The 72,089-nt window shown below is 40.1% G+C and overlaps 2 protein-coding genes across 3 annotated transcripts in view; one reads left to right on the forward strand and one right to left on the reverse strand.

Moving 5' to 3' along the window:
- The window catches only part of COPS2 (COP9 signalosome subunit 2), a 22,878-nt gene extending 18,657 nt beyond the window's left edge, over nt 1-4,221 (reverse strand). For both annotated transcript variants that reach the window (XM_075432228.1, XM_075432227.1), the window contains exon 1: nt 4,070-4,221. In XM_075432228.1, the coding sequence (XP_075288343.1) occupies nt 4,070-4,123 (54 nt within the window). In that variant the 5' untranslated portion in view covers nt 4,124-4,221. The remainder of the gene's footprint in view (nt 1-4,069) is intronic.
- Nucleotides 4,222-5,489: 1,268 nt separating this feature from the next.
- On the forward strand, nt 5,490-55,693 carry GALK2 (galactokinase 2). The gene is made up of 10 exons (XM_075432226.1): nt 5,490-5,702; nt 8,326-8,414; nt 9,815-9,938; nt 14,861-14,951; nt 17,847-17,993; nt 31,223-31,321; nt 34,060-34,212; nt 39,210-39,420; nt 48,224-48,425; nt 55,202-55,693. Exons 1-10 carry the CDS (start codon nt 5,650-5,652, stop codon nt 55,407-55,409), a joined length of 1,377 nt encoding a protein of 458 aa, XP_075288341.1. The 5' UTR covers nt 5,490-5,649; the 3' UTR covers nt 55,410-55,693.
- The last annotated feature ends 16,396 nt before the right edge of the window (nt 55,694-72,089 follow it).

The raw sequence follows: 72,089 nt of genomic DNA on the forward strand, positions 1-72,089 counted from the left end.
TTTTTTTTTTTTGAATCACATACTAATGTAATTAACCATAACAAAGAAACAAAAGAGGCTAAAGTGAATCTGCTTGATTTGGTATTCCCCTAGTTCTGAATGTTTTTTTTTGCAGCACTATCACTTTCTTGTTTGCAATATATATATATATATGTATGTATTTTTTGAAAATTACGTCAATACTGAAAGGTAGAGTTCGGAAGAGGTGACAATATCTGCATGAAATTTCAACTTTATCTATTAAAAATCTATCAATATAAGGTAGGAAAATTTCCCTGTCTATGATGAGATTGTTTATCAAGTTTGGTATCATATAGAAATTCCTTTTGAAATGGAGTGTATTTCTCCCTGATGGAAAGAATGAACAAAGTCATGTTTACTAAGCTGCCATTCTGATAGCTTGAAATAAAAACTAAAGACTGCCTATTTCCTAATATTAACACAGCCTGAAAATGGAAATCTCAGTAATCTGAAGGCATGCTCCCCATATTTGAGCCATGCCAATCCTCATGAACCTGCAGCCATCTCACCAGGGTGCAAACTGCTGGCTGTTCACTGGAACGCTATATAGCTCTGTTACTGAAGTCACTGGAATAATAAAACTCCATAGCATAAAAAGAGAAGTTGCTCAGCAAACAGATTTGTCTGTCCTCCCCCCAGATTAAAGCTGAATTTCAGAACACAATAAGATGTCTCATTAAGAACACCACAGACAAATTCCTTATTTATTTAAAACAAAACAACAAAAATCAAGTGGATGCACTACAACTGTCAATGTGTTCTCATTGTGCCTGGAAGAATCAATTTCTGGAGAAAGGCAGAATTTAATCTCAAAGTCAATTCTAAACATAGCTTTTTGTCTGAGACTGAAAACAAAAATGGAATTTACAATGGTTCCTCCCTCTTTCTCCTTCTCCACCGTCAAGCTGAAACTGGTAAAAAGAACCCGGACTGAAATAATGTACGGCACCTAACAGCAGCAAACCAGAAATTAAAACTGAGTGGTTTTCATAATGCCCAGTAAACATTATTCTGTTCATTGAAGCACAAAGTAGAATAATCCATGCTATAATCAAGGCTGTCACTGTACATTACTACCAAACTGAGAATCTAGGTCCATCCACCCACAAATATAAATGGAATTTTTTCCTGATATCAAGACCTCCAACAGATCAAGTTAACTTCTATAGGAGCGGCTGAGGTTACTTACATGCAAACCCTTCACTTTTAACCCAGTGAAGAACTAAGCAGAAACAGCCAGCTGTGATCTGTAAAGTGAGCAGTCTTCAGTTGTTTAACAGTGTAGTAATTACTCTAATTATACAAAAATCCATGATGAGGCTGGGAAAGAGCTGGGCCTCCAGAATATCTGCTCCCGTTTCAGTTCAAGTGCAAAACATTTGCATACTTAAGAAAATTTAACTGACTGCTTCTACATAATCAGCAGGTCAAGAGCACATTTAAAGAGGAACAGCCACAATCACTTCTAATAAAAGCTGACAAAATTAAAACTTTGGGGGGAATCTTCTTTTCGCTACTACTTCTGTGCTGGTAGCTACCCTGGGAGACCTGAATCTAGCTTCACCATACTGCGGTCTGACAAAATACCTATTTCTTCTTTCATTAACTGTTTCTCTAATTACTAACTCTGCTCCTATTCCTTTAAAAAAAAAAACTACACATATATTCACCAACACTCACACGTGCTCTTTTATTTTCAGTTCTGTACTTACCTCAGTATTTTGTCTTGTGCTCATTTTTTGTTTCAAACCCTTCTGCATCAGCCTTTACACTGAATTCAGAACCACACATCCCTTTATACAGTCTTCTCTTAATCTAACTAGATTTCTATCAACATGAAAGGAAGAAATCAGGCCCTGTCTTCAGGGCCTTTAACTATTTTCCAAAGCAATTTTGTGGCACACTGCAATTACAGTCTCAAGCACATACGAAAACAAAATCCAATCATGGTTTGTTAGTCCAAGAATGCTGAAACTAGTCTAGGTGGAATCTTTTTATTCTTAAATTCTGAGGTGGATTTTTTCCATCAGTTATAAATTCAAATGAAATTTTAAAAATCTGGTTTATTTAAAGATGCAGCTTAAGTATTATTTGATGCTTTACATGGGAGGTACATACTGAAAAGAAAAAATTGACACGCTCCTAATTCTTACAAGCAGTATTTTAAATTGTGGAAAGGTCTCGGCTAGTGATAATTAATGACAATGAAAATGTTCCAGGAGAAGTAACTACAGTCTGGGTCTGAAATTTGCTACAAGCAAGAAGTTTCAGGAAGGTTTTTCCAATGAGGAGGAAAGTACTTCAGAAAAAAGAAACACAGAAAAAAGCATTAGACCAGCAACTATTCTTGGTGAAAACTGACATAATGCATCATGAGCTGAGCTGCACTCTTACTCAAATTTATATGTAGGCAGCTGCATTTAAAGACTGAAAAATGTGATTCCAATGGTTTCTCTACATGTCAAGTTATCATACCATGGATATTCAACATGAATTCTGCTGTGTTTAGTATTCCTTTTGATTGCATCACATGGAAAAATAAACATAGTGTTGTAAATCAGGACACAGATTTCAGTCCTAATGAAAATGAATGGAAATTGATTGTGGAACAAACTGGACCATAAAATACTTTTTGTAGTCTTAGTTTATTTCCTTCAGAAACCTTGTTTCTAAAAGTTTGTGAACTCATTCATAGACTTCAGTGGAACAGTAACAGTTCTTGGAATACTGACACAAGCAGCTTGTAAGGTTATGATGACAACACGCGTCAAACAAGTACTCACGTGAATTTAAAAAAACCTCAAAACCAAAACCAGATATGCTTTTATTCTATATCCAATGTCACCCAGCCATTCTGAGCAGCTCATGACAAAAACTGCCCAGACACTATTTCAAATAAAATCAGACAAGTCTTTTAAGTGAATTCATAAGTAGCAGTGATTATCAAGTAATTTCTTAGAAAGCGAGTCTTCCAGAAGCCTGTGTCTGGGGTTTTTGAGTGAAATTGCAGTGCTGTAAATACAGGTTTAGCTGAAATGAATGAAATACAGACTCCTAAGCCTCAATCACACGCACCTTTGTTTAAAAAATGTCTCTTTTTAAAAAACTTATTCAAAGTTCAGAAAAGCAAAAAAACAACCAACCAAACCTCAAGCTCCAGTATAAGATAATGGCAATAGAACAACAACTAATCAGACAGTCCAAAAAACATTTTTTGTTTCAAATATGACAGCTATTTGGTTTACTAACCAACCCCAAGATGGTTTTACTCATTGTAAAAATTATGGTGACATCAAAACTATCCCATTATATTCTCAATTTTGCCACGATAAATTGGTCTACTGCTACCTGCAAGCCTTATTTTTTTTAACTGTAAAAGCCTAGAACAAAACCTGATGTCAAACCGTAACTAGATATAACACACAAAAGGCAGAAAGTTCACTAAGACTATAAAGGCGAAAAGTCGAAAATGAGCACACCCGTGGCGCGTTGCACCAGAAACCGGCCGTGTGGCCGTTTCTCCTCACCCCCCTTCTCCTTCCCTCCACTTTTTCCTCAGTTTGGCGCTCAGGCCGAGCCTGCGAATGCCACCCACCCCCCAAGGACCCCCTGCAGGCGCGGCTGGGGAGGAGGGCAGGCAACTTTATAATTTGACTTGGTACCCGACGTTTCGGCCGGAGGCAGGAGGAGCGAGGCAGCGGGCCGGAGCCCTCCCCTCACCCTGACCCCTGTGGCAGCCCAACGGGGGCCCGGGCTCGCTGGGCCCGAGGGGGCCAGCCCGGGGCCTAGCTAACTGCCCGGGGCCGAAGCTGGCCTGTCGGTCCGCGGAGAGGTGGCAGGAGGCCCGGAGGGGCCTGCTCCGAAAGCACCACCCGCCCCTCGCAGCCGCCAGCCCTCCTCCCCGGCGGCGAAACTCATCCTGTCAGCGCTCCCTCACGGGGCAGCGCGCGGCGGGCTGCGGCGGACGCGCCGGCCCGAGGCGGCACCGCTCCCGCGGGGCCCCCGCGCCTCCCCGCACCGCACCGCGCCGCGCCTCCCCGCGCCCTACCAGGTCGTAGTCCTCTTCATCATCGCACATGAAATCATCCTCCATGTCAGACATCTTGGCCGGAGGACGGGCGAGGGGAGGGGAAGGGGGCCGAGAGAGGGAGGAGGCAGCGGAGACGGCCCCTTCTCCCACAACCCCGCGCGGCGCTGCCCAATGTGGCTCCTCTCCGCCCGGAACCCGCCGCCGCCCGCCCTTGGCCCGGGGCACACGGAGCCCAATCCGCGCTGCACCGCCGCCGGCTTCCTCTCCCCGCTAGCAACCGGCCCCTAGCAACCGCGGCCTGTGGCGAGGCGGGGCGCGGCCTGACGCCGGAGGGGCCTCCGGCTCCGGAGCTCGGAGCGCGCCGAGGTGGCGGCGGGGCCGGCGGGCAGGTGTGGGCCGCGTGGCTGCGCCCTGGGACGGGGCGTTGGAGCAGCCCGGCCGCTCGCTGGTGCCGGACCCGTCGCTGCCGAGCGGGTGCGGTCTGCCCGCCTCGGTGCGCGCTGCGCTGAGCGCCAGCGGGCGATGCTGCCGCGGCAGTTTTAAAAGGCCTGAGCTGTGAAAACCGCGGGCCTCGCAAAGCACCGGCTGCCTGGAGATCTTTACACGCTCATTGCGGCGGCTGCCTTCCACTGAGGAGGAGCAGCCCCGGCGGACAAGCTCTCCCTCTCCGCAGTCTCCCCAAGGCCTGTGGGTCTCAGACTCCCAAGTTATTTATTTGGTCTCCAGGTTTTTCTATTGTTGGTATTTTATGTTGTTACAGTTTATGACCGTCTTTTAATTTTTTTTTCCCTATGGGTACTTCTAAGTCTTCTAAAAACCCTATTTCTGTTCTGCCAACCATACCAGTCGGGGGAAAAATGTTTTACCTGAGAAAGACGTAAATCCACAATGAAATCTCAGTGTTTGCTATGCTGCTCTCAGTCCAAGCGCCTAAAGCTTCGTGAGTGGAGTACTGGGGCTTTAAGACACACACCAAAACAGACAGTAACAGTCGGCGAGTGAGCTTGTAAGTGCCTTTGAACAGCTCAGCTCCTCAAAGTAACTGCAGCCATTAATGGTGAGGGGTTAACAGGAGCTGTGGGACTCCTTGCTTGAGGGAAGCTGGCAGAACCACGCACCAGAAAAACAAGGGGGGGGGGGGGGGAATAACGCTGTAGGGAATCGCGTTGCCAATTTACTGTTTCCATTACACGTGCCTGTTGCTGGAGAACCGGCGCTGGCCCAAGGCACGGCGCCCGGGCCGACTCCGAGCCCGCAGGGCCCACCAGGGCACCGAGCCGCGTCAGGTTTTAATGCTTTTCTGCCGCCAGGTGAATTCTGACAGGGATGAAGGAAAAAAAAAAACCCAACCCATTTCCCTCACGCGTCGCAGCGGCTTTCGTGTCATGTCCGGACTGTGGCGGGCGAGGCGCTGAGTGCAGGGCAGCCCGGCAGCCGCGCGGGCGGTGAGGCGGGCCCGGGGGCCGAGCACCGTCGCCTCGGCGGTGTCCCGGGGCGGGGAGGAGGCCGGGCTGTCCTCCCCGCCGCCCGGAAGGACGGCGTCTGCCCGTCCCGTGACCGCGGCCCAGCCGGAGCCAGGGGCCGGCGGGGGAGCCGCCATGGCGGGGGACGACCCCGGCACCCTCCCGGTTCAGCTGCTGGAGCAGCCCAGGTGGGTGGCTCGCTCGCCCCGGCCCCGGCCCCGCAGCGAGGAGCCGGCTCCGCAAGCGGGAGGCGGAAGCCGCCGCCGTGCATGAGGGAGCGGGCGGGCGGTCTGCGGGTGGGCAGGGCAGGCAGGAGGGCAGGTGGGGCCGTCTGACGGCGTGCCCCCAGCCTGAGGTGCGAGGGCGTGTTGATCGGTGATGTTTTCACTCGTCTCAGCCCGAGCAGCCGTCACGCTTGCATGTTGCATAGCCCCGGGGGCCTGGGGGCTTGGATTTCCAGGCGGTGGGCGGGCCTGGGCTCGCCGAGGGCTGCGGCCCCCTTCGCCCACTGCCGCCGGGCCTGGCGCCCGTCACCGGCCGCGCTGGCCCTTCCCCACTGAGCGCAACGCCCTGCAGCCCTCGCTCAGTGCCGCTGAGGCACGAGGGAGAGTAATTCATTCACCTTTCCTCCTAACATTTTTCCTTTTTTCAGAATTTTGGGGGTGCCGAGTATCCTCTCGTCCTCATGGCTATAAAAGAAACGCTGGTGCAGTGGCGTGGAACAGCGCAGGCCTGGCTCTGCGTTGGCATGCCTGCGGCACGTGCCAACGCGTGCGCTTTCCTTGCGGAGCTGCACTCTGTGCATGGAAGCAGAACCCACAGATGGTTCAGACGAACCTTTTTACCTGTGTTAGCACTGGAGAAGGGCCAGTTTTTTAAACTTGGGTTACTTTCTTATGACTGCACTGTGTTTCAGTGTCAGTCAGTCACATGGAAAGGAAGAGTCCAGCGTTTCCAGACTTGGACGTGTGAAGTTGCAAGGGATGCCTTTGCTTAACACTTCTGACAGTCATCTTTGATGTAGGTGCTTAAAATGCAGCGTGCGTGTTGCAACATCAAGGCCAAAGCCTGTAAATAGCCTTTCATCAGGCCTGCTTGTAAAAACCACATTAAAAAAAGCGATCACTCAGCATGTCCCCATGACTGCTCTGTTCTTAGTCTCTTGGTACCAACTCCACTATAAAAACATCTGTGAAACAAAGAAGCATTCTGAATACTGACACAAAAAGGAATAAATTTAACACCTAGGATTCTGCCAACAGATTCCCCCATGGACTATAATATGATTAATGTGATCTAGAAAAGGGATTGTACAATGAAATGGCAGAAATTGCTTCTGCTAATTGGAAGAGTGATACAGTAGTCAATACTAGGGAAGATTATAGGAAGGTGAAACTAGAGAGGGACCTAGTACAGTTTTGTTACTGGGCACTGAAATGGAAAAGTACTGAAAGATCTGTTGGATCACAACAAATAACATTATGTAGCTTTCCGTCTAGAGAAATCTTACAAAACATTTGAATATATGTAGTTGGGACAGTAACACAGCTTTCACAAAGAAGTACAAACTAAATAATTGACTGTGAAATTTTGTAACATCTGTTTCTCATTGCTGTCTTCTTAGTTACGCTTTGCATTAACTAGGCTTGCAGTTCTAGTTTTAGACTAGATGTGGAAACCTTAGCAGGGTTCCTGTTACAGGATTTTTGGTAGTAGACTAAGAACCCTCAAAAAAAATTTAATTGGCTACATGCTTTAAAGCCAACAGGGTATGCTGGTGAAATATTGTAAGTCCCATTTTAAACATTATTTTTCTTGTACGGTTACTGCTTTTTCATCAGTTTACTCTGTTGCTTACATTAATGAAAGTTAATGGGTTAGTGTGCAACCTAAATTGCTTTAAGATAGTTTTGAAGTGAATCCCTATCAAATTTCTTATACTTCACTAAGATAATGGCTTAATCTCTTCTCAGTCTTTGTTTACCCACTGTTCCTGCGTGACACGTGAAAGCATTCCAACTTTGCAAACACACAGCGGAAGCTACATACCCTTACAGTCTCAGCAAATAAAGCAATATGCCAGATTTTTCTTTGCATTGGGACTTTCAGTGGCACATCTAGCACCTCTAAATGGAAAACGCGAGGAACCTTCTGGGAACTGTTGCTATAAACGTGTGGAGTAGATCCTGTCTAAATAAGTCGCAGGGATAATCTGAGGTTTGGAGTTTTACTTCTCTGTATACGTATTTGTACAGAAATGGGGTAGTGTCTAATTTGGAGTTTGAAAAACTAAAAATTTAGAAGAAATTGAATTTGCTCAGGCCTGGTGCAGTCAGATCCGACTCTGAAGGGAGTGGCTCTGTGTGTGTGTATATGACAAATCCCGGTGCCACAAATGAGCCATCAGTCCACACTGCTGGACTGTTCCTCAATGGCAAACAGTTTTACAGAGCTGTGGCATAGGAGAGGTAGGCGGAGGCCATGGTATTTTGTTACCCCAGGCAGCTGCCTTCCCTGCTGCTGTCTAGAACCAATCTAGACAGAGGACTTAAATAAGTCCCCTTCCATCTTTTTCAAGTGAACATACACATTTCTTATTAATTAGAATATTCTAAATAGAATCTTCTCTGACACAATCAGAGTTACGGGAAGAGCAAAAGTAAGCAGCTTAATGTCACTCCTGATGTAACAGAAAACTCCATGTACTTCAAAGAATTAAATCAAATTTACTTCAAGAAACATTTTAGGCCATAGACTTCCTGCTATTTATGCAAATACAGACCACCTGAATGTTTCTAACCTGCCTTTCAGATTGCAGAAGCTGAAGGAGATGTTTATATCAAAATTTGGATCAGCTCCCAAGTTTTATGTTCGTGCACCAGGGCGAGTCAACTTAATAGGTAACAGAGAAAAATTAATCATCTGTGATTTTATTTTGTCTGTCATCATGGAAGCCTAGTAATTTAAAACATAGAATGAAAATAATGTTGGTCTTTATTTTTTCAGGGAAGTTGCTTGTGATAAATGGGAAAGAGAATATAATACTTTACTAGCTTTTACTATACCTCATTATAAATAACTGCACACTCAAATATCAGTTTTGGAAAAAAAAATTATAGACAGTAGTGGTGGTTTTGAAAATTGGAGTAACTTGCCAGCTTATGGTTGGATACCATTTTTTTGAAAGGCTTTGGAAATCTAATCTAAAGTCACTGGTGAACAGTGCATCCATAAATCAATTTTTTTTTTTCCTCTTTAGTTTGGTAATTTAAGTTACCAAATGTAACCAGCCACACAGCAAGGCGTATGATAAAGCATTAAATGATTCTACCATCATCCCGTCTTCTTTACTCTTCCGTAGAGATGTGTTCACAGAACTTAGAACAGTTGGTTGTGGTTCACTGGCAGACTGGAGAGACACAATTATTTTGTATTTAGGACTTGTATTTCTGTGGCAGCCTCATTTTTGAGATTTCTCTATCCATGTTAGGATTGTCCTCTCCCTAGAGATCAATTTCTTGTATATTCACAAAGTAACCCTACATATTTGAAGACATTGTAAGTAAAAGGATCCTGCAAAACAGAGCTTTAAAAATTAATTAGTCTATTGTGTGATTAGTGATATTTTTTATCTTGGTGTTGTGTGAACTTATATAGATCAGATAGATAGCATGTCCTAACTGGGAATTATTCCCAAGAGAGAGGATGTTTACTACATACATTTTCTATTCCAATGTTAATTTATGTGTTGTATGTAACTGTATTAATGATTATTTAACTATAATTATTATATTTTTGGAAAAAGATCCAGAAATTTTATGGAAAAAAAACCACAAAATTTCCACCACAAGCCTTATCTAGCAGCTAATGAATCACCTACATGAGCAGAGGAGATCACACAATGAGGAGTCATGTGGTGCCTTTATTTCTTCCAGTCATCAGCTAAATGTGATTCCTTTGACTTATTTTTTGTACTGTCACAACAGTGGACAAATAATATGGCCATTTTCTTTGCTGGACAATAATCTGTGTAGTGGTTTTAAAATTTTTATAAGCCAGTGTCAAAAAATGAAGATTTATAAACAGATGCAATAGATAAAATCACTGAAGAAAGAAAAAAATTTTTGTGCAATAATATGAAATGGAGGAAACGCACCACAAACTTTAAATAGGAAGAATTGAGACTATACTCAGAAATTGTCTTGTGCAGTAACCAAAACTGAACCTCTGTAGAAGCCTTGTTGCTGCTAGTCTAGAAAGAATTATTCCAAAGTATTTTAATTGTCTGTTTCTTTGGTAGGAGAGCATATAGACTACTGTGGTTATGCTGTGCTCCCTATGGCTATAGAACAAGATATACTGATTGCAGTAGAACCTGTAAAAACTCAAGTTGTGCAACTGGCAAATACCAATTCTTTGTACTTGTAAGTAATTACTTTGTTTATTCACTATTTTTCGTGAACCTCCTTATGCAATTGCAATACAGGTTAGCTTTTCAGAGATCTGACAAACTTCCATTCCAATATAGAGTTCAATTGTTTAAAATGAATGATATAAGCAGATGAAATCCCATTGACTGTATGCTGTGCCTATTAATTTAGAGCAATAGGTTCACTGCTTCCATCTCCCATCTGTTTTTTCAGATTTCTCGTGAGGCCTCTGATTTTAAAATCTTTCTTAGAAGTGCAATCCTGTCATCTCTTCTTTTAGCTCGTCTTTCTTGATGTAATACCCAGAATTGGCAGCAGCAGCTCAGTTTCTCCTGGAGAAGGGAGTGAAATGTTTTGTGATCAATTACTGCATGTGTAAGCTAACACTCCCCTGCTCTGGAGAACCTGGGGCTGTATTTTCATGGCACAATGGCTTTAGCAACAATCCTGGCTCAAAGAATCTGTATTCCCTCTCCTGCATTTCCTCTGCAGCTGCTTGTTCGCAGAATCATAGACTAATTTAGGTTGGAAGGGGCTTTTGAAGATCCCTTGTAACTGTCTTGATGGCATTCTGCTGGAGTCGCTGCAGTTTGCCAATGTCTTTCTTGTACTGGGAAACCCCAAAACTGGACGCAGAATTCCAGCTGTGCTCTCACAAGTCATAGTGAACATAGGGAAATATTCCTGCCACTCTTTTCAACTTCAGCCACTTTCAGCCTCCTTCCTTGTAACAGACAGATATTTGTGTGGTTGCATGGCAGTTCAGATCAGGTCACTCATCCACGTGAACTTTTGTGGACATTTTGCAAAAATCAGAATCGGCACAAGCTTAGTTTAAACCATTTTTATTAAGCCATTGGTTTAAGCCAATGGTAAATTACTCCCTGAAAGCACAGTGTATGGCAGCACAGGGACAGGAACATATTGCCAAAAGTGGGAACTATTTAAGCACATATTCCTGCTTAAAGCTCAGTTTGTTACAAAAACATGTTCTGAGCTGTTGCCTGCCACTAAGGCAGTTGAAAGGAACTTTTACTTCCGTGGTAAGTATAAATACTGAAGTATTTTTCACTCACTTTGTGGAGTATGTTTCCATATTCTGGCTGGGCTGAATTAATAGTTTGCTACTGCCAAAAGGTGATGGCTTACTTCTTTTACGCCTAGTCTCCTTGTCCCTGCTTCTAACATTGATCCACCCTCTGCCTTTTACCAGGCATAGTACTTGTTTGATCTTAAGATGAAGTGCACTATTCACCCATTTTTTGCCTGGTTTATTTTCTGTCATTTTAATGAACTGAATTGCCATGCAGTCAGCACTAAAACTGACTTGGGATAAACAGTGGAAGCATGCAGTGGTGAGCAGGGGGAAGGGAAATGGAAAACAAGAGTGGGACCTTTCCCTTTCTTTAATAGCAGCCTCTGACAGGGTTTAAGCTCTATTGCAAAACCATTCTGCAAGAGGCGATAGTTCCAGAATTATAATGGCTTTGATTAGGAAAAGCTGTTACAAAGGATACTAAATAAAGCAGTAGCCAAAAGGTAAACATTTTTACTTGGTCTTTAAGCTTTGGCGTGTTACATCGCAGTTGAAATGGCCTTCTCCTAAGGTACATACAGTTCCTACCAAATCTAGAATTACAGTCTTTGAATTCAAGTTGCATACACAGTCACTCTATTTTGATATCTGCCTGGGTTTCAGTTTGAAATCTTCTGTTTTAAACCATAAACCAAGAAGAGGTCTCAGAATACATGCATTAAGCATCTCTGTTTTGTTGAGACACTGTTGCTTAAAAACAAAGCTAAAACATGCCCATAATTTCATAACAAAGAAATACTTTTCAACACTTCGAATGTTACACCACATAACAAAATTGTTGACAGTGTTTCTTTTTTTCCCCAGTCTGTTACACTGGTAGATTTGTGCCTGTGGTGAATACATATATATAGGCCTTTGGAGAACAACGACTAATCATAAGTCTCCGTAGAATCACTATTTCCCATTTCATTCTTGTTTTGTGAACTAGTAAAATGTGTAACAGCTCTGTAGCTCTCTTCCACCCTTATAATTCATGTTGACTTCTAGGAAAAACAGGACAGAGAACAGGTTGCAAGAAAAAACAGCTAGGATGATTTATGATGGAAAATACATAACTGATCAGATGCCTTTTATGTTATTTGGACTAAAATGGTATTCAAAAGTTACAGTCTCTTGAAGTTCCTGATACCTCCCTTCACATAACATCTTTGTAATTGAGAAGTATGTGTGCAGAGACTATCTGGCGTAATACTTCTCAAAATGCCTTCAGAAATACCAGAGGATGATAATTACCGATTGCTTTCCATCTCCTGGCAAAACCTGAAAATCTTTTTTTAAAAAAAATTAGATTTTTTTTTTTTTTTTTTTTTTTTTTACAGAGGACTCAAACAGATAAACTAACAGATTGACAAGACAATGAGGTTCTGCGAGAAAGAGCCAAACTGGTCTCCCAAAAATAACAATTGATTACTATTCAAGCAGTAAAAAATACCTCAGCTACATATTTTTTTCACACTACTCAAAAAACTCACCTCTTCTAATTATGCAGAAGAATTGGAATGCTTATATCTAGACTTGGAGGAGGGGAAAGCTTTCCCAAGAATCCTTTAAAACAGACTAGAGCAGACAATACCAGAGTATTTTTACTTTATGGGTATGTTTTCCCCAATATTTAATTTTATTTTATTATAAAGTTCTTATATAAATAACTGCCTACCTTCCAGCAGGAGGATCAGAGGTGAGACTGAAGATTTACTGATTCAAGATAAAGCGTGGGCATTTAGGAATTGGTTTTTATAAAAAATTGAATGTGATAACAAAAAATAGACTTAAGGATTCTGGGGATCTTGACAGTCCCACATTCTGTGTTTGTGTGAATTATGTCCATATGAAACCTGCCAAAATTAAAGCAAATTTTTCTTTCATTTTCTATGTGAGAAGACTGCAGAAATGAGCAAAATGCATTTTAAGAAGTCATTCTTTTAATTTATCTTGAGAACCAGCAAATATGATCATAGTATATTTCTTCTTGTTCACTGAAGTTTTACTTTGTCTGATTGTATAAAAACAATTACAAAGATAAAATATTTTAGAACTCTTTTTTGCAGGAAAGAGGACTTCAAATTTGCTTTCTGTTAATCACTTCTATGCATTGATTTCCATCAACCCTGCTCTTTTTACAAGAATAATTTAGGATTATTGTAGAAAGTAAGCATAAGCAAACACAAGATTTTTGTGATCTTCGTGACTTTTGGACAAGTATTTTCTATTTTACAAGTACTTATGCTTTTTTTATTATACTCAAAAGCCATAAGCAAAAGAATGTTGCTTATTCTCTGGGACATTGTTCTAAATACACATGCGTCTCAAATCGGAAGATTTTACAGCTATTCTCAAACTTTCTTTGTATTGTAAACTCAGTACTCTCTTTCAGATCTTTTGTGTTACTCTGTAAACCCCAGTAACTTATGACACTAAATTTGTACAATTCTTTGATGCTGCTTTGTTAATAAAGTCCTGTAAGTGGCACTATTTTGAACAGTTCAGATTGAAAGACAGTGACTTACATGTTAAACTATACACCATTCTCTGATATTTCTGCACTGTACTGAGTGTTGAAATTGAATGGTAATTCTAAGTTGCTACTTGAAGTGTAACACTGAGCTAGAAATAGGTTGTAGATTGGTAATACAAGGGCAGTAGCTCACTACAGCATAGCTAGCATTAGACCATATGAAGAGGAGGCAGGATTGTAGGTCCCTTTTTACACTGGTTGTCAGGTCTGGGGGTTGCATAACACAAAAATTGCAGCCTTTAATTGCACCAGAAAAAAGTGAAGTACTCAGCCGTCATTTGAAGACAGTTATATCATTGTAAAAATGCTTTATATTAGTACAACTGTTTCTCCATGGGTAACAGAATACTTGCTGATAATAACAGCTTCACACTGGTATTCATTACAGGTATTAACTAGCAGTATTATTTTGGATAAAGATAAAAACAGCACATCACTAACCTACATAGTTCATAGATACAGAGTGGGACTAGCGTAAGAATGAAAAATTTCATCCTCTTAGGAGTTGCAGACTGTCCCTGTTGTATAATTTATTTAAAGTTTTTTTATTCTCATTAAACCTGAATAATTTCAGGGAGTTCAGCAGCTTCTGTTCATATTGTTTAGCAGACCTTGCCTTGTAAAACACAGCTTAGCCTGCAACTTTTGAATAATTTTTGTTAGCTTTTCTTGACATTCTCAGTGCCTTTCCTCTTTCTGTGTTGGGAACTGCTGTAATGACATCAGGTAGATACTAGGTGTTCAACAGTATAGACTTCTAAACAATCTTCACTGCTTGGTGATTAATGCATGCTCCTCTGAGGCCTCTACACATCACTCCATGCCCATTTTGACAGCACCTATGTGTAGCATTAGTTTCTTTAGGAACATTCAGTCTTACCATTTTTATTATTTTGAAGTGAAGATAGAGGAAATAGATAAACTATTTTAAACTAAATTATTTTAATTATATGTTTTAAAATGCATAATATAATTTTGCAGCATTAGGCCTGTTTTAGTGAAGTGCCATTCAGAGCAAAGACAATGAAGATGAATTCCTGAGCAAGGATTACCAGAGAGCACTGAAAGTGCAGTTAAATTTCTGGATTTATTTAATAAATTATATAACTTAAGCAAAAATTCTTATACTACCATCTGAAATACCCTTATAGAATTGATTAATAAAGAAGATCTGTGTAAAAAAAACCCCAAAACATTACACTGAAGAAAATTATCAAAATGTTTTTGTTCATCAGCAGGTGGCAGTAATAAGCTGTGTTTTTTCAAGCTAAATTTAAAGCTTCATGGTTTTTGTTTTTTTTGCAGTGATTTCAGTACTAGTGTTAATAACATTCAGATTAACAAAACCAAACCTCAGTGGCATAACTACTTCCTGTGTGGACTAAAGGGTATTCAGGTAAGCCAAATCCATTTAACTTATGAAATTTAAGTCAAATACGACAAGTGTAGCTATTTGCCCTGAAAATACTTCCCTGCATTCTATAGCTTTTCTTGACACACAGTTACGTATTTTAATGTTAACATTTGAAGAGGAGATATGATCGGGCTTGTTTTAAAATATTTGCAGAGCACTATTTTCATTTTTATTACATAAATTACAATAGCAAATAATAACTTATTTAGTAAAGTCATGACCAAACTCATTATCAAAATGACATTTCTGTATTTTGAAGTTAAAAAGAATGCTTTCCAATGGAATTGACTAATTAAAACTTGCTTTTAAAAAGGTTTAGAGGCTTGTCTGTCAGGACACAAAGATCATATTTTAGTCCCTTTCTTCCTATGGAAACATTTTAAGGACCATTAATTTCCATTAAAGTTGGAAACCTACAATTTGCGCACAACTGAGTGAAGCTGACCATGCAGTAGGCAAAAGAAAACATAAAAAGCAAACAGCACACAGAAGAAATATTCTGGTAAGAACCATTATGTATCTAGATTTCCAGTGTGTGGAATTAGAATGGGATTTTCTAAATTCCCTGAGTTAAGAGCGCAGCTATGCGGGAAACAGGACACTTATGGTAAAGGCAGGAACACTGAACAGACAGACATTTTCGTGCCTGCTCGTTTGAGCTTGATCTTCTCCTTTTTGAGTGAGACTGACTTGAAGACTGAACTGCTTGTGAAACCAAGTGCTGATTGTCAGCGTTGTCCTGGGAGGCACCCTGAACTCACACCTGAGGCTTCCTATAAATCTCACCTGCTGTTTGCAGGTGATTCGTGGCCCTTTGAGGAGGAAAAACATGGTGACTTTTCAGCTTGATGTCAATCCAGTGATATTTCTGGAAGGGCAGATGGGATAAACAGTGATGGCTACGTCAGGAACAGGTCACCACAGCCAGCCCAAATTATGGGTAAATGTGCTTTTCAAGGCATCTGAGGCTTGTCTCAGGATAGGCCATCTAGGTCACACCACAGGATGATCCAATAGATAAGGACTGCAGACATCCAACAAAGCCTGCCTCAAACCTGCCACCAGAGTCTTCAAAATACAGTATTTGGAAAAATCAGTGCCACAAATCACTTTATTACAATCCACAGTTCCTCAACAGACCCCCACCCCAGTGCTTAGACCTCAATAAATTACTTATGTTTGCAGTAACATGAGTATTTTCAATTTTGTATTGCTCAGTAATGCAGGCGTTTAAATTGCATTGACTGTAGAGATAATAGGTTAGGTTTCTTTACAATATATCCTTTCTTATATTAAGGCTAGCATGACCAATTGACTTTATTTATTTTGCAGTCTGCTACTGAGATTTGTTTCCTAAGGACAGGGTTTTATACTTGAAGGTTAATTTGAAAAGCAGGTTTGCAGACTCTAGCTCTGGCAGAAAAAAAGCATAAATGTTACAGACTTAAGAAACACTGAAATACAAGTACTCAGAGGGTCCGGAGGGATAATCTGTTTATACTGAGTTGAGCATGCTATCCTTTTGGGACAGAACTATTGCGGAACTTGGCAAAGTCCATTTTCATTTTTGAAACTGAAGTACATTTTCTGTTTAAACATCGCGTGATAAGTTTGCAAGCCTGATTCACATTCAAGACAATCCAGAAACTATGGATCAGTTTCTGGTTCCTCAAGCATTTTCTGGTTTTGAACAAGCCTGTCTAGTGTTCTTCATGAAGGGGCATGGGCAGCAATAGCATTTCAGGTATGAATTACCTTATATTTATAGAAAGCAAAATTTAAAGTAATTTGAAGTGATGGCAGAAGACATTAAAGGAGCCTCTTTGTGTTTGCTGATCTCTGCGATTGGTATTTATGATTGAAGTTGTTTCAGGAAAAGTAGCAGAAATCTTCTGAAGGTGGGCATTTCTTTGTGGAAACACTGCTGTTTTTTCTGATTATTTACACTGTAACATAGTTTATTGATGTATAAGTCTGTATCAGAATGTAACTATTCATATACCGCCGATATACATTCAATGATTTTTTAATAAGTACTGCATGTTTATTTCAAACTAACAACAGAGAGAAATTTATATTAAAATGATTATAAATAAAAATACAGAGCAACTAAAGAGTATAATTAAATGAGTATGTACGTGAGGATTTGTGACTTCTGGATTAAACGTGTTATATGTGATAACTGTCATGTATATAAAAATATTTTAAACTTTATTCTAAAAATAGTGTGACAGAGGCCATCACCACTGGTAGGTAAGACTTTGTGCCTCCAAAAGCATAGTGTCTTTCAGTACCATTGTGGTTTTCTCAGTGCCAGTCCTGTGGGTGCTTCAGGAGATGGGGGTGTATCTGGCTTTGAATACAGCTGCATGGCTACTAGTTCCCCATTGGCGTGATGTGGCTCCCTAATACCACATGCTGGCATTAGAAGCGAAGCATAAAATGGACCTTAAGCTCTGCAGGATGCCTTAAGTGAGGACCTGTGGAGAAAAGGGCAATAGTGGGGTGTAAAATGGTTGGTAACCTCTGGTATTGTCACCACAGCAGCTCATAGTAGAACCAGTTGCTGCAAAACCCACCCAAGAAGCTTGGTAAATTCTTGGGCATTTAGCCCATACTGAATTCTCCTTGGGGTACAGTTCTGTCAGCTCATATATGTTTGTGTACAGAAATTGCAGACATACCTTTGGCTGAAGCCCTACCATTGGCTTTGTTCTTCAGGAATAGAATGAAAATTTTGCTTTCTTTTGGAGATACCAGAAGCAGGTCCTTGGTTCCAGCAACTCAGCAGAAAGATTCTCTTTCTAAGTATCAGATAATTGCAAGCCTGAGCCTGTCTGTACTTGAAACTGAGATTGTTTATTTTTTCATTGTTAGGAACATTTTGGTCTTAACAACCCAACTGGAATGAATTGTCTGCTAGATGGAACCATCCCTCCAAGTTCTGGTCTCTCTAGCTCCAGTGCTTTGGTGTGCTGTGCAGGACTCGTGACACTAAGAGCTAATGGAAAAACCCTCTCTAAGGTAATTTACTGTAAAACACGAGAGTGTCAGCAGTAAAATTCTACTTAAAATTAAATATTGTTAATGCCTGTAAACATTAAAAACACGATACAATTGTTTTTGCAAAGAGTTGTTGGATATAAACTTAAGATATTGCACAATTGAGCAAACATCTTTGGCCAAATTTTGGCAGGATTTGAATTTGGCAAGCAAACAGGCTTACATTAAAGCTGAAAAAACGAGCATTATTCTAAGCCTGTGTTTTGGCCAACCGTCAGGTCCATGCCTGGACCAGATGTGCTATCTGCAGGCCAGGACTGAGGATATATGTGCTGAAGCATGTGGACCCCACCCCCGAGGCCTTTACCCTCTCCCTGAATGACTTTTCATGGCTTTAACAGCCGAGCATCTGTTGGAGGCCGGTGGAACAATTTCTTGATAAATTATATAATCAGCACAAAGTAGAGGTAAAATTCTTCCATCTGACTCTCCTTATTCTCTTCACAGTTTTTCTGGAATGAACATATTTACAATCCAAAATGTATTCCTTTTTAAAACAAACATTAGTCTAAAAACAAACCCCAAGTATGTGACCTGTTGGCAGTACAACTGTTAGCAGAATTTGGCTCACGTAATAGAAATTTCTGGAGGAGTCATGGTCCTTGAAGGTGCCATCTGGGAATGAAGTTCTCTCCAGTAAAAATGTCTGGTTAAGTGAAACTAGGATTTTAAATTAGAACATTGTCAGGAAGAGAAAAGAACGGATCTAAATGTGACTGTTAAGCATATTTGTGCCTATTGTCTAAGGCAGACATTCCCAAATTGTGGTACAAAGCCAACTTCAAGTGGTACATAATGATGGCAGCTGTTAAGTGTGCTTGTATACAAGCACTTACCTGAGCCATGAGGTAAACAGACCCATACAGAAGGTTTTTGCTGATTAGTTGTGACTTGCTTCTCTATCTAACTGCAGCCTCAGCAATCTGCTTAGCAGTAAATGCTCCATCCCCCATGCCACAGCTTACAGTGCTCAGGAAGGTATCAAGCAGGGTTAAGGCTGCAAGAAGCAGGGCTGGTGAGGCAGGGTGGCTTTTTTATGTAGAACAATGTGGCAACAGTCACTGTCACCCTGCTTTGTGTTGGTGCGATGTGTGGTCAGAAGGTAAGTAAGGGACTGGACACTTATCAGGGGCTGTAGTTTGTGAGGTGAGACGTGTAGTGCAATGGTAGATGAAAACACGGAATGGAGGATCCCACTTTGATAAAGGAGACTTTGCATTAGGAGGGTTGGAGGTGACAGACATGCTTTTTTATACATGTGCACCTGGCCTGGCAAGAAGCTTTTGGTTTTGCATAGATGGTCTTATCGCAGGTCAGCACCATCTCTGACAGTGGTAACCCAATGAGCTAAGCTTGGGAACTACTGATCAAAATCGCTGGAGTGCATGTGTTCAGAAATATGGTATCTGCAAAATCCATAAAACTGACAGAAGTCAAACAGCCCAAATTTTACTAGGTAGTAGAATCTCTATCTGGGAAACCAGAAGCCAGGTTTTCATTACTCCAAGAAATACTGCACAGCTTCCTTCAGAGAATAAATGATACAGTGTGTATCTTGAGCTGAATTTACATATGGCCTGGGAGTACTGGCCAGCATTATGCCAGACCTGTTCTAACGAAAGGTGCAAAACTTCTTTTGGCATTTTCATAGAAACTTGTGGAGGAACAGAAGAAAGACAGAGACTCTGCTGAATGTCTTTCCTTCTCCTCATGTGTCCTGTTCAATCAACCCAGAATCTCTTTTGCTTGCTGGTTGAAAAATGTGCTGAAAGTTAATTTTGTGTCTCATATATAGTTGAACAAACACAAGAGACACAATTGCACATTTTTGTCAGGAAATCCTGCTGTCTGCAGCCAAATATTTTGCACTTGTGATGAAAAATGAGCAATTAATGTACAGATGAGCATTCCCAATAGCCAACATAGGAGCAGTTAAGAACATATCCAAGATTTAGTGTGCTTGCATAGACCAAGACACCTGGTTGTGGTGATTAAGACAGAGGATGACAGCTCTGAAGACTAATTACTTTTGTCTAGGCTGTAAGTTTCCCCTAATCTTACAGGACAGTAAAAACAAGCTCAGTGTTCTTGGCTAATTTATGATTTAGTATTAGAGACCTCTTATATCTAGCTAAATCCAGACTCTCTGTTGCGCTGAATTTATGCTTAGCCTCGCAGAACTGTCTCGTATAAGGCAGAGCTAGTCTAAGTATAAATTAGAGCAATCTAGGCATGTGAGCCCTCAGAAGTATAAAACGTGCTCTGGCCACTTCTTTCCAGCTCCTAATGTATTCTGTGCTGGTGTCAAATGGTATCTGTGCAGGATCCAGTAATGCTGGCTGTGTATCAGCTGGGAGCTCCCCCATGGCAGGGGAATTCTTAGCTGACCAGAAATAGGGGATTTCCAGATCCTTTCTACTAGAAAGCAAACCAGGACCTTGCATTTTTAGGGCTCTGGATATTTATGTGTTTGTTTATTTTTCAAGAAGAAATACCACTTTACCTCTCCCCTCCATCTTTTTTTTTTTTTTTTCCAAAGGCTTAAGAGCTGCAGAAGTTGTAAATGATAGTATTTGTAAGTAACAGTATTTGGTTGTGGTGGTAATTTTATGAGAAAAGATTGACTTTTTGCCCCTCATTAGTCTGATGGACTTTGCAAAATCTTAATACGATGGTATGTAGCAGCAGGACATAGAAACTTTTGGCTTTGGAATCAAATTTGGCTGAACTGTAGGGCTTCTGTAGCCAAAGTTATGAAAAATTGACCTTTTACTGAATGGAACATTTATCTGTTTTGATTCTGTGAAACTATTTTTATGAGAATATTTGAGTTACATGCTCCTTTTCCTGACAAATGTAAGTTTAAAATAGTAGCTGTTGAGTAAAAGTCATTGAAATTTAGAGCTTTTATGAGATAACACTTCCAGTGTGAAGTTTGGGCCTATGAGATTAAGAGCCTCAAATGAAAAACATTGTAAAAGCATGGCTAGAATTTCATGGTGGCTTACTTTAAAAATAGCACTTTTTTGACGTTGAAAACAAAATAAGAAAAAAAAAATGCTCTCACTAATTATTGGTGTAGCAGACTGCAATAGGGCATTGTTTCCGTGTGCGTACAATATTTTTTTTTAAAAACCCATCACACACATACACAATAGTTTAGGGGAAATACCAGTCCAAGACAATTCAGCCAGATGTGCAGTGCTAACCAGTTGCAGCAGTGCAATAGCATTCAAATAACAAGATGGAAAACTTAGAATGCGATCTTTAAAAATAATCCATTTTTCTCCTCCAAACAGGATACTAGTCTAAGAATGTGTTGGCATCACTTAAAGAAGTGCTCAGTATTAGCTTTTGATTTTAAAGTGATTTTGACTTTACTGTTCCAAAATCAGTCTTTTGTACAACTTTCATTAGGAGAAGATACTTTCTGTAAAGGAAATAGAATAATACTCTAAATTGTCCCAGCTTTGTGTTTCATGGTAGGAATTAATGAGTACAGAAAATCACTCAGTACTTTAGAATAACTAGATTTACTTGAAAAGTGTGATGATAGTGTTGCTGTCCAAATGTTAAATCTTGTGGTACTAAGTTCTGTTCAGCCACCCTAACATTTTTTCTGTTGCTTAAGGCTGAGCAACTGTGCACATGCTTATTGGGAAAAATAGATCAAAAGTGAATAGGGTTTATTTAATTTAATGTGAAAAGTTGAGCATAGGAAGTTAAATTATATTTTGCTCTACCTAGACTGAGAAAAATCTAAGTCAGACAAAATGATAAATAAAGGACCTAAAACTGATCTGTAATGGCCCAATGTCCATTGGCTTCAGTTTTCTCAAACTATGTCTCAGATGAATGTGAGGGTGGGATTTTCAAAACATTCAACATTGTCCTGTATTTCAACAGTTACAATACCTGGTAATGTCACTGATTTCAGTGGGAGAATAGATGCGCCAACTGGAATCCTTTCTACTTTGTTTCTGAAGCCTGTGTATAATAAGGAAAAGGCTTTAATTGAATACTTCTTCACTTCCTAATAATTTTTCTGATGTGCAGTAGGGTTTTAATATCTAGGTATCTGGCAAGAAAATCTGTGAGTATTCATATTGATAGTGTGGCTTTGAAATTAATAAAGTATGCTGATAATAGTGGTTAGGATTATTTTATACTATTGCTGCATCAAAAATGTTTGATAGATTCATGCTCAGGTTATTTATATGAGAAGCTTGAATTGCTTACACAAAAAATGGCGCATTGATATTGTATCTTAAAGTACCATTAATACTGAGAAATGTTAAAGTTCTTTCTCCCTGTGGAATTAAAAACCAGGGTTCTTTAACTTGTGAAGTTTGACTATGTACGTTTGTAATCAGGGAGAAACAGAGTACTTTGGACCAGTGGTAATCAAAGGCCATAATCTCTCATCAACCAAACAGATAACCTTCTATTTGAGCATGTTAGAGGGCAGATGAAGTCAAGCTAAGATTGCTGTGCTTATGAGGACATACAGATACTATCTGACAAATATTTTCCCATTTTGGAAAAACGTAAGCATAATTACCTTGCAAAGCATATATGAAGTTTAGCTAATTGCGATTTTGTATGCAAACTGGAAGCAGATGGTAACTTTCAGCAATCTATTCCTAGTCAAGACCAGATATTAAAAATAAGGACATTCCTGGTGGTAAAAATAACCTCAAAATTTGGGCATCATTTTATACCTTAATGAATGAAACAGTGCCTTACATTTCAGAAGTTATTTTCGTACATATATACATATGTATAAAACATGCACGGGTTAAAAAAAAATCAACATCTAACTAGACTTTAAATATGCCTTAAGTGATAGAGAATGTTTTCTTCTTATTGTAAGATACTCATCTTCATATATAAATGCTGCTTCTCTGTTTTTAGTCCTGTGTGCTGTGAACCAAACCTTGTAGAATTTCGTACAAAATCTACACTAAATTTGCCATAAAATGACCAACATTATTTGTTGTAAAGGGAAGCAGCAGACTGAGTCTGACTTTTCAGATTAAATGGGCAAAACTGTTAATGAACGTGCATTGGGGAACCATTACTGTATTGCCGTAGAGAGAGTAAATGTGCGCACAGGACTTTTGGCTCAATTGATATTTAAATACTCCAGTTACTTAAATTTGCATGCTGAAGAGACTTTTGGAGCACTGAAAATGACAGTCTAAAAATAACTCATATTAACAAATGTGTTTTCTTCACAGAGCTTCCCTTCACAAACAATAAAATTTAAAACAGGCAGAAAATTGTTTTTTTTTATTTTAAAGATTAGCTATCACTACTCCTGCATTGTTATATATAGAAAATCTGGCACATTTAACTTTGGCCAAAGTGAACTTACATAAAACCACTGAGGCAGATGTAATTTAATACTATCATTTTATAGAGAAGGTTGCTTTATTTTGGCTGCTGTCATTCTGGATTTGTATATATCAAGTTTCTGCGTAATGTAAGGTGAGCTGTTCCAAAAAAATACCAAGCAACACTAATTCTGTTTTACTAACAAATAGTTGCCTGTCTCCTACTCACTAATTGTCTTACTCTTTTAAGGGGTTTATTCTTACACAAATTTACTTCTTTAAAGGTCTGTGTGAGATTGAAAGGCATTGATCACTGGCATGGAGCATATTGACAGTGACAGTTATATAGGGACAAATTCTGTCACAGTTTACATACTGTCCAGACCCATTGCATGAGTGAAAATCAGAGCAGTTGGCCCTTGGCCTCTTTGTGAGCAGGGGGACTATTAAAGGTGAAACTCCCTTATCTGTTCTCAGATAATTCTTTAGGCTTCTATTTTTAGGAAGCTTTTTGTAAGTAAGTGATCATCTGTTCACTTTCATTATTCCTCAGATATCTAAATACCTTTGTACATTTAGGCCTTCATGTTCATTATCAATAACATCAAACTGAGATAAACTAAAATAAATGATGGGGCAACAGAGAATCAAATGAGCTGTATTGGGTGGTTCATAATTTATCATGCTGCTGAAGTATCAGAGTATATGTGGCCAAATCTAACACAATGTTGCACTGTGCCTGGAAATAGTCAGAAAAAATACTCTTTTATCAGTTCTTAAACATTTTTGAAAGACCAGAAATACTCAGTTGAAAATACCAACCTGAATTTTAGGTGTTTCATATTGAAAAGTAAACAAGCAGAGCACAATATATACTAGTGAAAAGTATCATTTTACTGAAAACCCACTTTTTCCATTAAAAATCCAAAACAGGGTAACATGATGTAGACGTAGACCTATTGACAAGTTGTTATTACAAGAAATCTCTCCATCTAGAGTAACTACGCATAAGGCAACTAATCATAAAAAATCACAACCCTTCTTTGTCAGACCTAAATTATATCTCCACTAATATGATTTCCCAGATTAGACTTTCTGCATGCTGGATAGGAAATCTTGTGGCTCGAAGATAAGACAGTTTATAAGTGGTAGTAATTTCTTTCTTTGTAACCCAAGATTGACTTGCTCCTTATCAGGGAGAACCTTAAATTGTTTCAAACAAAAACCAGAGGTAGTTAGTAGAGCTCTTAGATCAAAGGCTAGCCTAGGTCTGCACATGGGGACCAGTGGCCTGGTAGACAAACTGGTAAGTGCTGCCCCCTGCAATAGGATACATGCTGAGCAGACTTTAGAATTAAGCTTCTGAAAAGGAACAGCCTGAAAAAAATAAAATCTGGTACATTGTTAGTTTTAGATTTTTCCAAGCGCTCCAGCTAAAGTTGTCTAAAACGGAAGAGTTCAGTTTTGAAATCCTTGAGAGACAGCAGCTTCCTTAAATAGATTATTACTTCACACAAATTTCTTCGTGCTTAATTGCTTATTAGGCAAGTGAGTGAATTATATGCACTGAGATTCTACTCCTAATGATGTTGCTTTGTATTGTTTTAATAATGAATCTTCTCATTTAATATGTTGTATCTTTTTTTGTTGAATAAACAACAAAAGTGTTAAACTGAATATATCACATAACTCACACTAAACATTTCCCATGGAAGCACAGCCAACCTGGCATATGTACTTGCCAACAGATATAAAAGGACTGTTTGTGTTTGTATGTATCATATTGGGTCTGGCGTTCAAAAGCTGCAATATTTAGTGTTTCTTGACAGATCACCAGGGAGATTTCAAGGTTTAACTCACCTACCAACTACTACTACTGTCATGTTACGCTCATCCCTCTCCCGTGCTGGGAGGCTGAACAGACCATTTGTACAAAATTGCTCAGGGTATTGCTGGACTAACTTTAGATATTTAAGTTTCCATCCCAGCTTCACTGCTTGCTATTGCTCATCGTTACAGACCTTGCTACAGTCAGCAAAAGGGAACAGTTTGCTTCAGCCGTGCCACTGCAAAGCAGGTTTAAACAAAGGGACTTTGCACAGGAGCGGCTGATGTGGTCACATAATCCCTGCTGTCGACTATGGTGTCAGGACGGTAACCTCAGAGAATGAGGTGGAATAGTAGTGCTGAACTGGTTGAGGTTGCATAACCATATGTCTATGTCAACACTAATTAACACACATTTTATGTGGCTCATTTGTCACTTAAAAATAGCAAAAGATACAGTGACATTTTCTCTAAGGTAGTCTAAGAAAACCTGCAAGTCTGCCTCTCTCCCTTCTTACCAACCAAGGTAGCTAAACTGGAAAAGATTCAGGGAAAACCCACATGGATTATCAAAGGTATAGAATGACCTCCATAAAAGTAAGCTAGGACTCTTTGGAAAAAGGCACTGAAAGGATAGAGGTCCATAAAATGATGAATGTAATTGATGAAGTGGATGGAAATCAATCGTTCGTTACCCCTCACATTATAAGAGCCAGAAGGTATTAAATGAAGCTAGTCAAGCGCATGCTAATAATCAACAAAAGGAGATAGTTCTTCACCTGACAAGTTGTAGAAGTCCTTGTTACTGGATCATGTTAAAATTTTGAGTGAGTTAAAAGGAAGCCTGGACAAGTTCATATATAAGAAATCCATTGTTGGTGACTAAGTGTGCAGAATTCACATGCAGCTCAGGAAGTCCTTTATCAAAAGATAACATTATGGGGAAATACAATCTATCCTTGGCCTTTGGTCCATAGTAAGAGCCCTCTTTCAGGTACAAGATACAGAACTAGAAGTGGCATTGGTTTGACCCACAAAGGCTGCTTTTATGTTGATATTCTATATTTTTATTCCAACCCAAGTCTTTTAATGAATTTTAGCTAGCTGACAATCCATTACTTACTCATGGGCATTGTATCCACTTCCCTTCTTGGCTAGGGTTACTGGGGGGGTAGGGGTGGGCGAGCGAGATCAAAGGAAACATCTCCTGATATTTGAGCTTTACTTTTTTAATTACTACATTAAAGATATCACTTTGCTTGGTTAATAGTGTAGATGACGGCTTAGGACTTACTGTCCTCATGATAGTTATTATTCACAAATGATGGCCTGGCCTAGCCAGTCCTGTTGGAACAACTTCCTGGAACAATACAGAAATTCAGAGGGCAGTAGCATATGTGGATCACAGAACAGTTGGAAATTTTTGATTCATCTGATTTAAGTAATTTTTTTCTAGAGTCATAATGCTACTATTCAGACCCTTTTTTACTTTGATTTTAGTGTCTTTTTGTTCCAGTTTTCATTGCCACCATCTTGAAAAGATTTTAAATCCACCCTGCAAAGGTTTCCCTGAGACCATACTCTTCAGAGAAATAAGCCACCATACTGGAAATAGCAGGATTTTGAATTCTTGTTTCAGCTTTGTGATGGATTCACTTGACTTTGAACAAATCATGTAAATATCTGTGCTATCTCTAAATTGAAGATAACAGCAGCCTTATAGGAATGCTTTTAAAGTAAAGTCTGTAAAATTCTATGAAGACCTAAATTATGATTTAGTAGTGTTTTTGAAATACTGCTTTAGGAATGGAAAAAAACATGCTAATGAGTCTTGGGTGCATAGAACTAGTTGTTTTGTGGTTGGCTCAAAGTGACCTGCCGCACGGATCAGAATATGTGGGATGGAAGTGTAGTCTATGTCCAGATGGGGTTTATTCTGTCTGCATATTTCTCATGGTTCTTCTTGAAGAACAAGTGCCTGCTTTTACCTAGCTCTACAAGAATGCCTGTTTAGGAATCCAGCGGAACTCAGTAGGAGTGACATTGTTTATTTTACACAAATAACAGTTGCACTTTGAACCCTACAATGGAGTATCTGGCCCCCTCTGACCTGCCTGCCTGGGAGGTGATGCTGTGGTGTAGCCTGGGGTGTGGTTTCCCTAAATGTGGCTACAAGAATGCTTAGTTACTTCTCTGCAGGAACTGCAGTGCAGCCAGGAAGAGGAAGGTGATGCCTGCCCAGGTATTGTTCAGACATACATTTGAAATATTGCCAAATTGTGCAGTGAAATCTGAGATCTGAGAAGCTCTGTATTTTTACAGGTGAGGCATACACTACAGAGAGATATAAATAACAGATGATTCAAACGATCCCTGCCCTAAAGAGCTGCTGAGTGTTGTGAATTGAATGGAAACAAGGCATTGCTCTGAGATAGGCAAAAGTTATTTCCTTTTATTACATGATTCTAGCAAATTTTTTCCTTAAGCATATTTTCTGTGGAAGCCTAAAGTCAGAGAACTTCTGTAGCAAAATGTGTTTTTTTCAGTTTCTAGTAATGACGTCACACAGATTTATGGCATTATCATCTTAAGAATCCCAAGCAGCAATTACTAACTACAAAGAGGGGGATGGTACTCCTCCTTTTATTGAGGAAATGGAGCCATGATGAATTAAAGGGACTTTCCCTGAATCACAAGAAACTTAATGTGGAGCTAGAAATTGAGCCCAGACCTCCTGACGTTCGGTTCACTGTTTCGGTCTTATGACCATCCTTTTCCAAGTATCAAATGCGTACACAAGGCTCTCCAGTTTAGTCTTCACATTAGTTTCCAATGCTACAATTCAGTTCCTCTGAACTTTGCCCTTTCACTCATTTTAGCAGAAAGGCAAACATTTGTCCATTTGTCTCAGTAGTAAGTAGAAACTGCTTTCTATACAGATGATGATTTCCTCTCCATTCACATGCTTCTCATCCTAGTATTAGAAGGCCAGCCTGTGTCAGCAAGGGCCTGTTTAAATTAGAAACCAAATAATGTTTCAGGGATGCCTTGGGCTGTCTTGTGGAGAGGATTCTTCTCAACCCTTGCCAGTTACTACTTGGTGGTCCTGCCAATCCTTGCTGGGTTTCAAAACAAAAGTTGCTCAAGCTCAAATAGCGCTGTTAGCCCAGCATACGCAGCTGGACAGCTGGTGAGCTGGGACGAAGCAAGGCCCAGTGCTAACCAGGCACAATTCACCAGGCCATGTAATGGGACCGGGGAGTGGCACTGTCCTGATTGTTAACATTCTTCCTCTGCAAGACTTCTCCTGGTACTTATTTAATAAGCCCAGGCTCATAAAGTCTAAACGATTTAAGCAATCAAGTGGTAGCTGATGTGTATATGGAGATGACATGCAGCCAGAATAAATGAAGGGTGAAATGCTTAATTTCTGACTTTGCAAAGCTTCGTCTGGCAATTGCAGATGAAATAATACCTCAGGCAGGTGTGCCCAAGAGTGGGATATATATTGTGAGTACCTCAGGAGGTGTACTTCAGGCCAGGTTTGCACAGCCACAGCTCCTATTTAAGTATGCGTGACCAGTGTGCTGGCATGGTCTTTGCAGCCCGTGTGGAGAAGTTTCTGTTGCTGCCAGTGAGTAATATTCATGAACTCCAGTCTGATGTCTTCTGCCAGTGGCTACAAAAATCAGGGATGTGGTATTGCTCTGTTCTCAGAGGGGCGAAAGGCAGGTTTAGCAGAACTGCCTGAAATGTGCCGGCATTTCCACATCCCAGCAACAGATGTTTGTAAATAGGCGTGCCTTCACATGTAGAAAGGAGTGAGCATCTAGAGACTGCTGTGCATGGAGGTTTGTTCTTTCTTTTCTGTGGAGCTGCTGCTGAGTATTTTAGCATTGAATGGAGGGAAAAAAAGCATCATTACATTTGTTAGCATTTCATTCAGGATTACTTCCAACTTGTAGTGGAGCCATCCATAGTGACTGGATGTTAAACTTCCATTGATGGGATGAAGAGGTCTAAGGTTCAAACTGGAAGTGGGACTGCTTGGAGTGGACATGGGACAGGGGAGAAAAAATGAATTTTGATGAATTTGATCTTCAGCAAAAGTCAGGCACTGTGAAATGGCTTTTGTTAAAAAGAAATAACACCAAAATATGTGAAGTTCCTATACTTTCTCAACAAAAATAAAAGAAGCATTATGTCTGTTTCAGCTCATCTTCAAAATACACAAGGGAAAGGCAGTGCAGAAAAGGAGAGTATCTTTGCTGATTTTACTTTCTGTGTTCTCCCATTAATGGTCTTTTTCTTGTGAGCGGCCATTTACCATGTTTGATTCAAAGAGATCCAGTCTGCATAGTTTTAGAGTAACTTTATTAATGTTTTTTTGGTAACTTCTGCTTACTACCCTAAGACTTTTTGGCTATAACTGCATTGTGAGCTGAGTCAGTTGGTTGTGAGTGTATTTGCACACAGTTCAGCCTGATTACATTGATCTAAAGCACCAATTTTACAACTTTGTCTGTGGTGCCATTACAGAAATTGAGCAAGCAAGCAGGCAGGCACCCTGCACATACCTCTCTGTTATGATGGTGATTTACTGCCTCTATCTGCTGCCTTTTACAGCTGTGTGCTGGCTTATGTCCCTGCCTTGCTGGTGAGCTTGTTTCAATCCTGGGATGCTACATCCTTAGCGTGGAATCTGAATCTGACTTTGCCACCAGACTGAAAAATGGATTGCAGCTTTTCTAAAGTTCCTTTTCCATCTTCCCTGTGGTTACCTTGTGCTTAGAAGAACAAACTGGTAGGGGTCATAGTATGGGGACATGGATGCTTTCCTTTTGACCTACTTCTTTTTGGCTAGTCTGTGTTCTTTGACCATTCTCCAAGGCTTCTCTTGTGTTTTGTTTTGACTTGGCCTGATGGCTGAAAGCTTTACTGTAAATTATTATTTTTGACAGTTATGGTAGTGATATTCCACCCTCCCATAGTGTCCTCTGACCTCTAGGTATCAGAATGCACAAAGATATGCCTAAAATCTCACAGAAGAATGCAAATCACATATAGTTTACAAATTAGTTCAGGTAAACAATGTAAGCAGAGTACAATAGCTCAAGGAGAAATCACAAGCACCACTGAATCATAGAATCATAGGTTGGAAAAGACCTCTAAGATCATCAAGTCCAACCATCCACCAAACACCACCATTCCTACTAAACCATATCCTGAAGTGCCACATCTACACGTTTTCTAAACACCTCCAGGGATGGTGACTCAACCACCTCCCTGGGCAGCCTGTTCCAATGTCTCACTGATTATAGTATTTACAGTGAGAAGGGGTTTCTGAGTTAGATTCAATATTTAATTTCTGATTATGGAGTCACTGCATTAAAATAGTATAAAGTAACAACTTGCCATTTTTGTGTAAGGTACCAAGATGCATATATAGATGGATTCAACTAATAACAAAATATTGGCTGTTTGGATGGAGGGGTGTGGGGTGAATGAGGAAGATGGGAGGAGGACAGCTACAAGAGTTAAGCATCGAAACAAGGATACCTTGAAAAGCATCTGTCTATGGTGGGTCCAGTGGAGGCTGAACAGTTGATTCTGTTTTGCTCCAGAACAAAAGGAAAAAGGGGCCACGTGGCATCCTGGTTGATAAGAGCTTACACTACTTGGTGTGTGAGAGACAATGGTTTCACAGCCCTATCTTTATCAACTTTGTTTTCTCACTAGTTCATACGTTTAAAAGTATCATAGAATAGTGTGGATTGGAAGGGACCTTTAAAGGTCAGCTAGTCCAACCCCCTTACAAGGACCAGGGACATCTTCAACTAGATCAGGTTGCTCAGAGCCCTGTCCAGCCTGGGCTTGAACGTTTCCAGGGATGGGGCATCGACCACCTCTCTGAGCAACCTGTACCAGTGTTTCACCACCTTCATTGTAAAAAATTTCTTCCTTATATCCAGTCTGAATATCATCTTTAATCTTGGCTGAAGGTTCACATGTTAATGTTTTTTGCAGGTGGAACTTGCAGAAATTTGCACAAAGAGCGAACGTTATATTGGCACGGAAGGTGGAGGAATGGATCAGTCGATCTCTTTTCTGGGAGAAGAAGGAACTGTATGTGGATCTTTGTAACCTAAACTAACAATGTAATATTAATTTATGTAAATAAAAAATATCTTCATATGTACCTACCTAGCAGAAAGACAAGAAACTGCAATACCTTAATAAGCACCATTGGTATGCAAATGAAACAGGAATTATATGTATAAAATCGTGTACAATGAAGTTTGATGAGTTTGAAGGAGTAAGATGATGAAAGTGAGAAATGGCAAGAAGGGGGAAAGAAAAGGCCTAGGGAAAGAAGTACTCTAAAAGAGCACCAGGTTCCACACTATTTGGCTAATTCATTGCTAAACTTCGAATGTTTCCCATATAATGAAATCTGAATGGTCGGTATGCCTTGTATTCAGTGCAAATGGGATAATTATTACAAAAATGCTTTCTTGAAGCTTCTTATAACCAAACAGTTCTAGGAAGTTTTGCCAGGTCCAGTTACAAAGACAAAGGAGGGTTTTTTTCCCAGTTCTACTAGTTCCAGACAATGCTGTGGCTGGATTCTGATGTAGAAGGCATTTAGCTGTCTTAAACGTGGTGACAGAAGGTGGACTAGCAATGATATACAGGACCTGCTAAGTTATGCATGAGTGCTTGCAGTGGAATTTGCAAGGGAGTTCATCTGATGTCCCAGAAGGTGCACAGGACTGTGAATGTTCAAACCTAAAACCTGTCAAAATACTTATATTGAAATTAATGTAGCGTTTCATGACAACCACTGCTTTGCTTATAATTGTGGTATTATATCTATACAGCTTTTGTTCCTTAATGTTCCTTAATGCCATATCTTGGATAAGCTTATACAGAGAATAAGCTGTTTCCTAGAATTGCACCAAACATTTAATTCCATTGTGAGGCATATATTTTCAATTTCACATCATCTGTACCTGCTCTACACTTTTCCTTCACACTTACACTGTTAGTAGTAAACACGCAGCTACATAAATGCTGAAGGAAGCAGCAGATTTCCTGGCATACACACAGATGATCTTATAATTGGAGGCTTTTCTGACATGTAGAGGTGGTGGTCAAAAAGGCAAAGAGAATGTCAGAAAATATTAGAAAAGAAATTGTGAACAAACCAGAAAATACCCCTGCTTCAGTGAACTTGGAGCTGAATGCAGTTCTGGCCTCCCACCTAAAAAAAAAAATACTAGAATGAGAAAAGTACAGGAAAGGACACTGAGATTGATCAAAGCTATTTTTTTATATGAGCACTGACTGAATAATTGAAAACTTTTTAGCTTGGAAAACAAGTATCTTTGAGGGTGATGTTTTTAAGCTCTGTAAAACCCCTGAATGGGTAAGAGAAGGTAAATTCATAATTCCCTGTTTTTCATAACAGAAGACCTAATAGAAACACAGTGATATTAGCAAGCAGCTTGTTAAAAACAAACAAGGAGGTCTGTTGTGTTTTTTTCCCAAACATTTCATCGTTAAATTGAGAAATACCGTACGTTGTGGAAATTGAAAGTTTAAAAAGGGTTCAAAAAATACTTTCTTGGATACACTGATAGAGTATTAGCCTATTTGTAGATATTAAACATAATAGTCTGATGTGTCTTCCAGTGTAAGTATAACCGCCGGTAATCTTTGCTTATGGGAAGCTGGAAAAATACACCCCCAAAAAAGATTGCTTTGTATATGTCCTATTTTTATATTCCCTCTAAACAGCCATTTATGGCTACTGTCAGTACACTGGACCAGCTTAGTGGTACATTCTGATCTAATGTAGCAGTTCTTAAAGGGTCTAGTTAAATGTAAGCAAGCTTGTCTGCCTTGATAGTGATTTTGTGACGTGGTCCAGAATCTCAGTGGCAGGGAGTAACACACATGCTGTACATAATGTCCAAACAGATTTGTCATTGTTTATTTAGCACTCTAGCTGCTCAAGGAACTCTCTGGGGGTGAACAATGCCAAAAGCAGTAAGACGTCCCTGCTTGCAGAGTTACAGTCTATTCTAAGAAGCCAAAGCAGGGCACATGATTTACAACTTATCCCAATGAAAAACCAGATGTGAATTTAATCTCTTGATTACATTACATCCTGAATTATTTAATTAATGGATGCCTAACTTATTCCATGAAAAGGTCACAAAATGTTGGGAACATCTTATGCAGCCTGTCTAAGGCATCTGTGAGGCAAGACAGTCTCTTATGTCAGAAGGAAGGAGACAGTAACTACAGTTTTGTATATAGTTTTATTTCATTTCTTTGCTTGATTGCCCGTATGTAACATGATCACCTTCTCCACTCAGTCCTAAGATTTTGGTACTATTCTGTACCTCTGTGAGCTAATTTTGTTTTAGTGGAAAATCAGAAAACTAAGGGGGAGATGGACATCAGTGAAGGGGAAGGGAATGTGAAGCCCCTTGTTTCTAGTGGCACGCACATTAACTTCAGCCAGGCCTGGTACTTTTCTGTAGATCAAAGAAAAACTGTTGTCTTAAACAGGCAAGAAAAATAGGTTGGGTGGGGTTCTGTGAAATGCTGAAAAAACCCAAAGACTTAATGGAAACATTTTAAAACCCAGCTACAAGGGAAAGGTTTGAAATGTATGGACAGCTTGGCCAATGAGGTTAAACCTCTTTTCTCACTGTTTCATATCAGTTTTCTTTCCTTAACCATCCCTGGATTTTCAAGAGAAAAAACATGCAAATTTGCATTTGATTTACAGAACTAAGTGCACTCTTAGTTAGTAGTAAATTAAAACTAACGATTCCTTTTTCTTTCAATAGGCCAAGTTGATAGAATTCAGTCCTCTGAGGGCAACCGATGTTAGACTTCCAAGTGGAGCAGCGTTTGTTATTGCTAACAGTTGTGTTGAAATGAATAAAGCAGCAACTTCTCATTACAATATTAGGGTAATGGAGTGTCGTCTGGCTACAAAGGTAACGTATGGCTTATGTCAAACTCTAATGAAACCTTCATCTAAATATGTGCTTTTTTCCACTTCTAACCAGTCATGTCTTTAACACCTGGCTAAGGTGCTACTTTAAGTAGCATTTTTCTTTCCAGAACCAGACACCTCCATCTCTGCAGAAAGAGAACTCCTGCCAAGTTTAATGGAAGTGCAAGGACTGTGCCCTTATATAGAAGACTATGTGATTTAGTTCTATTCAATTTATTTTGTATTACATTTCAATGGAGGAAATAAGTCTATTTTTCAGCAAAAAAATATTCTCATTTAAGAAGATAGACTGTTTCTAATTAAAACTGAATAACGACAAATAATGGAAAGCGACCAGTGTGGTCACATGTTTATATGTATATATGGCAATAGATGTGTATTTTCTAGGATTTAGAGGACATCAAAGCTACTTGTTGGAGGCCTGGAAGTAATACTGGAATTGCTGAATAGCAGCATGTATGTCAGTGTGAAGTTTAAAAACAGGCTTGAATCAAAACCCAACATTTAGGTTGTGCTGCCAGTTTACAGCTTGCAATTATCTCTAAAATGTATGGAATTTGAACATGAAAAAAATCTAATTTCCACTTTTATTCTGGATTTTGTAGACCATACATTTAGGAATATATAGATGTAGCGTTTGATTTGAGTTTGTTATATGAATACAGTGGATTTTTCTTTGATTAGATTAAGTGAGGAGTAAGCATAAAGATTCACTGCAACTACACCCAACAGAATGTGCTGTGTGAAAGAACAGGATTTGGATCACAAAGTCTAGATGAAAGTTTTAAAAACTGCAGGGTGGAACTTGTTGCCACAAAACATTTGACCAAAATCTGCACAATACTCAAAAGTACTTTGAGCATCTGTTGGCATCATAATTCTATGAAAAATTACGGTAGTTAATTGTAAAAAAAACCTCTCAGAGTTGAAGAGATGATCAGATACTGACAAAATGTACTATAAAATACTGCACTGAGATATTTTTCGCGGAGGGAAGCTAAACTTCAGATGACTTTTTAAATGGGCCTTAAACTCAAGTAGAAAGAGCATAGCTGCATTGTACGTGTATATGGTAAAAATAAGAGCACCAATTACCATAGTTAGAGCTGTTGTCACAGAATGAAAAGATTTTTATGCCATTAAGAAAATCAAGATAAGGACCTCTCTGTGTGTTGGTTCTGGCATAACTAATAAAAGTCTAATTTAGGATAATTAATTGACTAAGCCAATGTTTTAGGAAGAGCTTCTTTTGGAAATTTTTTTGCATAAGAAACAGAGAGCCTTCACAGATGATCTATTCTAAAAGGCAAACTACAGTGAGTGCATTAAGCTGTAAGACCTTTTGAAGTATTGTTCCATAGATGAGATTTTGTGAATTGAATCACAGTTTTCTAAATTGCTTTAAATTATTGGTCCTGTGCAGTAAACTCAAAAGGTGGTAAGGAAAGATGATTTTTTTTACGTTTCTGTTAGCTATGATGCAATTTCTAAAAAGTTACCTTTAGCAGATGCTTGATTTTAAGGAGACTAACGACATACACCTGTATATTTTTAAACATATGCTACCCAGATGGAAAGTTGCACACACTATAAAAATATATTGAGCCAGGAAAAGACTGTCTTTAGGAACAGGTCAGAGTGGGGTGAAGGAAGGCAGGCATGTAAGTGGAAGCAGGGAAGTCTTTTAAGCACCATTAAGCTAATGGAACTACGAAATAACATGCTGGGCCTCGCAATAATGCTTTAAAAGAAATTCTCATTTGTGAGTGCCTTAGGACAGGCTTTTTTCCCTCTTTCTGCTTTAGGTCATTCTAGAATTTCATAGTGTTTGCAGAAAGCTCCATGTAAGTGAAGATGCCAACACAACATACCCCCGCTGGTATTAGTGTAGAACATTTTGATGTCAGTCTGTCCAACAGCAAGTGAGCTCTGGATCATCCCCACAAAGTTAGCTGTCTCAGGTTCTGTTCCTTTCCCGTCACTTCTGGACAGTCATTCTTTTGCTTGTTATTTTTTTTCTTTCTCTGTTCTTGTTGTAGCTTCTGAGTGCTTTCCTGTACTCAACAGTATGTTTAGAGACGCTTATGTTCTGCAGAATTGCTCACAATTCCAAAGCAAATTCACTCATACTTTATACTCCAGAAAAGTCACACAGTAGGTGCTGTGGGATGGATATAAGCATTAGTGAATGCTGTGCTCTCCCCTGCTTCACCATGTGTGGTTCACTTCACGGTCAGCTATAGAGTGGTGCCAAGGATGCCTGCAACTGGAATATAGTCAACCAACTAATGTTTGTTAAATGTGGAAAGTTGCTCAGATGACATTATAGAAATGTAAAGTGTAACAAAGTGATGTTGCTATATAAGGGCTAAGTAGTCCTATACTTATTCCTAGTCTGACTTTCTTTTATTTATATTTGTCCCAACATTTACTGAGTATGTTTTCCTCTCATTTACTTATAGTCCTCCAGTGTGCCTGTGTTGAACAATAAAGGACAATAAGGCCTACAGATGCTACATCCTGGCAGTTAAGAGCCAGCTGGATGATGTCCACATCTTTAATCCATCTAGTCAGAGATCATCAAGAAAATTTCCAAGTGTGGGATCAGTATTGGGATTACTTTTGTACATTTAATAGATAGGATTTCTTCCCATTTCTGTTCTATGTCTGTTACAATTTGAGCTGCTGCAGCTAGATTATTTTCAAAAATCTTTTGTGTTTGTCCATAACAATTTTCCCAGTGCCGATAGAATTGGAAATTTGCTATAAGCCATATAGACCTTTCCAGCAAAGCCCTGCCCATGGGCCTGACAGGGTCAGTTTCCTTTTGGAATATTTGACCTGTAAAACCCAAGCGTAGATAGCTCATCTCAAACACAGCATCTCCCTTGAAGTAGAGAAAAAGGAACAGATACGACAATACGTGATGCATTTCTACAGGGGATTATTTATTAAAAAAAGGAAGTAGAAACATTTTTGTTGCCTTACAGAACATTATTTTTTGTAAATTAGGTCTGTTTAACTTCTGGTAACAAAGTCTAGGGGATGCTGAACATTAGGATTAAAATATGAGGAAAAAATTTCCCATCATTTAGCACCATGAAGCAGATTTAAGAACACATCACAAACATGCACCAACATAAGAGATACTGAGAATTTAAGTAAAACAAATGAAGCAATATTTGTTATTCTAACTTATCAATAAGTAATCTAAAATACAATTTCATAAAGGCTGTGGAGTTCTAGGTACTCAGAGCCTTTGAAAAGCAGGCCAGAAGTGACTTAAAAGGTCTTCTACAAGAAATTTTTTTCACCCTGATTTCTGCATTAGCCACTAGACTGTGCTGCTTCTTTCTCTACCACTGAACATACAAAACTGTTTTAGATGATGACAGTCATATGATTTGGATTGGATTTTGTTTGTTCTGCTCTCGTAAGCCTCACATAAATCTTAGCAAGTCACTAGATGGCACCAAAAGTAGTTAATTTTTATATACTGTAATAAAGCAAAACTGGAGAAGCCCCTGCAAAAGCACTGTTGGAGGGGACCAGGAGGGTGAGAATCTATAGCATATATTCTTCTTAAATTTCATGCTCTAACTTTGCACAAAGCAAAGCACATAGCTTTCAGACATGTATGTAAATCCCGTGATTTTTTAACCCAAGAAGTTAAACAGTGTAGCTGAATTGAGATGTAAATGATTTCAAACCAATCTCACTCAAAACCAGTGTTTGTTGAAAAGAAAAACAAAACACAGAGGGTGAAATCTTGGCCCTGTCGATGAGAGGCTTTAGTGCTGGTTTGAATAGGAAAAGGATTTCGTTCCCTGGTCTTGCTGCACTCGTTTAAGCTCTCCGCAAACATGCAGCCTGTTCTGGCATAGGTGGAAGCTTTAATCTCAATGTAAATGGTGAAGAATTGGAGTTAAGCCGTGTGCTTACGAGTACAGTAAAACGGCATTGGCATGTACCTGATAATCTGTGTCTTACCCTGTAGTAATCTGTTGAAGTTAAAGGTGGTATGTCAGTAGGATCCCACAATGATAGCTCAATGTTATTCTGTGATTAATAACATTAAAAATGTTCCATCTTATAAGGAAAGCTGCTTTACTCAGCCATTTTCATTAGACACATAAGAGCATCAACACATGTAGCAACCTTCCAGAGAAAAGCCTCTGACATATTTCCTTTTAGGATTCTGGTAGCTGAAGTAACTACTGTCAATTGCCAAAACATCACGAAGATACACAAAGCATGACATCATTGTCAGGAGTGGGGAAACCAGATATATCTATAACTAATTAGCATCATAGCAATCATATAGGAATGGAGCAGTTTCTGACTAACACATTGTTACCTTCCCATAAGGCTCAAAACTTCCTTTAAATTGGTTGTTAAAAGAACATAACTAAAATTTACTGTAGAGGTTGAGAAAGGTTACAGTTAATTCTCCTGCACAAATCGTATGCCTGCTTTTAGATTTTTAAGGCTATTATGAGAAAGGGTATTAACGGCAACCTCAAATGTTCATCAGAAAACTCCAGGAGCATATTGGAAAAGTCAGACTGTTCGAAATGTTAGTAAATTGTGACAGTACAGAACCAGACTTCTTGGGGACATGTAGTGTTACAGTATCGTAGCATTTGTGTAAGCAATTGTCTGAATGTAGTTGTAAAGGTTAATAAGTGCTTGAAGTAACATCCATGGAAAAGGGTAAATCACCAATTTGATACCACACAAATAATGCCAGTAGGTCTTTTACAGACAATATCTGATCTGGGGGAAGAATATCTGTCATTCACAGACCATTTATAAATAAATATAATTATTATCTGCTGAGTACTGATAGAAAGCAGCTTCTGATGGTTCCCAATTAAGAAGTGAAAAGAGCAAATGGGTCTTAAAGGTGCTTATGGACAATGAAATAGTTTTAAACAGGAAGGCACAAGATTTTCTCTTTTGTTTTCTGAATTTTAGCTTCTCTCAAAGTCAAAAGGCTTGGACTGGAAAAAAATGTTGAGACTCCATGATGTGCAAACGAATCTGGGAGTTAGCCTGGAGGAAATGCTGACCATTGTCGAGGAGGTATTACATCCTGAGCCTTACAGCACAGAGGAAATTTGTAAATGCCTGGGAATTAGCCTGGAGGAGCTCCGCTCTCAGATCCTTAGTCAAAACATGCAAGATGGTAAGCATATATGAAACAGTGGTTTTCAGTGTACAATGTTTGTATTATATAAAAGTTTATGTTTTAATAAGTAGTGCAAGTGGAAGTCTTGCCAGAATACTTCCCCAGAATCTTGGGTGGCAAGTGAACAGATGCCACAATTTTCATTCTAACTTTTAACTTAAAACAGAGCAAAACTCTCAAGTTGATTGAACTGTTTCTAAAATGGTAGAGGTAGCAGATCACTTACTATTTTAGATTAACCTGTGCTGTTTTAGAGTCATCTCCAAATAACTCAGGTTTTATTTTAGGGAAAAGCCTCAACTAGGCTTCCTTTTTAGACAATAGCTCTTACAAACCCAAACATTTTGGATGATTACAGCATCGTTAAAATGAATCCTGTTTGCTCTCCCTTAACCGGTGTTAAAGACCAGCATAGGTAGAGCTTGTGTTTCTGTTTTTGAATTGATAAATACATGATCACTTCATAAAACATGCACCAGGCAGCAAGTCATCTAGGTCTCTCCTGAGAAAGAAATTTCTGTCGCTATCGTTATTTTTTTTTTCTTTTAGGAAAATGTTGGTGGAGGTGAACAATTTACTGTTTAAAGTATTTCCATGTATCATTGCTTATGATTATACCATGTAGTCATGAGCATTGGCACACATGGAATGGATCCTGGATGCATAGAGTAGGGTTGCTAATAATACTGACTAATCAAGCATGTATGAAATAATTAATTTGCATTTATTACAGGTTCCCAACTGAGATCAGAATCTTTCTGTAAGAACTTAAAAAAAATCCTTAATCCCTTGTTCCCATTCTGTGGCCTTAATACTTCTGTTTTGTAGGTGAATTGTATCCTTGCCAGTCCTTCCCAAGACTGCATTCAGGGACATATATATTTGATGTACATAAATCAGTAACATATCTATGTATACTGATGCTTATATTTAAATAATCCATGTATCTGGAATGATTGTAAACTTCATATATTGACTGAGGACCAGGTCCTGAATCTAGAACCTGTTTTGTACCCCAGTGGTATCAGAGAGTATGAAACTGTGTTATTTTCCAATTACACTGCCAGAGGGGACCAGCATGGAATATGATATCTTAATCCAACTCTTTATCACCGTAGAAAGAGTTGTGATAACTCTGTGCTGCATGTATGTGAGAAATATACTGAACCATGTACCTACACTCCGCAACTTTTTCATGGGAAACTACAAGGTTGTAAATCTTTCACTCTGTCCCCTTCATGAAGCAATACAAGACTATTAACTTTCAGATATTTATACTCCTTATACCTGGTTTATAAAGCAAAATTCTACAGTTCGTAGAATTAAATTGTTTATACAGGTTATTTTGATTTGTTTTCAAAAATGAAAGTCTGGATAAAAAATTTTACATGAAAGCTATAGAAGAAACTCAAAAGGAAATTTTATACTGTGGCTCTGAATAGCGTTTGCAGATGTTTGCGGAACAGAATCTCTTAAACTTGCAAGACCATGATTTCATTTGATAAGGCCAATTAAAATGGGTTATGCTGAAAGGCTCTTTGCATGTACAATATAAAATTAAATAACAGATTTCTGTAAAACTATATGCAAAGAAGAAATAAAACAGACACAGAAAGAAGGAATCTAAATCCACTGTTTGTTTTTGTTACACACTAAACAAATTACATTTTATGATGGCTTTGGAAAACCAGAGGCTGTTTAACAAAAGTATTTTTCTTACTTCCCCTCTACTTTCCCACTATATTTTTAATGACAAAGCCTGGCTTCTTCATGTGAGAGAAAACATGCTGAAAAATAAGTAATCTCTGCAGAGAATTTCAGAATGTTGTTGAACTTTTTTGTTCAACGTGAAGAAGGAACCATAACATTTAGGGTATCTTTCTTCCTTTGTACACATTTTACCAACTTCTCTCATAAAACATTATAATGTTAAGGGTAAACTATTTGCATGAGAATTGCTGTTCAGATCATTTACTGGATTCTGAGTTTTCTCTGTGGCTGAACAGAAATTGTCAGTAGTTTTAATTTTTTGTATTATTCAAAGCCCAGTGATAGTTACTGTTGATGTTTGGTACTGGCATTGTATCTCATGTTTAAGGATCTGAAAGTGCTAGGTAAATATTATTGTAGTCTTAAGTCTAGCTTCCCTCTCCTCCACTCCTCCAGTGAGGGTACTATGTATCTACATAAAATTTTATAAGTGTGTAAGACTGATCAGATAAAAACACCACATTCCAAAGAAAAATGGTATGGGCAGGCTTTGGGCAAGTACCAGGCCAGGTGTGGAAGCGCATAGCAACTTTGCATCCCTTTTATAGGCGGGTGCTCGAGGATTTCTGCAGTTCCCCACTGTACAGCCCACTTGTTCCCAGGTTTGGAGAAGTACGGAGGGTGCATAAAGCCTCTCTCAACTTCTTGCAGTTGTTCCTTGGCCAAATCAAAATCCTGAGTTTAAATCCCCCTTGCAAATGTTTACATGCGGATTGCACTTGTGGCTTCTGAACATCTCTAGAAAAAGTAATATTTATTATTTTGTAAGGTGCACTATGCCATAATTTTGGCGTGGACTTGGATGCTCCACAGAACATTTAGTGTGCGGGGATTGTGGGACATCAAGTATTTATAAGCTTCACCACAAAAGGATATTCTTCTGTAAAACAGTGTATTCCTTTAACCATGAAATAGTTTTTTTCCTTCTTAAATGAGGTGGCTTTAAACTCATTTTTCCCTTTTATGTATAAAATTGTAATCTAGTTTTGACATTTAAACCTGAGAATGAAATTGCCATGGGAGGAGCAGGCATCCATTTGCTGTGTGGATTTCACTGTTTGACTGCCCTCCTATTTGTCCCCTGGAAAGAGAATTCTAAATCTCTGCTGTAGCTTCAGTGAGTGCTGCTTGAATAGCCTTTCATTCCCACTGCCAAGTAATTTGTATTAATGGTGATCTCAGTGCAAGAACAGTTTCAACTTTATTTGCACAGATGGGCATACGTGAAGGTGGGTGCTTGGATGTTCTGTCAGGCTGCTCTGGGATACATAAAGCTTTGTCCTGTGCAGTAGCAGAGTGCCCTTGTCTCACATGAACAGAAGTTACCTCCAAACTGGTAGACCTCAGAGTGCTTCCCAGCTTGAGGGCCCAGGTGCCTACTCCAGCCTCAGCCTGGTCCATGTCATGGAGAAATTTGGGAACGTACCATCCCCTTCCACCAAACCTTGGTTTACTTGGGATGAGCCCCAGAGAGGTGGCCACTCCAGGCAGATCCCTTACAGCTACCTGGAGGATGGAGGCCTTTGGGGTGTGCCACAGGTTAGGCCCAGGCACTGAATGCTCTAGGTTAGTTGCAACAGCCTTGTTAAAGCTAGCATGCCTCTGGAGGAAAAATCACTTTAAACCAGTAGTTATCATAATCTCAAAGCAGGTGTCTGCTAAATGGGTCACTGAATCCAGCAATCACTCGTCCCCTGGTTTATTTTCAGAAAGCCAGATTGCAAACGGTTACTTGAGCAGTCTCAGTAGAGTAACTGTTCCCCACTTTGAGTAGGGGGTTCACAATCTGGCTCAAATTAAAGCCATCTGGCAGCATTTTCTTATATACGTTATGAGCCAGAAACCTTCACCCTCATCATGTTCAATCAGCAAGATGCCTAACAGAGAAGGGTACTATTCTATGAGTAATGGTGGTAGAAACTGTCCCCTACATGATTTTGTGTCGGTGAGTTTTTCCTGTTGTAAATTTCTTAACAGTCCCATCAGCCATGTGTAGCTCATTAATCTACAGTGAAACATATCTTAAGGAGCTGCCAAAGCAACTAGAAAAAAATATATAGCCTGACGAGGTTGATCTTTAGCTAAAGGTCGGATAGAATTGTACAGGAAGCTTCTAAAGAAAGGAATCTGCTGAAGCTGAAGTTGTAACAAATAATACGAGTTGGTGAGAAGCCACAACGTTTGATTATAAATTAAAAAATCCCATAAATGGAGTGGACAGGTTTGCACAATTTTTGTAAAGCTGAAATTAAAAATGGGACGATATAGTTGAAAACCGACAGTAAAATTCTCTGTTATATTTAATTAACCCACAGTTGTTGGAGACTAATAACCCAGGATTTTTGTTTGTTTTTAAAAGACTTTGTATGGATTTTGGACAAACTTTCATTAATGTTAGTCTACTGTGTCATAACAACTTGGAAGGTTCTTGCTGCAGCGTGAGCTATTAGTGCACTGGAAAACGTCACCATTTCTTTCAAGGGCATTTGGTGGTTTGTAGGTGAATTTAATCTACCTGTTCATGGATGACATTCCAGAAATCCTCTGCAGAGGAGCAAAGCTAGGGTGCAAAGAATCCACAAAGGGTCAGCAGGAGTTGCTGACATTCTCTGGAAACCAGATAAGGACTGGTAATACAAAGCAGTTAACAGTGGAGGAGATTCCTTAAAGAAGATTCACTGTGTCCTATTTGAAACTTCAGAAACACAGTGGAGCTATAACCTGGAAGGTGGATTAGCTGCTTTGATAGCAGGCTGAATACAGGTGAAACATGTTAAAAACTTAAATGATAAAATGTTGCTAAGAGCAGACGTGAGTATAGGATTCCTTGTCCTCAAAGTTTTCTTTGGTCTCATCTTGACTTTTCAGGCTGGCTTTAATTTCTTCTGATCTCTGTCTGTTTCAATCCATAAAAGGTATCGCTTAACCTCACTGGAATCCACAAGAAGCTTCTTCTGTTTGCAGCTGATGCCATGCAAAAAAAATCACAACCTCCGTGCTGTCTTTTCAGAAAGGGACAAAAGAGACCCTGAGATTCTGATTGTGAGAGTGTGTCTAGGTCTAAAATCAAACAGTTCATTCCTGCAGTGAGCTACGCAGAACGTGGCAGAGAGGAAATGTGTAGTGATTTTCAAAGAACAGTTTTTGAGAGCGTGGTTCTGGTCAGAGACCTGATCCTCAGCTGATACAAATCTCCATCAGTCCAACTGGTGCTACATCAGTTTAAACAAGTGATATTGCACAGATCCCTTTGCAGAAGAAACATTACTTGAGACATGGCCAAGACAACTGCTCTTACGTCAGCGTGGCAGCCAGCTAGTTTCATTGCACCAGAGGTTTTAGGTTCCTCTCTAGTTGCCAGAGAAATGGGTACCACAGAGCAATTCGGGTCTCGGGTGGGATAAACGACTCCTCAGCCTGCCCTTTTCACTGACAGGAGATGGAGCTGAGGGTACCTGTGCCCCTAATTCAGAAGTACATCTAAGCGGGAGAAACCAGGCCTTTATAGTTTACTGGATTAGGAAAGTATATTTACATTTTCAGTCAGATTAAGTACCTAATTTCCATTCGCTATAATGGATTTAAGGAGCCACATGCTTTTAAGAATCTGCCATTAGTTCCCTAAACCCTGCTTTTTTGCTCTCCTTTGAGCACCACAGAGGGTGAGACCATAGAACCCAGTCCTGTGCAACTCCAGAAAGTTTACCTGGAGGGCTTCAGTTTTTCCTCTTTCTGAGCACTCCAGCCCTAGCTCGGATAGAAACTAATCAGTCATGCACACTTAGGTTTTGTTTCTTTTAACTGTGACAGAGTATGGCTTAGGAAATCAGTCTTTTTTAATGGTAAAAAATGTGGCCGCATGAAGTGCACAGATTCTGATCCATTCCTGCACTCTTCTAAAAATCACAGCCTCCATAGCTCTTTGGCATGTCCTATTAATTCGGATTTTATTTACGTGGAGCTAATATACAGGCTGTGCTGTAGCAAGGAGATTCCAATATAGATGTAATTTTCGGAAATATAGTGTGCTCTGCTATCTTTTATTATACAGAGATGGTTAGTTGGACTACCCATCAAAACAGAAGAGGTGCAAGAGGGTTTCTCTATTACCAGAGGTATTTGGTGTTGAAAGCCAAAGATGTGTGAATCATTTCATTATTTTAGAATAGGATTTACAGAGTACAGAGGTGTTTGCTGTCCTGAAGATAATTTTTCCTGAACAGTACACTGCCAGAGAGGAAAAGCAAACTATAAAAAAACATTTTTAAACACAAACATAGTTTTCTGAAATAAAATGCTGCCCATAACCAACCAATAGCCAACGCAATGATACCAGCCTTTAACCGACACCAGTTTGGTAAATGTCCACAAAGGAGTCTGTAAATAACGTACAGCCGCTCTTTCTCACTTGAGAGCTGCCTGAAAGGCTTGCTTCCGCATCGAGAGAAAGCCAGTGTCAAGGTAGCAAATTCTCCCCTACACAGAGGGACTCTCCTGGGAGCGAATGCTGTCAAGGACACAGCTCAGATCTTCTGGCTGGCAGCCAGCAGCCGGAGCGCCCATGCCGGTTGCCAATTCATAACACGACGAGCACAACACAACCCCAGAGATTTTTAAGGTAATCTGGCCAGTAGAGCACTGCTCTACCAAAGGGTGGTCTCCGAATCAATCACAGCCTTTGGCAAGTCTGTTGCCTTACAATTGAAACCAGACGTGTTTTCAGTTCTTTCTTTGGGTTACTACTGTTCGATGGTGATTTACAAGAGAGTGTGAGCTATGGCAATCTCTCACGCAACTTTAGATATTCCCTAAACGAATGCACATTTAGAAATCTCCTTGCTCTAAAACAATAGCTTGTAAGAAAAGAACATTTAAAGAGAAACCATCCTTAAAAATAGGCCAGGCTGCCTTTCTTCAACATTCAAAAATACTGAGGCGTCTCTCTGCAAAACGCAGTGCAGGTAACTCCAGCAGCAACAAAATCCAGTGGGGTAAAACACACCTCTAAAGGAGAAACCAAGATATGCGCTTCCCACATGATGCTCTTAAGATGATGTTTTTGGGGGGCACTCAATTTTCTTCTTTCTGTTCGAGTTTGAAATGCGTTCAGGCAGCCTGTTCCAAAGGCAGCAACACAGGGTTTCTCAATAGCGAGCTGTATTGAATTACAAAATAAATGTCACCAGAAGCAGTATCACCAGTAGCAGGACACTGCTACGTTCAATGTTTCTCTATCATTTTACACTACTTGGGTCTCTCTCAGCAGTGTATTTTCAGCGTTTACAGTTGTGATTTGCACTTACTCTGGAGAAATAAAAAGGGATTATACAGGCGCTGATGAAGCTTTAGTCTAGTCTGTAAGAGTTACAATCTGGAGTATGTGTATGAGAGACGTAATACTGGACATAATTTTATTTCCAGTCTTTCAAGGAAGATTTCTGCATATACTTGCGAATGTAGATTGCTGAAATCATCAGAAATGGTTCCAGAACGTGGCTGTCTCCGCGGAACAGCCAAGCAGGAACTCCATGTGTCTGGGTCAGATAGCGAGTTCTGGTTTGAATATAGGGCTTGTCTCTCTTCTCCTTTTACCTCTCTTTGAGTGTTTCATCAGCCATTTTAGAAAGCAAGAGACACCAGAATCAGAAATGAGGAGAGAGACCTTGCTCTAATGGAGAATTTAGATGTGGAAAGAAAATGAGGGATGTTCTGAGGTGCTCTAATAAGAGTATGCTTGAGTTGTGATGAAATAAGGAAACATATTGCAGTAGGTGCTCCATATAGAAAATAAAGTCCACTTACCTAATATTTACCACCCACACAGCTCAAGTAAACCAATTTGATTATAAATTATGTTACACATGCTTCTGGTGAACAATACTTCTTTAATAGTAGCTGTGGTATTAAAGCAAACAGAACTATACTGGGAGGGAAAAACAATGAACTACAACATGAGCTTGGCAGAGACAGACCAACTGTCAGATACCAACTGCAGACCAAACCCTCCTGTCAACAGGAGTAGCTTGAGGAGCCTTTCACCACAGCCATCCCCTTCCTCTTCATGGACCTCTGTTGAGGCTTGGTGGAGGTCTCACAGGTTTGAGCACCCCCCACCCCCCTTCCCACAGGAGCTACTTTTTCATGGCACAACAGAAAAATTACAGCCAAAATCCTTGCACTAGCCTTTGATCTTAGGTCAGCACTAAGCGGCACCTGTCTGGGCTTGACATCTCTTCACATAGGCAGCATGGGTGCTCTGGCTGGTAACACACACCACTCTGGTTTTCAGGGTTTGTTTTTGAAAGCACCTGTGCTCTTCATTGTGCCTTTAATCTAGTAGCATTTACAGTCAGGGTGAGCCTGCCTCATTGTGAAAATACTTTGGAGCGCTTCCTTACCTTCGCACCAGGAAATATGGATGATAGCATTTATGTTAATCTCAGTTCCAAAAAAAAAAAAAAAGTGGTTGGTGTTTTTTGTGGTTTGGCGGTTGGTTTTTTTTCAAGACAAGGTCCACCCGTACAGTTCCCCAGCTGATGCCGAGCTGGCCTGGAGCAGCCACACACAGCACCCAGGCCAGCAGGTGCTGGCCGACGGCTGCATGTAGGGCACGGGGTGCCTTTCTCCTGTGCTCCTGACTCGGTGTTGCTGGTGTTTGAAAGCTGAATGCTGTAGATTAATGCCCTAATGCATGTCGCTGCTAAACTCTGGAACTTGTGGCTTGCCTCTGCAAAGTAAAAGGGGAGACTGGGTCTGTTCAGTGACACAGCAAATAACCAGAGCATGTGCATGAAGTTATCAGCATGAAAAAAATGTGTGCACTATATTTTGATGAACTCCAAATACTACTTCATTAGGGCTTTTAAAGACGATGTAGGTGAGCTGTTGTAGAAGACTTTTAGCCTAGAGAGTTCTAATATAAAATATGAAGTACTAAAAACCATATAATTCTGCTATGTTTTTGTATGTTCCTTTTGTGGTGGCTGTTAATGGATAACTGTAGCACTTAATATTTTTTCATTTTGTTTAGTTTCCACCTTCAAGTTATACCAGCGTGCAAAGCATGTGTATAGCGAAGCTGCCAGAGTGCTGGAATTTAAGAAGATATGCAATGAAGCACCTGCCAATGCAATCCAGCTGCTGGGAGAGTTGATGAACCAGAGCTATATCAGCTGCAGGGAAATGTATGAATGCAGCTGTCCGGAACTGGATCGGCTGGTAGACATCTGCCTGTAAGTCTGACCACAAGGAAGAGTAATCGCCTGTTGAGAACGTTGTTTGGATTGATGAGAAAATATGACATCGTTGGCTATTGCAATTTTAAAATGAAAGTATTCTTGTCTCTTATTACAAAATTAATCTCCTGCAGGGACATTACATGGTCAATTGTTTCCCTGCTGACATCTGTGTAATACTTTCAGATGAAAGCTGCAGTTTATGGCTTTATTACAGCCTTTGCTTTTGGACTGACTCATCATCACAAGTGTTACGTTAGACTGTTGGCTATTCTTAAGTTGCAGAAGAAGTCATAACTGGGTTTCATAAAACATCATCTTAGTTGTTCTGTGTGAACTCTGTTACTTTTTGTGTATTTCTTAACCATTTCAGAACTGCCGCCATGGGAATTCCAGGGCATAAGCAAGCTGTTCTACATTCTTAGGTTGCCTTCAAATCATAATGGTATATTGTGAAATGCTATTGCATTTTTTTGATTCAAAAAATATGTTGTCTAGAGTGTCAGATAGGTTGGACAGCATTTCACTATTTAAAAGATGAGCGTTATCTTTTACAGTGGCCAAGACTCTGCTTCTCCTCTCTGCATTGTGTGTTTGAGCTTTCCCTACATTCTTCGCTCTCCTGCTCTGCCCCAGCCTCCTTCTTTTAGCCAGGTTCCCTAGCGTAGTTTGGGTGTGATAAAATAAGCCTTCTCAACTCCAGAACACACTCCCCGAGTGTCACTTTGTCCCTTCTCATCTCACTCTATTCCTCCCCAGTTTCATACTCTCTAGCCAGAATAAACCGAGTCTGAGAAATGGCGTGAAGTGAGCTGGAAATCACAGGTTGTTGTGTGTAGCAGGCTCTTATTCTCATAACTCTGGTCCAGTGGATGGTGAGAACTGGTACAGCCATGTGTTAATAATACAGAAAGTAAAAATTAATACCTAGTGCTCGCATTCTGCGTAGTATTTTGTCCATACTACAGGACCAGCATGAAAGGATGTACACCTGTCAGACTCTCTTAATTTCCATTTTTCTGGTACATTTAATCATGGGACAGACATCTTTTGCTAACTTTGATCCAAATTCAGTGCCTGTAGAAGGAGTTCAGTGGTTGGTGATCATTTTAACAGTGGCTTGGGGGAATGAATAGCTGCCCACCCAAGATTTCCCACCACTACTCCATCCCGGCCTCTGCCCGAGCCACCTTACCCCGGCTGCTGCCCTCCTTCACTTCATCGTGGCTCCTGGTGATGCACCTGCATACTTCTGCTCATCTGTTACGGTTCCTGCTTCTCCTTGGAAAAGGATGTGCCTACGTTAGGAAACTCTGCCCTAAGCCAGAGCATTATTGTCCTGCCAGTGGGGAAATGCAGGGTGCCGCAAATGTTTGCAGGCCTGAGGCCGAGAAATGTTTCACTGTCTTTTAGAAGCAAATACTCTTAACATATCCCATCCTCCTGCTATATCTTTCAGTCTTGAAGTAAACAGAAACAGTTTCAATATGAAGATAAAAAATACTTCTTTACCATTCTTTACCAGCAACTGGCCTTTTTTTTTTTAACTCATAAATTCGTCTGGCTTATAACAAAAGTATGAATTTTACAAACATGCAATTTGCCATATGCTTTCTTACTTATATACTGATGTGGATTTTGTAAGTTGTAATACTCATTTACCAGGTTTGTAAATTGATAGAGTATGATAGAGATGATTATTTAGATTAGTCTGATTTCTTTTGCAAACAAGATGGAATGGCCTCTGAGCCAGAAAACCGCAAACCTAAAAACTGAACAGAAGACTTTTGGACATTCGCAGATTATTCTGCACATGGGATACACATGCTGTTTTGTGATGAAACACAGAAAAGCCCTGATAGCCATTGGACAGTCAGATAGTAATTTAGCAATACAATTTCTCTCCCTTCTCTTGGGAGCCAATCCAGTACATAACTCACAGGCTACGTTCAGTTTATTGTATCACATAATGATCACATAATAGAATAAGCTACGACAGTCACTAAGCGGGGCAAGTCCACCATGGTCATCCCAGCTACTCAAAGGGAACTGCTGGTCTGTGTGTGAGAAGGAAGAACTGTCTCTAGAGTCAGCTGAAGACAGAAACTATGCCCTACTGAATTATCAAAAACCTTGGGCTACAAAGTCTTGATCCAGCGCAGGGTGTCAGCACTGCCTGTTCTGTGACACCATTGACAAAGGAAAAGCCTTAAAGCTTAACATCTACATTATTTTTAGGTACAGTAACTACCCAGCATTGATGCCTCAGTCAGTGGCATCTGCTGACCAAACTTCGCAGAAGTGATGAGCCATTTGAAGTGTCTTCACTTAGGGTACCCTGCTGGAATCGTACTGATAGGGCCTGTTCTCAGAAATGCTGGGAGAAAACTATCCTGTTTCAAGCAGGAGAAAACAAGTAGGTATAAACAGCTAAGATCTGCACTGCCATGTGGAGTTACCTGGGCTACGTTTACATGAGCTAGCATGGATGCTAGCAGCAGTCTGCTGCAGCGTGATGCTCAGCGTGGGGATGGAAATTCTCTGCTTCTCATTTATGCTGAGCTCTGTGTTTCACAGCTAGAGAACTGCTGCGTTCCGCGCGAGCTGGGGTATCGTGACACTGGCTTGCAGGCAGTAGCATAGACACAGCCGCAGGACCCAAAGGAAAGGAGTACACAGTTAGGATTTTACTAAATTAAATTAAAATTAAGCAGAGCATTTTAGTTCCAGGGACCAAAATATAAATAGCGAAGGAAAAAACCTGATATGTGCGTCCATGGTACTTCTGATTTCTAACCTGCCAGCAGCTGAGCCCACAGCTAGTACGATGAGCATAGCGAAGCGCCACAGTGGAGTGCCATTTGTGTGAAACAGTTTCCAACTGGTACATTAAAATTATTTCATCTGGGGGTTTTTATTACATTCGTTGCACAGAAACAAGTAAATTATTTGTTCATTATTCTTTACAGTCTAGTCCCATCGAGAGCATTGTCTAAGAAATTTATCTTCCTTCTTTAGAAGTCTGATATTCTTTTTTTTCTCTGATGCTGTGATTAGATTTCTAAAACTGTATCAATGTTCTAGATGAATGCAGCTTAAACCAGCATCTAATTTTTGGAAACTATCAGGGAAAAAAGTCTTAATTTTTCTCAGGTTGTACATTAAAAAAACTGAGGGACATAAAATCACTGGTCACTCTGGGAAGACTGGGCTGCTGTGATTATAGAAATGGCCAGGAACTACATAAATTGCGTTCTTTACTTACGATGATGTACAGCTGCCCTGTAACTTTAAAAAGCCTTTCCAAAAATACATTCCACAGAATTGCCCGCATCTACTGCTGCTCTCTCCTTCTGAGGTTTAAACTGTGAAGAATAATTTGCATATCCAGATGTTTTCTGTTTTGTCTCGATCTTTATGTTTTGCTGTACAACCTCTGCCAAGAAAGAAAGGGATCCATACTTGCTGTGGTTTGTAGTGCTGAAAACTGTAACCACTAGTTGGTCAGTTGCTTTTTTCATTTTGCAAAGCCAGAAGACTTGTACTTTCTCTAACCTATCTCATGCTGCTAATAGCTGGTTTACCTGCTGGTCCTTGAAAGTAACCCAGAAGATTTACTAAACAATTAAGGAACAAAAAAATCAAACCTAAACTCCTGAATTCATTCAGTGCTTTTGAAGATCTCTGAGAATCCTTGAGTGTTGCAAATAACTTTAATTCCCTTATTCTCCATCTTTTGGTGGTATAAATCCTGATGTTTTTTGTGTTACCAGCCATGCTCCTTACAGTTGAAGATAGCCAAATCCTCTTGGATCACTTTTAAAAGATAGTTTGTACATTATGTCCCAGTGCATTATGGTAGCTGAGACAACTCTGTGTTTTATCAAGACTCTTATCACTGTTGATCTTCTTAAAGCTGCAAAGCTGGGAGTCATGGCACAATTTGAACATTCAACAAAACAAACAAAAAACCACCCCACAAAAAGAAGTTTGCAGTTCTTTCAAAGCCAGCAAGGTTTAAAGATGCTATTCAAGTGCACACTAAGCTACAAAAAACAGCATAATACCCCACCATCCCCCTTGACATATTTAAATCTCATCATGTTAACTCTATGCTTTCTGAATAGTTGGTTCATAATTTTGAGTATTTGGAATTAACACTATTGCTCTGATTTTTTCACCTCTTACAGCACAGTTACTTTTAAAATGAGGTACTGCAATGTCTTATCTGTCGCTTCCACATACCAGACTATGGGACTTCCATTTTTTTATTCTCTCCTTTGCTGCAGTACTCATGTTTTGACTCTCATTTACACACACCCCCTTCCTCATAAGAGGATTCTCTTTTTATCCAGTGAATACTGGAACAAGATATGTAAACTCTTCAAGAAGCAAAGGCCAGAACCCACAGCGGGGAGCTGCATGCCCCCAGCACTGAACTACAGATACGTTATCTTTCTTGTCTGCCCTGTCTCTCCCTCTATTACTTGTCCTCACGGCCACAGCACAGCGCAGGCGGTGCAGAGGGTGCTTTCCCACATGTTAAATCCACGTCACCCACTGGGTGGGTGAGCGATCCGTCCCCAAGATTATTGTCTGCTTGGTCTCCTCTTCATAAATGCACGATTTAGATGCCAGTGCACAGGAAGAGAGCGTCTGGCTACGAATCCCACTTCACCAGAGGAGTCTAGCTGAGGACTGAGCTGATCAAGACTCAAAAAACACAGTTTCAGACCTGTTCCAAAGTTAACTTTCTTGTGTTTGATCTAGGTACCTCCTGTGCACCACGTCTCCAGTAGATGCAGAATTAGGTGCTCACTGCTGAATTCTGGTAACATCAGGTACCTAATTTTCAGGTGTTACAGCACTGCCCATCAAAACGCCAGGTTCCTCAGCTTTAAGCCCAAAGTGTCTAATGGTATCACTGCATTTGAAACTGTTAGCCACAGTGTTTTGAAACACAGTGACTTCGAGTCAGAGAGGCATATTTTCTGTCTACATTACGCTTTATTTCAACTAAGTATTTTAAAATGACTCAGTAAAAATGAGGCATGAGCATGACCACAGAGAATTATGAAATCAGTAAAAGGTTCAGAACAATTCTGAAGGGATTTCAGTTGCCTACCAAAATAAAAGCCAGACACCATCTGAAATACAAAGTTCTGTCTGAGGTAACAGACCAGATGAGTACAGACAGCTGATTGCGCAGACGCTGAAAAGTGGATTGGGCCTGATGAGGTCGATGGGAATTTCCCTACTGATTGCAGTTGAGACTGCATTGGATCCTGCTCATTTTAGGAGGTTGCTCCATGGACCAGAAACTACAAAAATTGCATCAGAGAATGAGTGGCTTACAGGAATAATAATAAGTAAAATAAAACACCAACAGGAAATAAAGAATGAACATAAAATCGAGTCAATATGAAGGGTGGCACCACACAGACATACTGAAGAAAGAGTTTCTGTTCAAGAAGAGATGTAAGCATGTTTAGAATCAAACACATATGTAAGTACTTGCTTGAAATACAACCTAAACCTCTACTAACCCAGCAGTATACCAGATTCATTTAACATAAAATGCACATATGAAAAGTTACCACAGCCCGCTCGGAATGAGCTGTCATTTTCCAGTATGTTGTTCACATGATGCTGTCTCTCCCTCAGACACATTCCGGGACTGGTAAATCTCTCCACACATGGGTATTGGAAACATATCAAAAGTATTTGTTTGCAAAGCAGATTAGATCTCTCATGAGAATAAGATTTCAAATGAGTTTTCTAAAGCATCCTGTTCAACTAGGTTAGAAAAGCCCCAAAGAAATTTATTACATGGTATTTTCCTACTTTTTCTGAATCTATGCAAAGATCAAGAACACAGGTAGGAAACTAATGAAAATAATTCTACTAAATTCTAGTGAGATGGTATCTGAATCTTGCACAGTAATGGCATGGGATTTGCTGTAGGACATTTCTAGCAGGCCAGTATCTTGAGGCTGGGAATGGTTTATATTTTGGATGCCATTTACTTGTCATTGTTCTTTCTATTCACCCTCCTTATTAAGAGAATTTTTTTCTTTTGGAACAAAATTCTTATTTTACCTTTACTGCTGTAAATCTGTGAAGTTCACGAGGTTGCTCTAATGAGAGATACGCAGCTCTGTCCACTCAGCCTAAACAGACGCTCGGGTGCAGTGACCCTCTGTGACTTTTTAAGGGTTTCTGAGCTCTCCTTTTCCTGACTGGCACACTCAGCAGTCCTGCCGAGCCCTCTGAATCCTCACCATGTTTTAGCTCTTTCCTGGAAGAATAGAGCTGTTTGTCTTTGCCACATGAGAAAATGGCTTGCGTGCCTGCATCCTGTGCAAGGAGTTTGTGAACCCTCTTTTGTTATTTCGGTCATATATTTCTGTTTTCACTTCTGATGCCTTATGAGTGTTGTTAACACAATTCCTTTCTTCTCCTGCTTTCTTCATCTCAGCTGTGCTGTGATCCTTAGAACAGCTGATGCTGAAGCACTATCAGAGAGGGGGGCTTTGGAATTGACAGAAATGACTATATTGCAGTTTAAAGCGGCAGCATTTTTTTTTTTGTCCAAAATGGTAAGTGCAAATTGCTGTAATGTCGCGTACAACCAAGTGAACTTCAGAAAAATCAGATGACATAGCTGTGTTTTGAGTAAAGCATTCACAAATTTTCTATAGAAATTTTACATATGACAAATTACCCCCTTTTGGTTCATTTTACATGATTTTTTTTCTGCTATTTTGTTTTAGGCAATTTGGGGCCATCGGGTCACGTCTGACTGGAGCTGGATGGGGTGGCTGCACTGTGTCAATGGTGCCTACTGACAACCTGAATGCTTTCCTAAAAAATGTAAAAGCAGCTTATTACCAAAGCGATGCCCAAAGGTTAGCACTGGAGAATAACAGTCTGTTTGCTACCAGACCTGGAAGGGGAGCTTTGGTCTTTGTTGAGGCCTAAAGAATGTAAAAATTTTAAAGAAACTACGTAGGGCATTTAGAACTGGCAGTACTTCCCATGCCACAGTAAATGAACGCCTTTTCTGTTTTTTTATTGTAATGACCAGTTGCTATTATCAAAATATATTTCTGAAGAAGTGATTAGAAGAAAACTCTTTGATTATAAAGTCTTTTATTTTTTCCATACTAAAATTTTTTCAGTATAAACATTGATTTACAAAAGCCTATTGACAAGGAAAACTGAATTGAAATAAAGATGATGCTTTGTTACAGTGGATCTCTCTTTTCCATTTGCTGTCATAAGAGTAATACCAGATGGAGCAATGAGCTGCTTCATTGTAGGGTCAGAACCTTGCAGTGTTTGCAGGGCTGTTCAGTGCTTATTATCTTCAGGTGCTGGATGTTTGTCTGTTTAGAGTATCCTGTGAAAATGGAAGATGAAGATGAAGCATTCAAAAAATTGGAAAGACCTTGCTAAACATTAGAAGTTTTATACTCTCCTCAAATGGGATTATTACTGTTGTAATTAATGATAATATTGGAGGAGCATCTGCATGCCAAGTAGAACATTACGAGTCCATTGTGTTAAGCAGGAGAACTTTCCTTCTAGCTATGTTTCTTATGTATCCTTGTGCAAGGGTGACCTGTTACAAAAGTTTCAACACAATTGAATGCTGTCTGTGAGCTGTACAGCGTGACAACAAACTCCCCCAGGTGAATGAACAAATAATGACGCAGAGTTTGGTTTGAGTTATCCAAACGCCATATTCTAATAGTTGAGTCCTAGCTGTGCTTCTGCAAGGTAGAACATTTGCATTTTTATGCAACACTGTTACAAAGGATTAAATATAATCCATGGACCGTGTAAAAAAGCAATTAAAACCTATAAAGAATAATTAGGGAGATAATTCACACAGTTGTACTAATCAAAAGTAAGTAGGTAAGAACAATTGTAAATGTCATTGACGTATTATTGACGAGCTCCTGTCTGACCCGCCCTTTATGGTCCTGACAATCTCAGGGTTGTAACCGCAACACAGGAGAAGTACAGCGTCCACAGGTTACAACCATCTCCTCAGCAGGAAGAACGACTGTGACTGTAGAAAGGTACCCCAGAGGTGTCCAAACTTGGCTTCCAAGTGGAAGATCAGGTTCCTGGGCCCTCCCTCTCACAGCACACAAACCTCCACTGCTGCGCTGCCTACCATGGAGACTCAAGAGAAGTTTCACTAGTGTCGCAACACTTGCAGCCGTGAAAGACGTAGCACGATCAGTCCCTGTGCACATTTCTGTGATGCTAAGCACAAGTTAACATCCAGAAGTCTGCATCAAATTAGAGATCCCTCAGAAGAGATACTCTGTACATTACCCATGCTAATTCAGGCCAAAACCAAATTCTTAGAGGCTACTACTTTTGTGAGAGGACTCTGCCAAATTTGAACAGAGCAGATGAACTGCAGCCAACACAAACTGCCAGATCTTTTCAGGAACCTCAGAGGGGACACACAATGGCAATACTATCACTAGAGAAGACTGCTGTGTTCTGACAGCCAGGAAAAGTATAAAAGAGTGCTGTAGATCAAGCAAATCAGGTACTTGAGAGGGGAAAATGATGGGGTCTGGGCTTGATGGGGAGAGATGAAAAGACGGGAGTTGGAGGGAGGACAGTTAAAAGGCTGCATCTGAGAAGGGGAAAGCAAGCGGTGGGGGAGACAGTCAAGAACAAGAGGCAGAATTATAGAAAGGTTTAATCTTAAAGCATTCGCTATGGCTAGCTACGGAAATTCAGTATCTCATAACCCATTAGTAATGTACAGCAGATAGGCTGTACATTCAACTAAACCTGTAAAGATAGGACTCGAAAAATCAGATAACAGTAGGTAAACAGTTTCAAGAATCTCCAAGATAACCTTAGATACTTTAAAGAAAATAATGCCATGGCTTTGTTACCATCTGCCTTATTAAATATAGTTTAGTTCAGTTTAATTCCATGAGTTCCTGTTCATTATCCTGTCACAAAAAGGGAGTGCAACACAGGGCATACCAACCCTTTCATGAATATATTTGCATTGAAGTTTAGTTCAGCTGGATTCCTGGAAGCACCAACCAGGGTAGGAGCAGAATAAAGACATATTAGGGTGTTTTTTTTTTCTTCTTTACAAGTTGAGCATGACACACAAAGTTGTGGCATCTTCCCAAAAACATGGAGGCAAGTTTTTGGGCTGCAGTACATTTCAAAATTTTTCTGTCAATGAATCTTATAAACGATATTCTTATGAACAAAGAAAAGGAAAACAGAAAACTGGCACACTATAAAAGAATAAAACTGAACATTCTAAACTTCTGATTAATTTCTTTCCATTTTTATAGCTTCAATGTCTTTCCCATGCTTTTGCCGAAATCTGCAAATAAAATTGGGACATAACTTTCATTGAAAGACCCATTCAAACTGTATACATAAAAATGGCACTCAGGCATTTCTATTTACTGACTACCAATGGGAAGCAAATGTTTCTTTTTAAACAAACAAACAATGAACAAATCTGTGTTTTGGAGTTTTTTTGCTTGCTTTTTAAACCTGTGAAGACATTTTTCTATATAATGGTAAAACTCCCCAGTAATCAGAGCATGAGAATCATAGAATCATAGGTTGGAAAAGACCTCTCAGATCATCAAGTCCAACTGTCACTCCAACACCACCATGCCTGCTAAACCGTGTCCTGAAGTGCCACCTCTACACGTTTTTTGAACACCTCCAGGGATGGCGACTACACCACTTCCCTGGGCAGCCTGTGCCAATGCCTGACCACTCTCTCAGTGAAGAGATTTTTCCTAATATCCAATCTAAACCATTTCCTCTCTAAGCCATTGCCTCTCGTCCTATCGCTGGTTACCTGGGAGAAGAGACCAACACCTGCCTCACTACAACCTCCTTCCAGGTAGTTGTAGAGAGCAATAAGGTCCCCCCCTCAGCTTCCTCTTCTCCAGATTGAACAACCCCAGCTCCCTCAGACGCTCCTCATAAGGCTTCTCCCTAGACTCTTCGCCAGCCTCATTGCCCTTCTCTGGACACGCTCCAGCACCTCAATGTCCTTCTTGTAGTGAGGGGCCCAAAACTGAACACAGTACTCCAGGTGCGGCCTCACCAGTGCCGAGTACAGGGGCATGATCCCCTCCCTACTCCTGCTGGCCACACCATTCCTGATACAAGCCAGGATGCCGTTAGCCTTCTTGGCCACCTGGGCACACTGCTGGCTCATGTTCAGCCAGCTGTCAACCAGCACCCGGGGTTCTTTTCCACCAGGCAGCTTTCCAGCCACTCCTCCCCAAGCCTGTAGCGTTGCATGGGGTTGTTGTGACCTAAGTGCAGGACCCAGCACTTGGCCTTGAACCTCAGTTCATTGATCTAGTCTGTCCAGATCCCTCTGCAGAGCCTTCCTACCCGCCAGCAGAACAACACTCCCGCCCAGCTTGGTGTCATCTGCAAACTTACTAAGGGAGCACTCAATCCCTTCATCCAGATCACTGATAAAGATGTTAAACAAGACTGGCCCCAAAACTGAGCCCCAGGGAACACCACTCGTGACTGGCCGCCAGCTGGATTTAACCCCGTTCATGACAACTCTCTGTGCCTGGCCATCCAGCCATTTTTTCACCCAGTGAAGAGTACACCTGTCTGTCATGAGCTGCCAGCAATGATACACCAGCAATGTGTAAGGTAAGCAGCCAGGATATTAGTAGTATTTCTAACAATAAAGCAAGAAGATTTAGGGTTGGATGAAAATTTCTGTGTATACAGCAGCAACTCCTAAGCATATTTCCTAAGTGAGTCTTTCCAGATCTGTATTTTTAATAGCTTTTTCTGACTACGTTTTCAAAAATCTCTTCTGTGGCTAAATAATGCTATTGGTATATATATACACACACCCCTACACATATATACATATTTGGAAAACTAACAAAATCAAATGTCAGAATATATGCAGAGCTGATGCATCCTGTCAGCACAAGCTATGATTAGCAGTGGAGCATGATTGTATCTTATGACAATGGCTGACTGTAATTCATTCAATCAGGAGTTTAATCTTACTGCGCGGTAAATGGGCTCTGAACCTTTCCAAAAAGGATGTGGAATGGAGATGCTGGTATTTAAGTGCAGCAAAGTTGCCTGGTGCCATGTTAATGCTTTGTATTATCTTAATCCCATTGACACGTATGCTTTCATCGCTGTATTTGCTGACTGTGTGTCTTGTATGTAGGAACATGCTCCTGCTCCGAGAGTAATTTTGCCATTAGCTTGATGGGAGGGGATCATGACTGTACGTTTGACATTTGCTCTCTTGGACACAGCACACATACACAGAGACACGTACATACGGCAACCTAATATATAGTAATTACTTGCATAACATCTTTGGGAATATTGGTTTCTAGTTAATGTGATCTGAATGCTAACTTTTCTTTTGGTAACTGCTGTGTACTTACTCAGTATAATCCTTCTGAAATTCCTCTCTGAGGCCATGTGTCTCTTTAATAACATCTTGATATGTTGGAGCAACTGCTGTGCTACAGTTTCAGTCAAGTGAAAGATTTGTATTTTCAGCTACCTACAAAGTTTATTTGTGTGCTAAATCGCAGTCAGATACAGTTAAACAAAGATACACGCAGAACAGCATTCACAAGGGCTGTCTTGTTCTAAAAAAAACCACTTTGCAAATCATAGCTGTTACGGGCAGGATTGAAGTAGTGCTTTCTGATTCTTGTCATTATATGCTTTGTCGAGAAAAATGAACTCTATACAAGCACTTACACTGCAAACACAATACCATGAAAACCAGGCCGTTAAGGCTTAACGTCACAAAACCTGTGAATCGTGCAGCATATTGAATTATATTTTAAATGCTAATTTTAAGATGGAAGGCTAGGTATTGATAACAGACTAGGTCACAATGCAGAAAGGAGTACAATGGGGAACGCAGGTCTGCAACTGAACGCTGCTCCCTGTGGTACAGCCTCACCTGACAGATTTTCCCAGGGTACATAGGGTTGGCAGAGAAAGTGCTGCCAAGCAATATTGCTGTCACATCTGTTCTACCTCAGCTCTTCTCGATTCGCCAGCTTTTTCATCAAATGCTCTTCTGAGATTCATTATCCCCTAAAATACAGACAAAAGGCAATTCTGTTCTTCATCTTCTCTCTTACACTGTGCCCTCTGCTTTTGTGCTTGTGTCAAAAGTAATCAACTACAAGATTCTGCAAGATCCCACATCACAGCCTCCAACAGCAGCACCGTGTTTACTAGGAGATGGAGTTTGCCACGGTGCTGATGGCAGACAGTCCCTGACCTCCTCTGGAATCTCTTGTATTTCAGCAGGGCTGCGATGCTCAGTCTAATCAAGGCAGTAGGCCCAAGCTGCAACACATATATCGGTAACTGCTGCTTTCCGGGCAGAAATTGGTTTTTTCCCTCAGGTCAGCTACTGTTGTTTTACTGGTAGATGAACATTTTCTGGAGCCCCTGAAGTCTCTGCAGATTTGGTCAGTGAGTCCAGCAGAACGTGAATTTACCCCAGCCCGTGCTCCCTAGAAAACGGTTCACTCCACTGTACAACTTGTAGTGAGAGTCTGCACAGAAAACTGACCTGCCCAAAATCTCACATGTAGCTAAGGCATTCATGCCAAATTCATCACGTGTAAGACTTACTGATGGAAAAATCTTTCAGAATTAATTGACCAATAAAATGCTTGAGATTGATTTCCAATAGCAGTGGTTCCTGCAGAAGCAATGATCTGGATTAGGATTTATACAAAAGCATTTGGTATATTTATTGGATTTGAAGTCTAAAGGATTTTGAGAATAGCTATTGTCTCCTAAGCACTACTTTGTTGGCCAAAATTACACATTAATATTAAAAGGAAAAAAAAAATCCCCTCCCCACAAAAGCATGCCTTTCTGCACTTGGCACATGAGGCTCAAATAACTCAATAAAGATGAGATGTACTTCAGACTGAAACACACTAGTGCCCAAGCGGCTGTGTTCTTTCCAGTCAAGCTGTGTGTGATTTGGGGTGTGAATAAAAATATGTTGTTAGCCAATGATCAAGCCAGATGTGTGGGGTTCGTTTTTTTTCTTTTAAATCCAGATTGATTTTTCAAGGGACCCTGAAGCAGGTTTGTATGAAACTCTTACAGCAGTTCCTGAGGATTATTATTAAAGGCCTTATTTTTTGCCAAATTTCATGTAACAGAGGGTTTTATTCATGTTGTTCTACATTTTCTGGTTTCTTATCTGTCCCTCGTATGACAAATAAATATATCTGTTTTGGTTGGCTAAGCTGTTCTGAATTCGAGTGGGATTTTTGAGTTGTGTTTCTGTTGATCAGTTATCAACAGAATTAATTTGTTCTGATTAAATGTTGAAGAGTTTTCTACTGGCTTTCTCCCAATGAACATCCTTTCTTGTAACTGTCTCCTTCCTGTCCAGGCTTTTGTCTAGAGAAGTATTAAGACAAGAAGACCCTATCCTTCACGAAGAATCCAGTGAGCCACTTTGAAGCAGCAATAGCAGCTGCATGAAAAGTATTTTTTTATGAAGCTCTGAGCCTAATTTTATGTTAGAAGCATAAAGCTCTAACTTTCATAGCTGAATTAAAAAGTCTAAAAGAAAACAGGAGCCAAAATCAGGACCAAAGAAGTCTAGAAAGGATTTACAGAACTTCTGTCAGATTAAGTTAAAGCTCCACAGTTGAATCAAAAACTAAATCAGAGCTAAATACTAGCTATGAATGGAAAGATTTTGGGACAAAGGGTTAAAGATCAAGGAAAAAATACCTGTTGTGCTGTTTTTAAAGTTAGTTATGGTCAGGCCTTGACCCTAAGAATATATCCAGTTAAATTCCGATGCAATTGTTTCTACAGCAAATCCAACTGTATCAGCAGCAGAACAGATGATGAGCTTTCAAAAGCCTTGATGTTTTTTAATTTAAGATGACTGTTTGAGAGAGTGAAAGAAGGCCTGGGCAGCTTTTGTTTCTGAAGATCTATAACCTGATGATGGTCCATGGGGAGAGAGGGGGGCACTGGGGGCACTACTGCAAACGATTTTCAGTACTTCTCTAGAGGGAATAGGATGGTGAGTGTAAGCTGTTTCAAGAGGCCGACTTACAGACCTCTCGCTGTTGTTGTTGAAAAACTCAGAAATTTATTGTCTTGTCTGAAATTCATATAATCTTTAACTTTCTTGATTATGAGTTTTCAGGGTTTTGCCTTCACAAAGCTGACTTTTGGTAAAATCAATTAAATGGTTAAATTAATACAATTTTATTGACAGAAAAATGTAATGGTTTGTGGGATTTCTTAGTATTGTACGAAACTAGCAGCCTCTCGCACAAAACCTGCCCTTGGTGACCTCCTTTCTCCCCATCTTCACTGTGCTCATTCAGCAGGAAAAATCTGGCCAGATCCTCTGAAAGCAGGGGCACAGCTCTGCCAAGAAATGCACATCAACTATGACAGCACACGCGAGTTGGGGGCCCTGAGATATTGGTGCACATTTTATACTTCTGCTGTGTCACTCACAAAATGGCAGTGCCTTTGCAAGCTCTTGCAAGCAAGCCTAAGGGGCTGCGTTAACACAGTCTGAATCTCAACTATCTGCTTTAGCTCCACTAATGAGATTTATTTTATTTCTATGTAGGTGGCCTCTTATTTCTTAAATGCAATTAGCATACAGTTGTTGCCTGATGGTTTTATTTATTTTTGAAAGTGCCGACTACTGGACTTGCTTTCATAGTTCTAGAGTTTCCAGAATTTAGTTTTGTGCTCCACAAGCCTATTTTCAGGAAACATTTTGTAAGAGGGATGATATTTTGAACTCTGCTTTTATGGCTGCAAAGGCTTCTCCTTTTTTACTTCCTTTGTCTGTTCGTTAGCGGCTGTCTTTAATTCCTAGATGTGTTTTTTGGAGATAAGTTCCTTTCCTTTGAAATGCATACCATTAAAACAAAGCATTAAAAAATAGTTTAAGCCTTTAGACACAGTTATGTGTTTCTTTTATGAGATTCTGTGCCACGTAACGTTCCGAGTGTTGTACTAAGATTTACATATTTGTCCATTTTTAGGTTTTCTCTAGACGTTTCTGGCATGTTCATTAGCTGCCTTTTGCTCACTACATAAATGCAGGAAAAACCATCCGTCTTGCTCTGTTTTAGCTGTAAAATGAATAGAAGGTTTTGGGCTTTTAATCAAACTATGAAAAAATTGAAATTTTTTTTTTGGAGGACGACATAGATGAGTGCTATGTAGCGTTTCCAACTTTTAAGTTTTATTAGTCTTGCTTTCTGTGATTCATGATTTATAATTCATACTCTCAAAAAAGAAAATGGAACATTTTTGAAAATCAACATCATGCATACTACAGATTACAATAAACATGTCAGCAGAATTGGATATACTAACAGTTTATGGTGGCTAATTTGCTAATTTATTCTTTTTATATAAATGAACAAATTATGACTGCCCATTGTGGTCACATTAAAGGGAGAATGGTGTGGAAATTTCTGTTCTCAATAAGCCTATAAAGAAGTGGACACAAGTTATTTTTAGACAGAATTCTGCTCAGAATGTGAACAGTCACCTAAAATCTGCTGAGAAAAACATAATCGGTTTCACAAGAAGTCTAAAACTTTCTTTTTATCCTATTAGTCAGTCTAGTAACAAGTTTTACAATTTTTCCTTGTAAAGTTCATAAAAACAGTATGACAAATATAAAAATACCACACTGAAAGTTGGGGAAAAGAAAAAGGGAGTTTTCCGCTCTTCTATATGATGTTGCCAAACTTGTTGAAGCCAGTGATGTTAAACACAGAATCTCACACTTAAATACACTGAGTAAGAGCTGCCCCGTTGTAACAAAAGCTGCTGAGATTCGACAGTATTCTTTATAAGGCAGCTGCAATTTCCCTGTGCGGAACACTCTACATCGAGAAGCAGAGGCAAACTAGTTTTTCCTTAATGTGTTGCCTGCAAACACTCCAATATACAGAAGATCAAAATTCTAAGAATTCCCATCAGAAAGTGTTTCAGGGGAACTCAAGGCAGTCTTCATTAAATCCTCCAACAACAGTCTAGTTAGAACAATTTCATACACATCAGGAAAAGAACAGATTTAATTAGGAAATCTCTGCTTCTGGAACCCCTTAGTTTAAGATATAAACACAAAGGGCTCTGAATATCTGTACTACACAACAGATAAATCCTCGGTACATTCTGAAAGATACATGCCAGACAGAAATACGTCCAAATTCAGAAAAGACTCTAAACTTTCTCGAGATTTGTAGATGTTTGGATCCAAAGAGTATAGTCCAGGGCCACAACAGAACCAAGTCAATATATAAAGCTAGAGTCCAGATATGATAGGAGTTTCATTATGTCTTGTGAGGTTTGATTTACGTTTCTCACTCAGCCTTATTCCCCCAAAAACTAACAGAAATAAAAGAAAGTAACCAAGCTGAAGTACAGTCGCACTTAAGACATTTTAAATCATATGTGAGGTTAAAGGATAACAAGATGAAGGACCGATCAGATCTTTTTTCTGTATTTCTAAGTTTCTCTCTTTTAGGCAAACCACTTGCTGAGATTGTCTGCATTGCTGTGGTCTGTCTCAGTCTAGAAAAGAGAAAACTGTCCCAGCTATTGTGGATCATAGCAGAAAAAGGAAATAAATGGGTGAGACTTTAGTAATGCATTCTTCTCCTCCCCGCTCCAGCTGGTTTAAACCATCTTGGCAAAAAGTTTTGAAGAAGGGTTTTTAAACACAATACAGGTTGGGAGTCAAAAAGGATAGGGTTGTCTGTAAACTCCAGTACAATTCGTCCTGCAAGTCAAGAAATATGACACAGCAGTATCTATTTCATGTGTCTTAAGATAGTAGGAGACCAAAAGACTTTGGCCACCAAAGAGCACACGCTTGCATTCTGGATCTGAACAAATACAAGAGGACTGCAAAAATGGGAGAAGTGTCAGTAAAGGATATTATTAAACTAACTGTCTGAAAAGAAGAACAGAACAGGAACTTCTACATCCATATTAAAAAATATTTATGCTGAGAAAGTTCTGGTAAAAAAAAAAAACCTTAGTTAAAAAAACCAAACAACGCAATATACTACATAATGGTGATATAAGAAGGGATCAGAATTTCTGACAAAAGACTGATGGCAATGATCTGAAGTTATGGGAGACCGTTCTCCATTTCAAGCAGGAAAACTGCTGACTACAATAGGCAGAAGATAAAGTCCTTGGCATGGATTATAAACACCTGCAAGTAAACTTTGGTTATTTTAAAATCAATGCAGTATTTATGCATAGTAATTTAAAAAAAACCAACAAAAAAAAAGGTGGGTAATAAATTACAGTTTTATCAGGAAAGCATCTAGTGAATCCCATTTTACTCCACAGTTCACTACAGTCATGCTCTTACCTTAAACTAATTCATTTTTATCTAACGCTAAAACATTTTGCTATTGTGAACATTGAAAGCATTAAAATATGGTAGAAAGGAGAGTTGGAAAAAAATCATACAAAACATGTACACACAACCCAGCACAAATACAGGTTATAAAAGGAAAAGACCAAGATAAATGCAGCACTATTCAAACCCACTGAGAGCACAATACAAACATAAAGATTGCATTTATGCCTGATTTTTGTCTACTTTTTTTTTTTTACAAAAAATCACACCTAAAAGTACTGCAACTGCAAATCAGCAGAGAAAAATCCCCTTGTCAGTTTATTTTCTCCAATTACATGTACTGTTGTTTTCTCCCCATAACCCTCTATATTCTGATATTGCCCCTATGTAGACAACTTTGCTCTGTAGAGTATGGGCACAAACTGAAGCACAGGAAGTTCCATCTGAACATGAGGAAGAACTTCTTCCCTCTGAGGGTGACGGAGCACTGGAACAGGCTGCCCAGGGAGGTTGCGGAGTCTCCTTCTCTGGAGATATTCAAGACCCAACTGGACAAGGTCCTGTGCAGCCTGCTGTAGGTGACCCTGCTTCAGCAGGGGGGTTAGACTAGATGACCCACAGAGGTCCCTTCCAATCCCTACCATTCTGTGATTCTGTATTTTAGGAGCATAGTTGATAAATATTAAGAGAGACATGACTTTTTTTAGTTAGCTACCCATAGTACGCTGCTTTTAATATCACAAGTATGTAAAGCAAACCTCTGTGTTGGTTTTCACAGAATCACACAATGGTGGGGGTTGGAAGGGACTTCTGTGGGTCATCTAGTCCAACCCCCCTGCCGAAGCAGGGTCACCCAGAGCAGGCTGCACAGGACCTTGTCTGGGTGGGTCTTGAATATCTCCAGAGAAAGAGACTCCACAACCTCCCTGGGCAGCCTGTTCCAGTGCTCCATCACCCTCAGAGGGAAGAAGTTCTTCCTCATGTTCAGACGGAAATTTCTATGCTTCAGTTTGCGCCCGTTGCCCCTTGTCCTGTCACTGGGCACTACTGAAAAGAGTCTGGCCCCATCCTCCTGACACCCATCCTTAAGATATTTATAAGCATTTGTAAGGTCCCCTCGCAGCCTTCTCTTCTTCAGGCTGAACAAGCCCAGCTTCCTCAGCCTCTCCTCATAGGAGAGATGCTCCAGTCCCCTCATCATCCTCCTAGTCCTCCGCTGGACTCTCTCCAGTAGCTCCTCATCTTTCTTGAAGTGGGGAGCCCAGAACTGGACACAGTACTCCAGATGGGGCCTCACTAGGGCAGAGTAGAGGGGGAGGAGAACCTCCCTCGACCTGCTGGCCACACTCGTCTTAATGCACCCCAGGATCTCATTGGCCTTCTTGGCAGCCAGGGCACACTGTTGGCTCATGGTCATCCTGTCGTCCACCGGCACACCCAGGTCCCTCCCCGCAGAGCTGGTCTCCAAGCAGGTCCGCCCCAAGCCTGTATTGGTGCATGGGGTTGTTCCTCCCCAGGTGCAGGACTCTGCACTTGCCCTTGTTGAACCTCATCAGGTTCCTCTCTGCCCAGCTTTCCAGCCTGTCCAGGTCTCGCTGAATGGCAGCACAGCTCTCCGGTGTATCCACCACTCCTCGCAGTTTTGTGTCATCACCAAACTTGCTGAGGGCATGCTCTGTCCCTTCATCCAGGTCGTTGATGAAGAAGTTGAACAAGACTGGGCCCAGTACTGACCCCTGGGGGACACCACTAGTTACAGGCCTCCAGCTAGACTCAGCGCCGCTGATGACAACCCTCTGAGCTCTGCCATTCAGCCAGTTCTCAATCCACCTCACTGTCCACTCATCCAGCCTACACTTTCTGAGCTCCCCTAGGAGGATGTTATGGGAGACAGTGGTGAAGCCTTGCTGAAGTCAAGGTAGACAACATCCACTGTTCTCCCCTTATCTACCCAGCCGCTCATGCCATTGTAGAAAGCTATCAGATTGGTCAAGCATGATTTCCCCTTGGTAAATCTACGTTGACTAGTCCTGATAACATTCTTTTCCTCCACTTGCTTGATGATGACCTGCAGGATGAGCTGCTCCATCACCTTTCCAGGGATGGAGGTGAGGCTGACCAACCTGTAGTTCCCTGGCTGAATTGGATTCCTTTGGCATATCACTTATGTGTTCACAGTCTTCACTCATTTCTTCATCTGCCATATATTTCCTACCTTCAAGTAGGTCTTTATGTCCTCTGCTAACAAAAATATAAAGAGCATACAGTTTCACTTACTGGCCTTACCTAAATATCGCTGTCTTCCTATTTTTCTGACATCCCTTTACATCACATAGCATTTCTTAGTACTGTAGGATACACATCACACTTTCAGTGATATGCTAATAAACCACACCTCCCCTTAGTACCTTTTCCACAATTTTTTCCAGACAAAATGCTATGCAAAGAGATTTCACTGCAGATAATGAATCAGTTAATGAAAAATGGTGCCAAGAAGGTTATTTAATCCACTTTCTGTACCTTAAAAGATTAAGCTACACCATTGTGTCCATACTGATCTGTCAATTCATTGGAAACTAGACAGTATCCTATTAATACTAGCAGAAAACCAGAGATCCTTAGCTCTGCCTATCTCAGATGTTTTTAAAAGACTACTATTAATAATCCTAGATTCCTGGGAGGGTAGATAGTAGAGAGTAAACATCCAGTCCCACAAGACTGACGTCCTTCTGCTGCCTGTCGCCACCCTGCCTGCCTACTGCAGTGAAAAACAAGCTGTGAAACATGGGCGTGTAAGTATTGCTCAGGAAGCAGGCTGAGGGGGTTTTGCCTGTGCCCCATATAGAAACTTTACACTTTGCGCAGTGCACACATACGCACACATGTCCGAGTGCAAGCCTTATGTCCTACATAGCTCCTCCTGTAATTTGTTGTTACAGCAACAAATGAGTAAAATGATTACTGGACAAGTGGAGTACGTAAGTCTGACATCCTGCACTTTTTAGACAGATAACTTTGGTACCCTCAGCTCCATTCAAAAAAGTTGTTAAAGAAAAAGAAAGTTGTTCACTTCTTGAAGGTCTTGAAACAAACAACCAAGAGTCTTCTAACTTGCAATTTTACAGTAAGTTGTCAGGCATCCATGAAGATGAAGCCAGATCTTAACTGGGCAAGTACATCTTAGCCACAGGTTATAAAGCAGACACAGATGTACAAACTATCAAGACAGGAAAACAAAAGTTTGGAAGAACAGCAAGAAAAGCTTTACATTTTTGCATAACAGGAAATCCACCGAAAAAAAAGAATTACAAATAACCACTAACATGCCTCATTTGCCTTAAAGAAATATAAAAGCTCCTAAAATGAGAAATAACATCATTGAACAAGAACCACAAAGTGAAGAATTTTGTTTCAAAAAAATGTCTTTGAACACAGCAGCTCAGTGCACAGAGAAGATGATGGTGTTGAAGACAAAGAACTGCTAAAATAGAACTGAAATGAAAGCCAAGATGAAATAAACTCCTCAAGTTCTGATGCTGGCAGACAAACACCATTCAAAAAAAGTTCTCCAGCAACGACAATTATCCCATAGGGCTTCAAAACAATTTATATACTCACAAGAAGAATACATGTGAGAGTAATGTTCCAGACTGCTGAAAATTAGTGAAAGGGAGAAGGAGGTACCAAGCACTTCCAGATCAGTTGATGTGAATTCTTAGAAAGATGTTAGAACACAAATGGGAAGAAAAGGTTATTTAATACTGAGCACTGGGCTGGTACACAGGCAAACATCTACTCCAGGAGCCTGCATCTCACGACTTTTCTTTTTGTCTTAGCAGTACACACAGATTATGTACAGCCATCCACCTTTTTCAAGCTCTGCTATGTGCACAGTTTTAGGGATACTCAGTTGTTCACAGTTTCAGAAGCATTTGAAAGAGACTTGTAGGAAAAGAGAGAGAGATCTGTGACAGTGATTGTATATTTGGGCAACATATATAACATCTGTAGTTACTGGAAAGTACTCTCCCCTTTTTGTACTTGTCCTTTTCTACACTGTAACTGAGGAGGCAGTACTCCCCTCCAGAAGCTCAATAATAATTTCAAAGTGCATCTGAGAGTTCTCTTAGGAAAGCAATGATTCAAGGAGTGCGAATGAGACATTGTATTCAAGCACAGAGCTTCAGAAAAGTGTGAATGCAGCTCCAGGTAGCTGCACTGCAGAGATATGAGGTGGCACAATCCTTTGGCCACATTGCTGTTGTAGCAAACCCTTGCTGGAGCAGGTCTAATCACCAATGAAGAAAATAATTTTGATTGCCTCATAGGAATTCTTTCCATGGTCCATCATTTAAGTGGTCATTCCCTCTGCAGAGATGTATGTAGTCTCATGTCTCAGCAACAGAACCAAATTAAGACATCATTGAAAAGCCTTGATTTTTCAGACATAGCTCAGGACTTTCTGCAAGCAGTGAGTGTAGAAACACTTTAGCCTTAAGGTGTGAATTTAGGACAGAAAATGGATAATGTCCTGACTCAAACTGAATTATAACCTAACCTTGTTCACAACATGGTGTTCAGAAACATGCTGTCTGGGAATAACATCTGTGTGCCGTACGAAAATCTCCCACTGCATGCAGAAGAGCCAGGCACAAAAACAATACCTCAATGGAAAGGTGCAGCAGCAAGTAGGCGGACAAGGGGCAGAAAGGCTGATCAACAGAAGTAACAAATTTAGATGTCACCGGTCCAGGGTATCTCTGAGGAGGAAATACCCTCACACCAGGAACAGAGAAGATGTAGAACTCCTCTGATGGGGTACTGAGGGCAGAAGTTATATTGCCTATTAAAACCAGGAGTGATGTCAAATCCTTGCGGTGCTCTCCTGCTGTGTAGTGGTGTTCTCCCTGGAAAGAAGAAAAGTGGACAGAGTGGAACAGGATTGGTAACTAACAAGATGAGGCCAAAGAAAATCTACTGTCCTCAAAGATGACATCAGGTGATCAGAGCAGAAAAAAAAGGAGAAAAGGATGCTAAAGAACACAAACACTTTCTCCTCCTACCTTGATCCCCAAAGGATCCCTATGTCCCAGGCTGACGAGACCGGGAGAGGCAGTATCCAGTCCAGTTTGGCAGCCTAGTGAGAACAGCAGTGGAAAAATCACGTCTCAGAACATGACTGAGCCCTGCAGTCTGACAAGTCAGTAACGAGGTCTTTGTTGACAAGATTTGAGTACAATTTGAATCACTGTCAGAAAGAGGAAGGAGTTCAGAGTTACCACTGATACCTCTTTCCCCTTTATTGTAACCATCAAGCTCAGTGGCACTGCCTTAAAAGCACTGTCAGAGGCCACAGCTAAACGCATCTCAACATTTCCTGCATCGCTGGCTCTGTCTCCGATAACATTATGATCACAGCTGGATCTAAAGAAGGACGTGCATGTCCGAAAGCTGACGTTTTCCAAATTACATCATTTGGTTTAATTAAAATACCGCTTCTTCCCACAAACTTCTTATTTGTGTTACACAGGGACACTAGATACCCAAATCCTTGAGAAATTTAAACCTAACAAGATGGTCAGTATGGCAACAGGACTTCTTTTATAACTCACATGACCCCACCCATCCATCCTTATGAGCAATACAAAAATAATAGCTCTGAGGTTTATTCCTCTTCCTTTACATTCCTCCATCATAGGTAAGTCCAGAAACCAGTTAAACAGTTGTAAGTGTTTAAAAAAGAGTTAATAAGAATTAAGGAAGACTTAATCAAGAATAACCAGGACTAGACAAATCCTCATCAGCAGAATTAACATTCGTTTGCAGTGCACTGAAGGACAGTTTAGCCTAAGGCACAATATACCCTGAAGAACCTTTTTATTGCTGACAGTAATACTTGGATTAGAATTAGCACAGCATGATTTTTAAATCCTAAATTGAGTCTGCAGAGAAGGCAGTTAAAAAAGCGTTGTTTTTTTTACTTACAAACTGAGCAAACTTGATCTGGAAGTCATTAACAGATAATAAACATAACCTTCCCCCACTCACTCCCAAGATGCCATCTCTACAGTCACTTTTCAGAATACAGTTGTATTTTTACAACATGTCATCCTACAGAGAAGAGCGTCACAGGCTTTCATTTTATCTGATTTTTCCCTTATTGCTGAGGAATTAGTGCCTTCTCTTCAACAGGACTCAGTTCCTAACAAGGA

This window comes from Opisthocomus hoazin, chromosome 10 (genome assembly GCF_030867145.1).
Source record: "Opisthocomus hoazin isolate bOpiHoa1 chromosome 10, bOpiHoa1.hap1, whole genome shotgun sequence".
Classification (NCBI taxonomy): Eukaryota; Metazoa; Chordata; class Aves; order Opisthocomiformes; family Opisthocomidae; genus Opisthocomus; species Opisthocomus hoazin.

Excerpts from the sequence above, each read along its gene's own strand:
- GALK2 (XM_075432226.1), top strand. The coding sequence starts at position 5,650 with ATGGCGGGGGACGACCCCGGCACCCTCCCGGTTCAGCTGCTGGAGCAG. Across the intron at positions 14,952-17,846 it reads GTGGACTAAAGGGTATTCAG|GAACATTTTGGTCTTAACAA; the intron begins GTAAGCCAAATC and ends TTTCATTGTTAG. Across the intron at positions 39,421-48,223 it reads TAGTCAAAACATGCAAGATG|TTTCCACCTTCAAGTTATAC; the intron begins GTAAGCATATAT and ends CATTTTGTTTAG.